At 42.6% G+C, this 58,213-nt stretch overlaps 1 protein-coding gene and 1 long non-coding RNA gene across 2 annotated transcripts; one reads left to right on the forward strand and one right to left on the reverse strand.

Moving 5' to 3' along the window:
• Window positions 1–3,444: 3,444 nt before the first annotated feature.
• LOC309709007 lies at window positions 3,445–4,676 on the reverse strand. Its single transcript, XR_014277390.1, has 3 exons — window positions 4,630–4,676; window positions 4,476–4,551; window positions 3,445–4,070 (listed from the first exon to the last, which is right to left on the reverse strand). It is a non-coding gene; the product is annotated as an uncharacterized lncRNA (long non-coding RNA).
• Window positions 4,677–18,255: 13,579 nt separating this feature from the next.
• c1qtnf6b (C1q and TNF related 6b) lies at window positions 18,256–34,598 on the forward strand. The gene is made up of 3 exons (XM_082536035.1): window positions 18,256–18,427; window positions 23,599–23,791; window positions 32,206–34,598. The coding sequence occupies exons 2-3, from the start codon at window positions 23,611–23,613 to the stop codon at window positions 32,751–32,753; spliced, it is 729 nt and encodes a 242-aa protein (XP_082392161.1). The 5' UTR covers window positions 18,256–18,427; window positions 23,599–23,610; the 3' UTR covers window positions 32,754–34,598.
• The last annotated feature ends 23,615 nt before the right edge of the window (window positions 34,599–58,213 follow it).

Here is a 58,213-nt window from a genome sequence, read left to right on the forward strand (position 1 = left end):
CTTTCTTACATCTTTCTCCATCTTGGAAAGTTGCATTTGAAATTGCCTGGCACTTAAAAAAGCTTTACTCTATTTATGCCACCCTCCTTTGTAGATCCTCAAGTACTGTGACCAACTCTATTTGACTGCATCATAGGGATTAGAAAAAAACGATGCGAGCGAGCCACAGGATGTCATTATTTTCATTATTGTCTTATTACTCAACTCCAAGCCATCATTGGAAGCAACGCCAGGCTGCAGGACACAAAAAATGAACTCACTCGACAGTAATCTTCATTAGCTGCAGATCAGATTTAAATGCTCATTAACTGAATGCTGTTTAACCCCTGGGCTTGTCATTTTGATTGCAGCGGAGTTGTTGCACAAACAGAAGACAGCCTCTGTAGTTCATTTAGTCACAAACTGAATTCCTCAGTTGTGTTCCTGTCGATATTAATGTCAACATGGCTCTTCGTGAGCCAACAAAATGTGGATAACTCTAACAATAAATTAAGACTGAAAAAAGAAAGAAGAAAAAGAGCTTTTATAAGTAAACAGTCCCCCTGACTTGAGAGAACATGAGCCCACTTCTTTCACAGTTTAAGGCAACTAAAACCACTGCTAAAAATGTGATGTGGTTCAGAAAAGTCAAAAAGCACGGACTGAAACGGGTCAAAAGTTGATCAAAGTTTGCAAATGAGCTGAGAAGAGCCAACTAAAAATGGAGTTCTACAATAACAAGCAGAAATAAAAGGCAAGCAACAACAACTTAACAACTCACTCACACACAAAGAGTAAAGAGGCAGAAAAGCACAGGCGTCATTCTCAGACACAAGCTATGAGTGAATGGAGGTGAGTAGGAAAGTGGAAAAGAAATGAGCTGCTTTTGTCTCCAACAAAACAAAGCAAAACATTTGATCAAAGCAAGCGATGCTACATTGGACACACTGTTATATTACCCGAGTGTTGCACCAGAGGCCGCTGATTCATTGGGCCAATTTAACCCTGGCCCTGCGTTCCCAAAGCACACAAAGGGAACAATTCATTTGTGCTTTCAAATGTTGAGTCTGGTCCGAGCCAAACCAGATCTTCTTTGCACAGTGAGATTTATATACATGTTGCTGCTGACTCTATAACACTTCTGAGAGAGAACAGGTTCCTCAAAGACCACTCCCCACTCCTGTTGCACATTCTTACTGTAATAACCAAGCAGCAGCCTGTTGGCTGGCACCAACACAACAGAGCCAAATTGTTCATTTCCTGGAGGCGTCACTTGAGACTGACTTCAAAACAAAGTCGGCACCCATACGTGTTCAAATGACCAATATAACTGCAATAAAAAGCATTTCTACAGCCTGCATAAAACTAGTTTTGGTCTAAATGGATCACTTTTATTTCAGTCAATTCCATAAATCAGTAAGTGACATAAATGTGGCCACATAAACGTTTCACGTCATTTTTTATTATTTTATATTATAAAGAGAACATTGCACGTGATCATCTGTTTGAATGGCTTGACTGAGAAAATGTAACCCAGGCAACCAAAACAAAATGAATACTGAGACGTAAAACCGTGACTCTTGTTTACGTGACTGCAGTGTGAGGTTTTATATCTTTATGTATCATTATGCATTCACATTTACAGTCTTGAACTTCTGAACTAGTGTACTCTGCAGAGCTGCCAAAACAAACATGTCTAAATGACGTTTTTCAGAAATACTTTTTTTTCCTCAGAAGTGCTGATGGCTGTGTTACATTTTTAAAATAAACATATAATAATGGAGTGAATTTATATAGCGCTTTTCAAGGCACCCAAAGCGCTTTACAATACCACTATTCATTCACTCACTGGTGGAGGCAGCTACAGTTGTAGCCACAGCTGCCCTGGGGCAGACTGACAGAAGCCAGGCTGCCATATCGTGCCATCGGCCCCTCTGGCCAACACCAGTAGGCAAGTAGGGTAAAGTGTCTTGCCCAGGGACACAACGACCAGGACAGAGAGCCCAGGGATCGAACCGGCGACCTTCCGGTTACAGATGCGATTCCCAACCCCCTGAGCCACGGTCGCCCATTAAATATGACAGAGAGTAATTTATTGGTAGGGAACCCAACTTCCACTCCTTTCTCCCAGCATACAGCACGGTCCTACATGCTCAAGGCCATCACCGTTTGGGTCAGTCAGAAGCTCTTGACACAGATTTCATGAGTATTCTCTGTGTTTTTGCTTTGTTTTCTACTTTCACTTCTGTGGCGTCTGGTTGGCTGAGGGCTCAGCACTGACCTGGACAGGAAGCAAAACATGAAGGACCCAATCAAAAACCCCGGAGAATAGACGAAAGCCCGTGTGATGGAATGCTAGAAGGAGGAGGAGGGGGAGGAGGAAGCAGGGCTGTGAGTTTAGACAAAGATAGATCATGGGAAGTTTTGGGAGGTAACTCTAACGAAACACAGTTTGATTTTTCTAAACCCTGTTGCTGTCTTGCTTCTAGACTAGAAAAGTAAAAAAATGACCAAATTAGTGTCTAAACCCCAAAACCCATGACATCATCACTAAGCCTGTAAGCTGGGTGTACTTAGGGTTTTAAAAGCCTCTGACCGCGTTTGCTGCTGAAGCGTCATGAAGACTTCAGTGAAGCAGGGACCTGGTAAAAGAGAACGGATCAAAGGCAAAGGATCTTTATAAAACAGCACCTGGGTACGCTTGCTTTATAATTAGCTGTTTTTACCATCACAGCTATCCTTTTGTGTGGGTGTTATCCAAAGAATGTGCTAAGTAAGTACTAGCTGGTTGATCTGATATCCTCGTGTTGGTGTTGTTCCCAGATCATCATACTAAATGTTGTTCCAGGATCAACATTGCAAGTGACCAATCAGAATGTTGTGACGTCATACTTTTGCGACTTCGGGAAAAACTGGCGTAAAACAAAAACCTGTACTAAAGCTGCGTGAAACCGCCTCTGTCCGCCGATCAACGGACCCTGACACTAACCCTAACCGTAACCCTTTAATAAACAGTAAGCAGAATTGATATTGTCCTTGCAACATTGGAATTTCATAAATGCACGAATGGCTTGGCGCGCAAAAGAATAACGTCACAACAATGTGATAGGTCTGTACTTCACAATTTCCACCGTAATGTGAAGTGTGCTACCAGAGGAGATAGAACGTTGGACCAGGTGTACACCAACATGGCGAATGCGTACAGAGCCCAGGCTTATCCCCACCTGGGTCTGTCAGACCATCTCTCCCTTCTGCTACACCCAATATACACACAAAAGATCAAGAGCACTGGGATTACAACCAAAACCGTGAGAACATGGCCGCAGGACGCTATTCCGATGCTTCAGGACTGTTTCCACTGCACAGACTGGGATGTATTCAAGGTGCAGGACACTGACAATCGTGTCGCATTGGACAGTTACACCTCCACTGTCTTGGACTACATCTGTTTCTGTGTGTGTAACGCAATCTGTACTTACGCCAAACCTTTAATGCGTGGAAATCAGGACTGTTGACCTTGGGCAGTTCACTAGGTGTCAGTGTCATCAATTTCACCCCGATGTTTAACCCAGAATCACAGTTTCTCTAAAAATAGGTTACAAGAAATCAAATGTATCCCAAATACCTGTATCCTGTCAGAAGCTAGTTTCGTAAAGGAGATTGGTAGTAGCTGCTCCACCACAGGAACAATAAGGCTTCCAGCACACAATGGACACCACACTTACTTAACATAAACACATTTATTAGACACAATTTTAAATAATAAACCCCTTTTTTTTTTGTAGTGTCTTTCCACTCAGTGTCATAAGAAAAATAAAACAAATAAATAAACAAAATCAAATATGTATCCTTTAAGGTCCTTTGGCCAAAAGAAAATCACCTGAGCTCAGGGAAAAATAAAGCGCATCGTTGGGGCCCTTTGAATTGTTCCTACCGCTCTGTTGGAACGGTGTAGCATCCAATAATAGCATCCAGCAAGCAGCAACGACCATCTATTTGCCAGGACGGTTCGGCAGAGTCATCAGATGAGGACTTCCACAAGGCAGTTCATCCAGTAGGATCCAGGGCACCAAAAGGGCAAACAAACCAGCCTACACATAAGTGTGCAGAAGAATTAACTGAAATGTTCATAAGTCTCAGTACCACTGACTCAGTGTCCATGTCACTAACGGCTTATTTAACAGACTTACCATTATAATAATACAGGTTTGTCAAAATAAAAATATAACAGAACATAAATGCTGTTAACAATGCTCATTAATGCTGTTCTCTTAGGCATAACATAATAACACTGTAACTGACCTCGTGTCGGCCGCCATTTCAGGACATTAGCTAGGCTCACTTAACGGCTAGCTTGCTAACAGTCAGCCAATAACACACGTTATACAATATTTAGCCTCTTTCTTAACAACATGACAGCGGTAGATTTGATACCTCGCTGCAGTATAATAAGGCACAAAACATTTCATACGAACATGAGCTGCACGCTAACTCACCAGAGGAGTTCGTGTAATGGCGAATGCTGTCGGACTCAGCTCCGCTTCACGTTTGTAACTGCTACAAGACTTTTTCCTAACAACATATTAAATCATTAGCTTCACATATAAAGGTTTTTAAAACTATTTACAGCGACTCAAATGTCTACTGTACCCGAATTTCCAGCTCGTAGAGGGCACGAGAGCAGCATGCGCCTCATCAGACAACCGGAAGGAAAAACTCTGTAGCTGGACTAGAGAGTGGCTATGCGCACGGCACAGTGGTGCGTTCAGCGACCACAAATAATCAGAAATCCCATACTCAACCAATGATCTGGGTTACACTCTCCCCCTCTAAAGTGCATGAGTCTCTGCATGCACACTTGACTTAACAGGTGTGTGAAGGAAAGTGCTCTGAGAGAATACAATTGCGAAACTCTGACAAAAAGGAACTGAGAGCCAAAATTAAAGGCTCACCTAACTCATCATAAGTTAGTTTACGAGGTTGGCGTCTCTCTCTCCCAGAACGCCGCAACTCTACTGTCTCTGGCTCTGAACTCTGCTCAGCAGTGTCGCTGCTTTCTTGATTCATTTCAACAGGTTCTGTTTGTTCAGGAATGTCAATAACAACCCAACCTGGACCTTCATCAGATGGAATGGGAGATGTGGTCACCTCATTGCTTTCTGAGTGTAACAAAGGCTCAGGTTCAGAAACATGACTGGGTGTTTCTCGTGCGTGTGACTCGTCTTGTGGCTCTGCACGGGGCAAACTAGAATGCACATCCCCAGTGGACAGCTGAGGTGTGATAACCTGCCTTTCAGTCTGGATAAAAGGACCTCTGGTTATTATTTCTGGAACCACAAAAGCTGGATACACTTCGTCCTCATCACTGTATACCTCATCTTCCTGACCATCAGGGTTATCAGAAGATTGTACTTCTCTTTCGGCTTTGTTCCTTGGTTTCTTCCCTTTAGAGGGCCCATAAGATCTGCTCCCTGCCATTTCTTCCACAGGTAAGAACCCACACGGTAGAAGGAGATCCCTGTGTAAGGTGCGTTTTGGTCCGTCTCCCAACTCGGGTTCCACAACATAGACAGGGCCATCATTGATTCGTTTAACCACAACATGTACTTTCTGTTCCCACCTGTCTGAGATTTTGTGTTTACCTCTGATACTCATGTTCCTAACCAAAACCCTGTCACCTGCACAGAGCTCGGCCACTCTAATCCTCTTGTCAAACCTAACTTTATTCCTTTCTCCGATCTTCTGGGAGTTTTTTGCAGCTAGAGTGTAGCTCTCCTCCAGACGTTGACGAAGGTTGTTCACATACTCTGAATGAGACTTATGGTTGGCATTTTCAGGTTGGATACCTAAGACTAAATCAATGGGTAGTCGGGGTTGTCTGCCAAACATCAGTTCATAAGGAGAGAAACCAGTTGTGTCGTTCCTCGTGCAGTTATACGCATGAACTAAGGGTTTAACAAAGTCCCTCCAGTGAGATTTGTCTTCCTCTTCCAACGTACCCAACATATCAAGAAGTGTCCGGTTAAACCTTTCCACCGGGTTTCCGCGAGGATGATAAGGTGTAGTGCGGATTTTGTCTGCTCCTATCAACGCACATAGCTCTTTGATTGTGTGAGATTCAAAGTCTCTACCCTGATCACTGAGTAGACGACTGGGAAACCCATAATGAACTATGAAGTTCTCCCACAGAGCTTTTGCAATGGTCCTGGACTTCTGATCTTTAGTTGGCACTGCCACAGCAAACTTTGTAAAATGGTCAGTGATAACTAATATGTTCCGGGTGTCTCTGTTGTCTGGCTCAACTGACAAATAGTCCATACAGACGAGTTCAAGCGGGTAAGTTGCTATAATATTTTCAAGAGGCGCTGCCTTCTGAGGCACTGCTTTCCTCCTGACACAGCGTGGACACTGTCTGCACTTCTCTTCTACAGACTTTGTCATCATTGGCCAATAGAATCTGGAACGGGCAAGATGCAGTGCTCGTTCAAAACCAAGATGACCAACTTCATCATGCACTCCACGCAACGCTTTCCCTCTGAACTGTTCAGGTAGGACTAACTGCCATACAGTGTTGTCTCTATTTGTCCATTTCCTGTACAATACTCCATCTCTCATTTCGAGTCTTCTCCACTCCTTGAGAAGGAGCCTAACATCAGGAACTTCAAGGTTTGTTTCTCTGAAGCTGGGCTTTTGAGCTCTTTCAACGAAGGTAATGACACGTGAGACAACCGGGTCATCCCTCTGAGCTTTATACCAGTCAGAGCTTGTCATAGATGGTAATGTGTCTTCTCCAAATACATCCGCAACTGTTGAGGGATCAACAGCAAGAGACTCTACAGCCAAGGGTTGTTCTAGATTTGAACAGTGCTCGATCTTTGACACCACAAGATGGCGTTGACATAAGGCAGATACCACCTCGTGACTCATCTCGTTGCTCACCTCTAGAAGACGGTTTTTCATGTCATCAACTCTCTCCCTTTCTTTGATGAAATCCTCATCTTCAAAAGGAGGCGCTTGTGGTCGTCGGGACAGCCCATCTGCATCGCGATTGGCATGACCGGCCCTGTACTTAACGGTGAACTGATAAGTAGACAGCGCAGCTAACCAGCGATGACCAGCAGCATCTAACTTTGCAGATGTCAGTACATACGTGAGAGGATTGTTATCCGTCACAATGGTGAAGTTAGCGCCATAAAGGTAGCTGTTAAACTTCTCACAAACTGCCCACTTCAAAGCTAGAAATTCAAGCTTGTGAGTGGGATAGTTTCTCTCACTTTTGGAAAGTCCCCTGCTTGCATAAGCCACAGCTCTCAGCTTCCCGTCCTGCTCTTGGTAGAGCGCTGCACCCAAGCCTTCACGACTGGCATCAGTGTGCAGGACATATGGTAGCTGTGGGTTGGCAAAAGCAAGGACAGGTGCCGATGTCAATCTCTCAATCAAAGTCTTAAACGCATTTTCACATTCAGGTGTCCACTCCTCTCCAAAAGGTAAGTTAATGTTTGATGGTTGTCTGAAATGTTCTCCAAGATACACTTTACCCCTCTTTTTGGGTGAGTAGTAACCAGCCGTGAGACTATTTAAAGGCTTTGCGATCTTTGAGTATCCATCAATGAATCTCCGGTAATAACCGGCAAAGCCTAGGAAACATTTTAACTCTCTCTTGTTTGTAGGACGAGGCCATGTTTTCAAAGCTGAGATCTTATCAGGATCTGTGTGAACTCCTTGGGCATCAACCACATGGCCAAGGTACTTCACCGAGGGCCTAAAGAAATGACATTTTTCTGGGGACAGCTTCAACCCAAAGTCCCTCAACCGGTTCAGCACCCTCATGAGTCTCACCTCATGTTCCTCCAGGGTGTCTGAAAACACAATCAGATCATCCAAAAACACAAGTACCTCACTCAAGTTCAAATCCCCAACACACTTCTCCATCAGTCGTTGAAACGTACTTGGGGCATTTGTAACGCCCTGAGGCAGGCGATTAAACTCATAAAACCCAAGAGGACAGACAAAAGCAGTTTTAGCTTTATCTTCCTCGGCCATCTCAACCTGATAATAGCCTGATTTGAGGTCCATGACCGAGAACCACTTGGCACCACTAAGGGCCGTGAAGGTCTCCTCAATGTTTGGGAGGGCATAAGCATCCCTAATGGTCCGTGCGTTCAACTTGCGGTAATCAACGCACAACCTGATTGAACCATCCTTTTTACGCACAACTACTATTGGAGATGCGTAGGGGCTCTCTGACTCCCTAATAACCCCTGCATTAAGCAGTTCTTTGAGGTGTTGCTTGACAGCTTCTCTGTCACTTGGGTGGATGGGCCTCGACCGTTCCTTAAACGGCGTGTCATCGTTCAGCCGAATGTGGTGTTTTACCACAGTGGTGTGACCATAAGACAGATCATCAACCGCAAACACTTCTGAAATAGACTTGAGCTTGGTGGTGATGCGCTCTTTCCATTCTTCAGAGATGGGTGACTCATCAAGATTAAACTTAAGCTTCTCTCCATCAAACTTGTCATGAGAAGAAGCATTTGAAACAGGCACCAGGGGTGAAATGTGCTGGGCTACACATACCTGGGCAACTGTACTTCCTGGTTGCAATACAATACTATGCCCACTCAAGTTCTGCAAGACGACTGGAACCTTACTCTTAGCTTTGTAAGGGATGTCTATCAAAGCAGTTTCAAGAAATAAACCACCAGGTAACTTGTCGTGTTCATTTGGTTCAAGGACGAAACTTACGTTAGGAGTGTTCTTTCTCAGCCTAACATCGCCCATTAAACAGCACTTGTGGTTGGCAGGGATGGTGACTGGTACTTTCCCGTTCAACCTCACTGGGTGTATGTGGCAATCATCCATTTGTTTAGCCAAGTGCTGGAGAACCAGTGCTACATCTCTGGAACACAGTCTGTGAAGGAAATCTGGACCGTCACGTTCAGATAACTTATCATGGAGTCTTAACAGTGCATTGGTACCAATCAAAACTGGTATTCTGCTGTTAAAATGGCACTCAGGCACAACAAGAGCCAAAACAACCAACTCTTCCTCTTTGCCTGTAATGGTGTGAGGAAAAGTGATGTGGGTCTCAACATAACCAAGGTAGGGAACGTGCTGTCCACCTGCACCCTCAATCTCAAGCAATGCTTGAATGGGCTGAATGGGGAGATGTGCCAGCTTATCCTTGTGAAATGATTCGGAGATTGTAGTGACTTGTGAACCACTATCCATGATAGAGTTGCATTGCACACCCTCAACCAAAACAGAAGCTGAACAACGAGGACCTATCAGACCGGGTGGCAAGCGGGATTGGGAACTGAAATCTTGAACCGTTGTCTGGGTCTTTATTTTGCTCTGAACATCAATTCTTTGGTCACTTGAGGCGGGACTAATGCTGGTCTCAGCTCCTGGACGTCCCACAGCAGGAGCCGCTACAAGTTTAAAGCAAAAGGCTCAGTAACCTGTTGGGCTTGGAACCTTCCTTGCTTTTCCTTTAACTCAGCATTCTTCTGGCGGACTAGTGCCTGGTTGGGTTCATTTGGGCATCGAGCGGCAATGTGGTTATCTTCACCACATCTAAAGCAGAACCAGGCTTTTGGCATAGAGGGAACCTTAACTGGTCTCCTGGCACTGCTATTTCTTGCCGTAAGGAAGTCTTTGCCACTATTATTCTCTTTAGGACATTTTTGGTTCTGAGTGAGCTCTCTGAGTTGTTTAGACAACTCATCTATTTTGCTTTCAAGTTTAACAGTTTCTTCTTGCCTCTGTTTTAACGCTGCACTAAGCTCACTGTCAAAAGGAGAATTCTTGGACCTTTGACTCAGTTTCTTTACCTGCTTTGAAAGCTCATCCATTCTCCTCTCAAGCTTAGATGCTTCGCTCTGCTTTGCAGTCTGTGTTGGAACGGGCTCATCATCATAGGAGGGTACATCAAAAATGGAGTGGGCATGTACAGCTGCTTTTGTAGCACCCAGATGTTTTTTCATCCTGTCTAGCTTTGCAGATCTACGACCTTCCTCGGTCCTCAACATAAGGAGTAGATCTGGGAATGTTGGTGGACTGTTCTTTTTGTTTTCTAGTTGGAGAGCTATAATGAGACTCTGGTCCCAGCAGCCTCTAATAAACTGTCTGAGTAGGTGTTCGCTCAAAGTTTCGACAGAGACTCCCCCTCTAGAAATAGCTCGAGTAAGGAGGCTATGGAGTCTGTTCAAATATGCTGAGGGCTTTTCTCCGCTATTCTGGTTGGAGCTGAGAAAGGTTGCAAATAACTCTTCTCCGTCCTCTACAACACTGAAAGCGGAATCGAGCTGCCTAACATAAGCCCTGGGTGGTGAACTCACACCAAGCAACTTAACAACATCGGCTGCTGGACTTAGCAAACTTTCAAGTATTTTCCTAACCTTTTGCACATCACTAAGAGAGCAATCACTGACAAGAAGGTCCACTTGTGTGCGCCATGTTTCATAGTCTACCTCACCATTGGGCCTAGGAGCACGGCCAGAAAAGGTGCGCAGTCTGGTTTGTGTAGACCACGGGGCTGTTGAGTCATTTCTGATAACGTGCTCAACGACAACTTTTTGAATCTGAGGTGGGTTAAGGAGACTGCGGTCGATATTAACAGGGTTCACCACAGCACTATCAGGTGCATTGTGGGTCTGTGTGTAGTGATTAGGTTCATCATGATCACTAGCTACAATGTCATGGAGGGATGTGTCACCATCCTGAGCTGTGTGTGGCTGTGTGTCAGGAATCTCAGAGTTATGTCGAACTTCTTTGACCTCACTCTGAATAACACTCAAGAAACCTGCTTTACCACTATCTCCAACAGCCTTCAGTTCTTCTAAATATCTACGAGCTAACTCCTTGCCTACCTCTTCCTGAGCAACATCTCGAATGGTTTTGACAGACCAACCGATAGCAGGATCCTTGGGGCTCGGCAAGTCGCCTAAGATCTGGGGGTTGATCTTGGAAATGGCTTGATCGGACAAATATTGTATCAGGACTCTACCCTCTGGCTGGTTTGATTCATCTGGAATTCGAACTATCCGAGAAACTTTACCATTTACTGAAAAAACACTAGCAATGTCATCATCTGTGTAAATCCCTTCAACGCCAGTCACAAAAAGTGAGCACTGGCCATCTACATCAAAACGTCTGCAAAGATCCATGTCCAACACAATAGGGTCAAGGAAAAGAGGTAGGTGTTGTGAGCTGGAAAGTCAAGGTGCTACTTTTCACCAATCTCCTGGCTGGCTCGCCACTTGTAACGCAATCTGTACTTACGCCAAACCTTTAATGCGTGGAAATCAGGACTGTTGACCTTGGGCAGTTCACTAGGTGTCAGTGTCATCAATTTCACCCCGATGTTTAACCCAGAATCACAGTTTCTCTAAAAATAGGTTACAAGAAATCAAATGTATCCCAAATACCTGTATCCTGTCAGAAGCTAGTTTCGTAAAGGAGATTGGTAGTAGCTGCTCCACCACAGGAACAATAAGGCTTCCAGCACACAATGGACACCACACTTACTTAACATAAACACATTTATTAGACACAATTTTAAATAATAAACCCCTTTTTTTTTTGTAGTGTCTTTCCACTCAGTGTCATAAGAAAAATAAAACAAATAAATAAACAAAATCAAATATGTATCCTTTAAGGTCCTTTGGCCAAAAGAAAATCACCTGAGCTCAGGGAAAAATAAAGCGCATCGTTGGGGCCCTTTGAATTGTTCCTACCGCTCTGTTGGAACGGTGTAGCATCCAATAATAGCATCCAGCAAGCAGCAACGACCATCTATTTGCCAGGACGGTTCGGCAGAGTCATCAGATGAGGACTTCCACAAGGCAGTTCATCCAGTAGGATCCAGGGCACCAAAAGGGCAAACAAACCAGCCTACACATAAGTGTGCAGAAGAATTAACTGAAATGTTCATAAGTCTCAGTACCACTGACTCAGTGTCCATGTCACTAACGGCTTATTTAACAGACTTACCATTATAATAATACAGGTTTGTCAAAATAAAAATATAACAGAACATAAATGCTGTTAACAATGCTCATTAATGCTGTTCTCTTAGGCATAATGAAGGAAACTGTTTCCAGGGCCTACTCCGTGGATCGGCTTCCTCCGAGGCGTGGACGTCTATCAGCAGAGAATGTACCTTCACCTATCAGCAGAGAATGTCCCTTAGTCTGTAACACAGTCAAATATATTCTCAAGTAATATTCAAGCATGCCATTCAGCGTGTTAGTACGAGCAGCTCGGGAGCAGCTTGGGAGAACAAGAAAACAGAGACTGCTTTAGATTGTCTTCCCAAAGTGACTCAACTTTATTCACAAGTACAACAGTTTATATAGAGGGTAAAATTCATGAGACAGCAGATTTATCAGTTTAAACCAGTACAGACCAAGATAAGGCAGCGTCTTCCTGCCCTTGGGTGAAGAAGCATCCTTTGTGTAGTTTATTAGTTCAGCTACAATTGTGATTATCTCAGCGACATATTTTCAAGGCACAAAACGAAGAGTTCTTACATTAGTGAAATCTGAAACAAACCATTTGGCCTTCAACAGGCGTCTAAAAGATTAAGAAACTAATGTAGCTGAGGGAGTGATCTCTGTGGTATTTCAACCTTGTACCAGCCTGTGATTCTCACACATCAATTCTTGGGTCAAAGAGAAAAATAACTGAAACAAAGGGGCCTTATTGAATGACAGAGTTTTCCTGCATAATGTCACTATAAAACAATATCCAGTAAATGCTCCCATGGTACTAAAATACCTAACACATAACATAATAACACTGTAACTGACCTCGTGTCGGCCGCCATTTCAGGACATTAGCTAGGCTCACTTAACGGCTAGCTTGCTAACAGTCAGCCAATAACACACGTTATACAATATTTAGCCTCTTTCTTAACAACATGACAGCGGTAGATTTGATACCTCGCTGCAGTATAATAAGGCACAAAACATTTCATACGAACATGAGCTGCACGCTAACTCACCAGAGGAGTTCGTGTAATGGCGAATGCTGTCGGACTCAGCTCCGCTTCACGTTTGTAACTGCTACAAGACTTTTTCCTAACAACATATTAAATCATTAGCTTCACATATAAAGGTTTTTAAAACTATTTACAGCGACTCAAATGTCTACTGTACCCGAATTTCCAGCTCGTAGAGGGCACGAGAGCAGCATGCGCCTCATCAGACAACCGGAAGGAAAAACTCTGTAGCTGGACTAGAGAGTGGCTATGCGCACGGCACAGTGGTGCGTTCAGCGACCACAAATAATCAGAAATCCCATACTCAACCAATGATCTGGGTTACATGTGGACAATGTAACAACTTGGAAACGATTCCGTGTGTTCCCTAATAATCCACCCTGGATGACACACGGAGTTCAACAACTTATTCGAACAAGGAACAACGCTTTCAAATCCGGGGACCAGGAGGCATACAGTGCTGCCAGGGCCAACCTGAGAAGAGGCATCAAGACTGCCAAGCAGCAGCACAGGAGGCGTATCGAGGCCAGGTTTGAGAACAACACAAACCCAAGGCAGGTCTGGGAGGGCATCAGGGCTATCACGGACTACAAAAGGAGAACACCATCACCCTCAGCCGACAGTTCTACTCTGGCTGAGGATCTAAATCTCTTTTATGCCCGTTTTGACAGGGAGAACACCGACCCTGTCCTGTCCCCTCTCCCCTCAACCGACCCTGCTCCAGTCCTGAGCACTCATGAGCTGAGGCGTGTGTTCCGGAGCATTAACACCAGGAAGGCGGCCGGGCCGGATGGAGTGCTGGGCCGGGTGCTAAAAGACTGTGCTGCGGACCTGGCGGACGTCTTCACCTCTATATATAACACCTCGTTGTCCTGTTCACTGGTACCATCCTGTTTCAAAGCAGCAACCATCGTTCCCATCCCAAAACAGTCAAATGTCACATGTCTGAACGATTTCAGACCTGTGGCACTCACCCCCATTCCCGCCAAATGCCTGGAGAGACTGGTCATTAAACACATCAGAGCTGCTTTTCCACCATCCCTGGACTCGCACCAGTTTGCATACAGGGAGAACCGGTCAACCGAGGATGCGATCGCCACAGTGCTGCACACATTACTGAAGCACTTGGAACACAGGAACACCTATGCACGGCTCCTCTTTGTAGACTACAGCTCGGCTTTTAATACCATCCGGCCATACAAACTCCGTCCCAAACTCCACCAACTGGGACTTAACTCCTCTCTGTGCAACTGGATTGTGGACTTCCTCACTAACCGTAGACAGAGTGTCAGAGTGGGTAAGAACACCTCTTCCACCCTTGTGGTCAACACCGGTGCCCCTCAGGGGTGTGTTCTGAGCCCTCTGCTATACACTCTCTTCACCCATGACTGTATTTCCTCCTGCGCGTCCAATCTCATTGTTAAGTTTGCAGATGACACCACAGTGCTCGGACTTATATCCAACAATGATGAGACAAACTATAGGACAGAGGTGCAACAACTAGAGTCATGGTGCCACGACAATAACTTGGTCTTAAACACCAAAAAGACCAAGGAGATCATTGTAGATTTCCGGAAGAGGGGTCATAACAACCATCTGCCTCTCTTCATTGGCAGTGAGGCGGTGGAGAGGGTGAGCAGTTTTAAATTCTTGGGGGTAACTGTGACCGAGGACCTGTCCTGGGGCAACCATATCACCTCAGTTGCACGGAAGGCCCAACAGCGCCTCTACTACCTGAGGAGACTGCGGAGCGCACACATTCCCAGATCTCTGATGTTGAACTTCTACAACTGTGCCATCAGCAGCGTTCTGACGTATGGATTTCTAGTGTGGTTCCCCAGCTGCACCAAGGCCGATCAGCAAGCACTCCAGCGGGTGGTGAAAGAAGCTGGCAGAATTATTGGAACAAGTCTGCCAGAGATCAGTAATATCTTCCCCACTCGCTGTCTGAGGAGGGTGCACAGTATCCTGCGGGACCAACATCACCCTGCGCGCCACCTTTTCCATCTGCTGCCCTCAGGGAGAAGGTACAGGTCTATACAGGCCAGAACATCCAGACTGGCCAACAGCCTGTATCCACAGGCTGTGAGGCTCCTGAACTCTCTGCCCCCCTCTCACGGACAATAACCATATCCAACTTCTTAATAGCAATGAACTGGTCTGCATTGGTGCATCATATCTTTATTCTCTTCCCCCTCCTGCCCCCCCCCCCCCTCTTTCTTAAATAGATAACTATCATATCTGATATCATATCTCACAGTACAATAATATTGAATGGGTTGCATTGTTGTATTTTGTCATGTTTCTCAGGTCTTTGTCTGAATTTCTACGAACATTATTGCTAAGGATTGTCTTATTGCATTGGAGTCACACTGGGTTAAATATGTACACTTGGGTTTTAAGGGGTATTTATTATTTTCTTCTTTTTTTTTTTTTTTTTTTTTGGGTTGTATGGAAGCCCCAAACGCAATTTCATTGTTCTTGACAATGACAATAAATAAATAAATACTAAATACTAAATACTAAATACTAAATACTAAATAGGTCACTTGCAATGTTGAACCTGGAACAACATTTTCATGATGGTCTGGGAACAACACCAACACGAGGATATCAGATCATCCGTACTAGCTGGCTTCAGGTAGAGGCAACTAAAAAGTGACTTTATTACTTACTTACTTTCACTTTTGACTCTAATCAGTGCTAATAGCAGGGAATTTCCCCTCTGTTGATCTTACAGAGATAGCCTAAATGAATGCTTCTCTGAGTACAGATGCACTAGGCTAATTTATTTTTCCCAAAAAACAAAAACACCCAAACTAATCATGTCTGTTAATGATTCTAGCCAGACTAGCAAAGGCAGAGGATCTTTTTTCCAAAGTAAAGGTGTTACCACTTGAGAATGAAAGCAAGATAACTGACAAACAGAAAACTGTAGAGTAGACCTGGGGAAATAAAAGCTCCATAATGCTTTCATGTATTTGGCTTGAAGGAAGGTGCCTAATCAGGTGGCCTAAATGGTGGGGCAGTGGATTCATTCAAATGGACTTATTTGAGGAAATCCCAAAAAGTTGATTCTGTTGATCTGGATGCAGCGTTTTCAGTGAAAAAAACGTTTTGTCACTCATCCAAGTGACTTCTCCAGTCTCCAGAGACTTAAGAAGTTTGAAGAAGTCACTTGGATGAGTGACGTCTGCATCCAGATGAACAGAATCAATTTTTTGGCATGGTTTGCATCATGGTTCCTAGTTAATACTCATCCATCCTTCCATCCATTTTCTTCCACTTAGCCAGTTCTGGGTTGTATGGGGCAAGAGGTACACCCTGAACAGGTTGCCAGTCTGTAGGGCTAAGACAAGGAGACAGCCAACCCTTAACACTCACATTCAATCCTATGGCTAATTTAGAATCACCATTTAACCAAACTCTGTCACCCTTTCCTCCAGGAGAAAGGTAATTTGAGGCCTTGGACAAAAAAGCTGCAGGGTATCTATCTTCCCTTTACCAGAGTCACTGTGCTTCACCCCTGATGGATTTGAAACACCAGTTTATACCTATCTCAAGAGAAGAAAGCTCATCTGAGACCACTGTCATGGCAGTAACTGATAAGGCACACACAAAGATCATATCTGGAAGGTGAACATTATTAACAGTTAAAGTGAGGGAAGACACGGAGGATACAGATGTCCACTGTGGCCCCTGTGATAGACTGGCGAGCTGTCCATGCTGTAACCCGCCTCTCGCTCTGTGACATCTGGTCACAGCTTCCAGTTTACAAAAGAGATGGATCGATAGTTTGGCATCCAATGAACTTAGCTCTCAGTTTGTAGAAATCTACACAACACCATCCAGGCCTCAGCATGAGCAAAATGTTCTTTTGAGAAACAGGAATGACCTTGTTTGTACAGGTGAAGAGCTAAATTATTAGCTAATGATAGCAATAGCGATTTGAACTACAGAGACCAGCATTTTGTACCAGGATGTAAATACGTTATTTTCATAGCTAAAGACATGAGATGGGGACAGAGTCCTGTGTGTGCAGCCGGCCTCAGCTGGCTTTTGGAGGAACTATAATTTTTGGTAGGTCTGCACTGGCTTCATTTTTCTGCCATTCGGGTTGCTGCTTAGTTAAGAGCTCACTTTCACTGCTATCAGCTCTTTTTCAGTCTTTGCACTGCAATATCAGCTGACTGAAATCTCTGAGAACAGTGGTTTCTCACTGGGCATGGAAGCCACCCATTTGGTGTTTCAGAATGTGTTTACTTTATGATCCCTGAGGAGGAGTTTTGGACTTTTGGACTTCAAATCCAAGTTTACAGTACAGCCTTTAAAACTACCAAGAATACCAATCACAACAAATCACATTTTAATAACACTAATCAACATGAACAATAATTGTACGTGTAACTGATAGGTTGCTCTCACCCAATGACCTCCACACTACACAGTGCTGTTCAGAGGATCAATTGAACAAGCAACTGATGACTTTCAGTCTGTCAAACTTACAGTGTGGAACTTTGTATCTTCTGCCAGAAAGTACAAAGTTCATATTGTGAGAACAGGATGTGAGTTGGGTCACACGAAATTCCCCAGGCTTATTGTAACACACTGTCCATAAAGGGACTGAGGTCTTTGATGAGCTGTCTGACCTATGATTTTCATGGCTGCCTGCCACTTTTAGTAATGTTGTTTTTTAAAGACACCAAGAAAATGTCAATAACATTTTTGTTAAGAACTAGAACAATTTGATATACCAATAAAACAAAATAAACAGAATCTAAATTGGCTAAATTATTTATTTTGTGCACACATGCGCTTGGACCACCAGGACACCCAGATGATAGATACTCCCATGCCTGCTGAATTCATTCTGATATTCTGCAGCACATGTTTTAGAAAAGAAAATGCTGGTTATGCATTTTCACAGTCTTAACAGCAGCTACAGCAGGACTTTATGACGGTGATAGTTTTGAAATGGAACAAATTAAATGAAAGTATGTTGCTGCAGTCCAGAATCTGAGTCATGGGCATCTGCGCTGCCTGAACAGAGGAGAGCGATGACCTATATTAGAGTTTGGGTGGTGACAGCTCCTCGTGCCACTTTGAGCTCCCTGTTATAAAACTCCTGGATGGAAACGCAGCTATCTTGACTCTCTGTTAAGTAAGAATGATGGATCTGGAGTTTAAGGAGAGAGAGATTGTGTGGAGGAGGGGCTGCAGGAAATGAACACACCAGGGAGAAGGGAGTAACACTGACTTTATGTTATTTGATGAAAGAGGAGGATTTGTTGTGCTGTGTGTGTGTGAGGGTAGGTTATATACAGGAGTGGGAGGGAGGAATGTGTGTGTATAGGAGAGAGAGTGAGAGAGGTTTCTTCTCAGTTGTTCCTCCTCTCAGTCTGACACCAGCAGTCTGCTTTTCCTCCTCGTCTGAGACTCCTGCAGGTAAGAAAAGCGACCAGACACTCTGACAAGATGTGACAGCGACTTTATGACAATCGACCGACTCTGCATCGTAATGCTGTACAAAAAAAAAGGAAAAGAAACGGTGAATGAAGGTAAAGAAAAAAGCAGCCGGCGGTGCGCTTGCAGAGACGTGCAGAGGCTGAAGAAGTTATTCACAAGTCGCCAACTCAGCAGTAGCTTTTTTTTTCTTTTGCAAACTTACCCCGGCAGCTATATCACCGCGCACGCTCTCACGCGCCGGCCTACTGCCCGACATTGAGTGCGTGTGCGCGCGTATGTGCTTTATCCGGAGTGCAGATGCATGCCAAGTTGATGCTCTGGCGTTGTAGACGTGGCTTCTTAAACCAATTCATTATAACAGCTGCATGAGTGCAGTGTGTGTTGATCAGCTGATTAGTGGTTGTTACTTGTTATGATTCACAGACACACACGCGCGCACACACACGCAGGCACGCATTGGGGTGATGTTTGTTGGTAGAGTATGATGTAAGAGATTAATTTTTGTTCCCGTTTGATGATATTAAACCAGCTATAAAATCTGACTAATTGTTATTGCCTTTGTAGTTGCACAGCTTTCAGTAACTTTAAAACGTCTGTTGCACACTTTCTTTTCCTGCCTTAAAGCAAGCTGAACGTGTGGCCTAATCAATTTGACAGCATGTTGCATAATAAAATAAGGCCAAGGGTGTGTCAGCCTGCTGTGTGTTTGCCCGAAATCTTCAAGTGTAACTCATGTTTCTGTTTATCCCCCTTAACATTTCTGCAGTATTTTCAAATTTTGCCAAAATGCAGAAACACACTGAATGGAAGGTTACCACATAGTCTTCAGTAAGGCAGGTCATTAATGTGGTCATTAGTTTTCAAAAACCTAAGCATGTAAATGTAGAACTTATTAAAGACAGGTGGAGATTTGATTCTGAAACTGTAACAAGCAATTTAGTAAGAACTGGCTGCATCCTCTGCCACGGAGATCTGTGACAAATGTTACGGTCATGCCAAGACGTGTTACCAAAAGCCACAAAAGGATAACACATGGTGCTGGAGGAAATGTCACTTCATTTTTTGGAGACCATGATATTAATTATTAAAAATCAATCAATCAGTAAATAAATAAATATTCTTGCCAATCGGGTGAGTAGTGGATGGGATATACCAGGTTAGACCAACGTGGAGGACCTCAAGTGGTACTTTTAGGGGCAAATCCTAAACAATACCTTTAAATGCACTCATGCATCAAATAATGTTGCTACCCATGCTCGACCCTCACCTTTGCCATTTACAATGATTGGCCTGAAGCCACATGATCACATTTCCAACCCATCCTTTGAAGCAGAATTGATATAACCTTGTTGGTGTTCATTTGTGTTGATATTCAGCTATCAGGGTGAAGGATGTGAGATATGCATCCTATACGTATGTGGTTGCATGCAGTCCTACAAAAAGCAACAGTGCTGGCCTGAAGGTGAGGATGGCATACATGGGTCAAAAGCTGATTGGTTTAATAGTGAGCCCCACAGACACTGCCCCCTGGTGATAGTTAATAGCTACAATATGTGGACATGGTCTGAAAAGCTATGCATAGGCGCTACGTAGGACACACGCATGACACCATGATAGTCCCTCTAGTTGGTTCGCTGATATGCATGTAGGCATTTGTACAGTATTTTTATATGGCACAAAAATTGCTGAAGTTTTGACCTGTTCAGGCTGTTTTCATGAACACGCTGGAGCCCTGAACTGTTTTAGGACTTGTTAAGACAGAGGTACACACGTTCTCCTCCTGCCTGTGTTGGTCCTTTCTGGTAACTTTGGTTTTCGCTCACAGTGGAAACACATGCTTGTTACAGGTGAAATGCTAATTCTAAATGGATGTATCTGATATCCCCGTGTTGGTGTTGTTCCCATCATAATAATGTTGGTCCAGGATCAACATTGTAATTGTAATTTTTGTAATGTCATAACTTTGAGTTTTATATGAAACTCTCTTTAAGAACAAATGGTCAACATTTTAAGCATTTTCTTCATTCATTTATACAACGAACAAATATTTTATTTAGTTTGCTTTGTTGTTGGCCAAATGTAGGTTTGCTAGCGATAGTTTTTAAGTACGTTAGCTAACTTCTTGGCTGCTGCCAGTTGATCCTTGACCAGTGCTAGTGTCATAATATAAGAGCAACACCAACACAGAGATATCAGCTCATGCTTCTGAATGAGCCATAGGTGTGAGTGAGTGTCCTTGTCTCTGTGTTCAGTCCTACATTAGTGAGAACACATATGTTTCCTTCTGCACGCCACATGAGAGAAAGGACATCAGAATGACACGATTCTTCTCAATATCTAAGGTTGAGGTGCAAAAGCTGCTTCAGAAAACCCAAGAAGATGCATCTTTTCTTCATCTCGGTGCACAGCGGCTGGGCACTGCCTCCACTGACCAAAACCTATAATTTCAACAAGTGTTTCCTATCTTGGGACTGTAGAAATATTACTTCCTGTCACTAAGGGTTGGCTTTTTATAAGCTGACAGGTTGCCAGTCAGTCAAGCAGAGTGCCTGCTGAGCGCTTCCCTGTCCTGTGCACTGCGTTCCTGTGACACTGTAAAAATAAGCCACCCATTCAGGGACACTCTGGTAACTGGAGAGCAAATATACAGTAGCATGTGGGATTCTTTGAAGTCTGCAAAATATATATTTTTTGTGTGTCAACTGCAGTGAATCCACAGTTGACAGCTTTCCAAGAAAAAAATCCAAATAATCACTTGGATTTTCCACACCAGCTCAACGTTCCAACGTAAGCACTTTCAAGCTGCACCACTCATCCTCTTCTTATGGTTACTGCTTTGTGACAGAAATACAGCTTTAGTCTGGATTGTCTTTAAAAGGAACCGAAGGCCATTTCTTGTTGCATTTGCCGCAGAATATTGCCAAAATGACAGAAATACAAATTCATATGATAAATCTGAGCCTAATTTTTCAGACATGTTGGAGAACAGAGCAGAGATGCGTTGCGTGACATCTGACAGGCTGTAATAGCGAGGCAGATAATAACTGTTATATTTTACTATCAGTAGTCAGATAAAAACGTTGGGGCAGCGCTCCAGTTATTTCATTTTTCTCACAGTCATGCGCCATCTGTCATCTCAAATCCTTTTAACATTCATCCATCACTGTAAAAACCTCAGGGAATCTCTCATCTGTCTCTTCCCTGTTTATTTCATTTCCTCAGTTTTCTCCTTTCTCACACAAACATTTCCTCTCGTTCTGTTATGCTTTTCCTTTTCAGAGGCGTTGCGTTTGAGGATGAAAATAAAATAGATAAGAGCGAATGAGAGGAAAAGGTGAAAAATGCAGACCAGACAAGCACATGCAGTTTTGTTTTTATGGCCTAAGAATACAACTCTCATGGGCTTCATTTCCTGCAGCAGCAGGCCTCTAATTCTATCAAATAAAGTTTTTTATTAAGACTTTTTTCAGAGACTTAGATGCTTCTCTGAGAAAACAGAAAATTACAACACATGTAAATGGAAAAATATTAGATCAATATTCAGATTTTTATTGATTAATTGTTGATGGACTATTTTCTGTTGCTGGTCATGTTGGGGAAAACGAGCACTCAAAGCACTTTATGCAACATGTGTCATTCAGAAGCAAATCAGGGTTCAGTATCAAGGATACTTTGGCATGCAGACTGGAACAGCCAGGGATCAATCAACCAACCTTTAAGTATGTAGATGGCCTGCTCTAATTCCTGAGCCACAGGCGCCAATATGTAGTTAACAACAAACTGGGCAATTGTTTCCAGTTCAATTTAATTTTTTATAGTGCCAAATCACAACAACAGCTGCCTCGAGCAAAGCAAAGATAATACAATAATAAAGACAAAAGCCAGATGACCCCCTATGAGCTAGCACTTGGTGATGGTGGGAAGGAAAATCTCCCTTTTAACAGGAAGAAACCTTGAGCAGAACCAGGCTGAGGGCAGCAGAAAACAAAATGTGCTGAGATCCATCATGAGGGGTGCTCACTGTCCACCAGTCAGTTGGTCAGTGTTACATCCCCTGCTCCTTAGGGCTCACTGTAGAACCCAATGTAGACTAATCTTGAGATTTTTATTTAATATAACATCAAAGTTTGTGTCTCTAGTTGTGTAAGGAAGCTCAAAGGAAAAGATTGTAGCATTCCCCTTTTAACCAGATGGATTTTATGGTCTTGTGTTTCTCAGTGGTTACAGTTTCGGGGTGGGAGGGTCTGGCTGACTCTGGGTTGTGCATCTTGGAAACATATGTACTCACGTTACCATAAAGCACTCTGGGTAAAGCATCAATCAAGTGTCATATTGTCTGTGCTATGGTTACTGTTACACAGGCACATAATGATGGACACATTTGGGTCTTTTTCTTCATAACCTTCAATTATGTAGTCAAGTTTCATTTGTAGTGAACAGCTTTGAAAAGATTCTCAACCAAAATATTAATTTTGTTTTATATTGTGATCAAAGTTCCAGCCTCAGAAAACTTTCTCACTCTTGTTTTTAGTCTATAGAAAGGCTTATATTTCACTTCTTGATCCTCTGGATACTATACGATAATCCTAAAATAACATAATCTGGTCTGTCAAGTTGACCTTAAGTTCTTACATTTCAAAATGCCAAACATACTTTTAAGAAGTAGTACGGTTTTTTCAAGCCTTTGTTTTTGAATACTTCTTGCTGCAACTCTAAAACCACAATGTCATGGTAAAATTGCATTGTAGTATATTACATCTTGTATAGATCACTAAATGTAGGTGCACAATGGCTAATAAGGGCTGCAAGAGAAACCTGAGAAATACTGTCAATATCATTGTCTCCTGAGAAGATGCAGTTACAGTCCAGATTTATAGACCAGATTTCCACAGGAATGTGAAAAATACGGCACACCAACAAACAACATAACTAACCAAAAAATGTTGGTTTGGGGGCTGATCGTTTTTCACTTTCAAATTCCTCTTTATCAGAGAGTAAAAACACCATTATTATTATATGAGCCATAAAGTTGCATGCATCTGTAAACATCTGCCATCACTGTGGCCTCATATGGACATACAGTTTAACATTGTCCTGGAGCATTACCATTATTTTGATTGCTTATTTCTTTTCTTTCCTTCCATCCTCAGGTTGAGACAGCCATGTTGTCGGGGTGTTTTGGGCTGCTGTTGCTCCTTCCCTTGGTTTGCTGTGTCCCCTCCCCCTCCAGGTCTCCTTCCAGACTCTGCAGACGATGCTGCGACCAGCAAGATTCTCCCGCAGCCACGGCTCAGTATCAAATGCCTGAAGTCCGAACTGTCATTAACATGACCATCCTCAAAGGTACCAGGGACTTGAAAAGCATCTGTTAAGCTCTGAAACACTGCTGATTACAGACTGCGTTCAGTTGATAATTGCAGCTTCACTTTGATGGTCAATCATGCAAATGATACCATGACTGGAGAATCGTTGCTTGTTAATTTACTAAAAAAAATCATTCACTCTTTAAAGTGTGTACTACGAGGGCTCTATTTTAAGCTGCATTTACAAAGTCTGCGCTTTTCCTTTTCCAGGTGTGTGTGTGTGTGTGTGTGTGTGTGTGTGTGTGTGTGTGTGTGTGTGTGTGTGTGTGTGTGTGTGTGTACTCCTTAATCAGGAGAGTAATCACATATCTATAATAATGGAATAGAGCTACTAAGTGTAGCCATGCAGTGATGGCTAAGTGGAACTGAGAGTAAAATGAGAGATTGTCAGTGAAAAGGAAATTAGATACTCGCGCAACAGAAGGAATCTGGAACCACTTCAAAAATCAGCCGCTTTTTAACATTTTGTAAAGCAGCAGGCAGCCAAATACTAGTGACAATGGTGGCTTTTCACAGTATCTGTGGTAGGAAATGTATATCAGCATCAAAATATGAATGTATGCAAGGATTTCATTAAGGTGGAATGACATTTTGTTATAATAAATGCATCAGTCAACAAGCCAAAGCTCAAAGGCCAAATGAGGGAAGTTTGCAGTTTGTTAAAAAGCACGTCACAATAATATATACAGCTATAAACTGTATAGTAAAGTCTCCTGTCTTCTGCCACATAGAGGCCTCTCTGATAGATAGTCAGGAATCCAGGCAACATACTGGCCATCACAGACTTCTTGGATATTCTGTTCGGTAACTGGGCAAATAATATTACTTTTAATACAGTTGCAAATATTTAATAAAAGCACCAACACCACAAACATCAAAGAGGTCCAGTTCACTGATTTAAACAGACCGAGGGGTATTGTTGCCAACGTGCCAGCTGGATGGGTGGGTAGCATGAACACCCGACTTCGTATCTACTGAGGTGGCTGCTAGTATTTTTTATGTATCTTCCTCTAAACATGTTTGTTTCTGCAGTAAAGACATTTTAACTTGGAGTCTACATAAACAGACTGTTCCCTGTCTGTTACCTCTGACTTACATGGTACTGTGTTACTGGAGGTTACTAAGAGTCTTCATGGGGTTCAGAGTTTGAACCAATGGCAGGTTGACCATACATCCAATTCTGGACTGCATCTAACCTGAACCTGATATTCGTGCAATGAGTTTTAAGAGAATGGGCAACTTCATTTGAAACGGGCTGCAGGATACTCAGACTTGGTCTAAACTAAACTCAAAGATAATTACACTACAAAATGACCCATTTAGAGAGAGAAAAACAATGCTTGCCACAGTATAATTCACCAGGCTCTAGACTGCATTGCCAAATAAGCAGGCAGTTACTTTGGTGTCCCAGATTTTCAGTGGTCCAAAAAGTCCTAGGTTGTCTTGTTGCACTAGCTTCTACTAATACTTACCAATTACAGGGCAATATTAAAATAAATGTGAGAAACCTTAAAGCTTACCTGATCTTAAAGCTCTTTGTCACAACCCACTTTCAACATCACAAATATTTCCGAGCAAATTGTTCCTACATTGTGTATTTTCTTTAAAAAACCAAAACCGTGGTTACTTCAATAACCACAAATTAACACCAGTAAACGTGGGCTCGGTTACACAGCTATAGACACACATCAAGCAGAACGTGGGGGAAAAGGACCAACAAAACATGTCCTACTAACCTCAGGCCCACTTTAAATTAAAAAGAAGCAGATTAAATAAAACTTGGAAGTGGTCCAGTTTGACTCCTTAATCTGCCGTCCTATAAACACTGTGGATCCTGTGCTTACTACACCTGATTACACAGTCAAATCCATGACAGCTTGTTTGAGTTACTGTTACTGCAGGCAGTGAGGAAGGCCAACAGTGAAGACTTTGAGTGTCAGTGTTTGTGCATCTGTGTGGCTTTATCTGTGCGTGCACATACTAGTACATATATATATATATATATATATATATATACAATGAAGGTAAGAGAAAGAGGGGGAAGTGTTGTGAGAGAATCAGTGGGGTTAAAAAGTGGGAATCAGTGGGATTTCCCAATGCAAGAGATCGAGTTGGAGAGGGATTTGCAAGAACATGTGTGTTTAATATGATAAGTCAGTCAGCCAACTCAGCCAGAGCGATCCAGATGATGTGTCATCACTCTGTTGTTTTATCTGTTGGTTCTTTGATTACCGGACGTGCCAAGTCTGTTCTGACCCACGATCAGCCCGTAAACCAGTCCAACCATTGAACCACAAAAATGTCTCTGCTGGTCTATCATTAAGCTTCTCACATGCAAACACAGTTCAAGTGTTTTTGTGCCATGTCGCAACTTTCCTCATCGAAGTCCAACTGTAATTTCATGGACTCAGTGGGAAGTCAAAATGTGAAGCAACTTTGCGTTGCACAGCAAGCAAACTGAACTAAGTGCATGATCAAAAATGCAGCAGTATGTGCTGTTGGTTTTACTCAAACAGTGTAACCATAGTCAGTAAGTCAATCTCAGTTTGCCAAATTTCTCAAAAGAAACACGAACCTTCAGTCACGGGCAAATCAGAATTTACACCCACACATTTTCCTTTAGTAGCATTACATTGAAAAGTTAATTTGGTGTCTTGATCCATCCTCAAAATCCCAGAAACCTGATTCTGTTCATCTGGACATTGTGTTTTTATTGGTAGAAACAAGGAGGGGGCCTAATGGTGCATTTTGAAACATCTTACAACTGCAGCATTTAACCAGCTCTCTGTGAATGGTACTCATGGCCATTCATCAAAGGTCATGACAATTTGTATATTAATGATCATAATACTGAACTCACGGCCTATAATGTACTTTTTATAAGGTTGGGGAAACCTGCAGTCAACTGACACTGAAGAAATCACCTGGATGACTGACTGAAAATGCAACATTCAGGTGATTTCTTCAGTGTCAGTTGACTGCACTCGGGGAAAAAGTTCTGTTGTTCACCTTTAGGGCTGTGCATGGTGAATCGCCCACCTATATTAGCAAACGTTTGTATCCATATGTCACCAGCAGGACTCACAGGTCTTCTGATCAGGGCTTGTCACTCATCCTAACATATTAGCCATCATAATAATTACTTTGTGCCTCTGACGGCTTCTTCAAGGTCAAATAAGACCAAACTTTCATAAAATGTCTTTTATCTCTAAAACTATGCTTAAAAATCTGTTGCCTTAGTTTGTATTTGCAACATTTAGGTATTGTTTAAATACACGTTATAGTTTCCATCCAATTATCAGGTCACATTTGACCTCTGACCTTTCATGTCTGCCTTTCTGTCAAGTTGATTCCAAAATGCATGACTTTGGAGTTAAGTCTTGGTGTCGTGCAATGTTGCTTAATTTTAGTAATAGGATCTTATGTTTGTTTCTATGAAACCCTGCAGTTTAACGTTTGCTGCTTTCAGTGTCAGTGTACTTTCAGTTCCCAAATTAACATGTTTATCTAAAATTTATCTTTTAAGTTGCTCAACTTGTGGGTCTTGATCCACTTTCGGACTCTAGATTCATCCCAAGTAAATCAAAAGCAAATAAAAAGAAGTGTTGCTTGATGTACTTGATACATGGAACAGCAGTGTCCACATTCCAGCTGCATAGTTGTAAAGAAAAGCAACAATACCATTGGCTAATTGGTGCTTTTTTAAGTGCATGTGACTCTCTTTGATAACAAGTTTATTGTTGCAGTCATTCCTGAATCTGTGCAGCAATTCTCATCTCTTTAACTTTCCACTTGTAACTGCTGTTACAATCTCCGCCCATACCGCCATGTATACTCGGGCCTGGGAAAGGAGCAACGTCTGTGATCTTTTTCCAGACATTCAGTGACTCATAACCATCTGATCGTAATATCCTAAACCTACAGTGTCATAGACCTATATTTGCCTACAAGAAGAGCAACAGCAAGTCTTAGTGATATTTAAAATACTATTCTATGTTGTATATAGTGTATGTATTAAAATGAGCACATGAAAGTTAGTAATTAAATTAAAACCCATGACGTAAACGTGTATATTTCACACTTAGAACCATTTCCTTGTTTGCCATTATATTTTTTTATATTTTTATTTTTTGTTAAAAATAGGTTAAAAAACATGTAAAGGTTTCCAAACCAAAGAAACAATGGGTTTTTTCTCATCTAAGTATTTTGCAACATGTAACAGTAACTGTGTATTATTGCCGGATAAGTCACTCACTGTAGGTCATTGTGACCAGATGTGCTGCTAAGCTACTGTTTGTGGAAACTGCTGTAACTCTGCTCGGGACTTTTTTGCTTGGACGCTGGTCACAGCTGGAGACGTCACTGTGGCTCTGTGGAGAGGATGAGCAGTGCTTACCTCTACAGGAAGTGTTGGTCATGGTTAAAGAGGGAAGCACTGTGGCTTCTTCCTGTGGGGTTTAGCGATCCCAGAGGTGTTTAACTCATAACTGAAGTTTTAGTTGCCTAAAATAATGCAGAGCAAGCTCAGCAAGACTTCGCAAGAAAGTCATATTTACAGGTTTCTTTTTATCACCCTATAACCTCAGAGCCTCTCAAAACTGACGAAACTATCATACACCAGTTTTTTTTCTAAAAGCTATAGTGTAATCTCTTTGTACAGGCACTACAGTATTTAGGAGAAAACCCAACCAATAATATGATCCCCAGTATCTTCCAAACAGTTAACACCACTAGCCTGAACTCTTGATCATGAACTCTTGGCATGTGGTCCTAAACTTTTGATAAACAGCCTGTTTCCGTTTAAACGTTGTTTCTAATAAATTGCATGCTCAAAATATGTTTTGTCTCACTCCCATTTCTTCTTGTTGCATGTTGAAGCTCTGCTTGGAACTTTGTCAAGATCCAACAATGCAAAATATGATTTTCTGCCATTTTTTAAGTGGTCTTAAATTTTTGATTGGGACAGTACAAGGCAGGATGGAGCCATAGTTTCATGTTGTTTACGCCAAGTTCTGACCATCTGAAAGTTGCATCAGAAATTGAGATTGAGGTTCATCAGACCAGGCAACATTTTTTCAATCTTCTATTGACCGATTTTGGTGAGCCTGTGTCAAAAATTGTAGCCAAAAGCCCACACTGTGCTCCTTTGCTGCTGTAGCCATTCTGCTGCAAGGGAATGCACAACATGTCTGTTGTGCATTCAGAGAAGCATCTCTGCATTCCTTGGTTGTGATTAATGTTTTTTTGAGTTACTGTTGCCTTCTTATCAGCTCAAAGCTGTGTGGCCATTTCCCGCTGACCTCTGACATTAACAAGTCAGTTTCACCCAGAGAACTGCTGTTCACTGAATATTTTCTCTGTTTTGGACCATTCTCTGTAAACCCTACAGATGGTTGTTTTGGAAAATCCCAGAAGATCATCAGTTTCTGCAATAATCAGCCCATCTAGAACTAATGCCAGTTTTAGAGTCACGTAAATCATCTTTCTTCTCCATTCTGATTCTCAGTTTTAAACTCAGCAGGTTGTCTTGACCACGTCTACATTCCTAAATGCACTAGGCTTCCTCCATGTGACAGGCTGATTAGATATTTGCATTAACGAGCAGTTGAATAGGTGTAATGAAGCGGCCAGTCAGTATGTATGGCAGAAAATAGGGAGCACAAGTGCTTGCCTTTAGGCTTGTCAAGCCATCTTCGAATTGGCCTAGAATATTGCTGTAATAAAGTTTCACGTAGATCCTTGATGATAGATAGATTTGAGCCAACTCTGCTGTCAGCTGAAAGTGAAAATGGTCACCCACTTTTCATCCCATAATTTCAGTAAGCTGCACTGCTCCTAAATTAGCTTCTGTTTATGTATGCCTGAGCCTTTTCTTGGCTCACATCTTTTTACAGCTGTTCCACAGCGATATGGTGATGGCATGTAGGAAGGCTTACCGAATAAGCAGTGTCACTTGACATGCAAATGTACAATCAGCTCAAAAGTATTCTCTTGTGTTTCGGGAATAATAGCACCACTCAAAATGTTCGCTTAAATAGAGACATTTCAGTCAGTAGTCACAAAATCGCATTAATCATTTTTAGAGCTTGTTGTCACATCGCATTTAAATTTAAAATCAAGAGGACGTTTTGGTGGCGTGTGGTGGCAGCTTAGCAGAATCCAGGGAAGACAGATATAAACAAGAAAAGAGCAAATAAAAACTAGGAAAACATATCCAAGTAATTTTTTTAAAAACATATTTTAAGCTGAACATGCACCAATCAGGTAAAGTGATGAAGTGAATAAAACTGATTATCTTTTCACCTGCTAGTGGCTGGGATATATTAGGGAGCAAGAAAACATTGTGTTCTCACAGTTCATGTGCTTGATAGAAGGGCCATACTGCGATGACTTGGTCAGAGCATCTTCAAAATTGCAGCTCTTGTGTGGTGTTCCTGGTCTGCAGTGGTCAGTCTATCAATCTATCAAAAGTGTTCTAGTAGTGAACCAGCGACACGGTCGTGGGCAGCCAAGGCTCACTGATGCACGTGGGGAGCGAAGGCTGGTCCTTTTGATCCAATCCAACCGATGAGCTACTGTAGCTTAAAAATGTAATGCTGTTTTTGATAGAAAGATGTCAGTGCATCGCAGGCTGTTATGTAGAAGACTGTACAGCCACCAATCAGGGTGACCATGCTGACTCCTGGAAACAATGGGTATGTGAGCAACAGAACTGGATACCAGAGCAATGGAAGAAGATGACCTGGTCTCATGAATCACGTTTTCTTTTAAATCAAGCAGATGGCAGTGTGAGAGTGATGCACTATGGGAAGAAGACAAGCTGGCAGAGGCAGTGTGATGGGCAATGTTCTGCTGAGAAACCTTGTACCACCTACCTAAGCACTGCTACAGACCATGTACACCCTTTCATGGAAATGGTGTTCCCTGATGACTGGAGGCTCATCCAGCAGGATAATGCTCCCTGCCACAAAGCAAAAGTTCTTCATGAATGGTTTGAGGAGCACAACAACGAGTTTGGGGTGTTGGCTTGAACTCCAAATTCCCCAGATCTCAATTTAATTGAGCGACTGTGTGATGTGCTGGACAAACAAGGCCAATCCACGGAGGTCGCACCTAGCAACTTCCAGGACATAAAGTGTCTGCTGCTAACATTTTGGCGCCAGATACCACAGCACACCTTCAGGAGTCTAGTGGAGTCCGTGCCTTGATGGGTCAGGGAAGATTTAGCAGCAAAAGGGGGGCCAACACAATATTAGACAGGTGGTGTTGTTATGTTATGACTGATTGGTGCATTTAATTCATACACCAATCAGTTTGTATGGCCAAAAGGGAGGCAATTTGAAGGAAGCAAGGCTAGATGACCATTTTGATACCTTTGGATTGCACCAACCCCTACTTGTTCTTTTAAGGGAGATTTTATGAAACAGTGCGTCATCACGAAAGCTCCAAGTCAGTTTTAGAAGAATGATGCTCATTCCTCCAGTAGAGCTCATGTGCTGTCTCAGGGTGTCAGCAGTAGTAGTTCACCTTCAGATGCCTAGAACAGCAGCAGAAAAAGGAGAAATAAATGTGTTTAACTGAAATGATTACAGTTCCTTCTGGTCTTTGGCTGTGATTACTTCAAATTTAATGAGGCAGTAGATTCTGGAAACAAACTGCTTTTTACAGACATGCTGTCCTCACAAGGTCTACCCGAACATTTCGTCTTAAAGTCCACGAGGAGGTCAAGTTTAAAATAAGCACTACTTTGAATGAAAGAGTTCCTTTAGATTTATAAGCAGGATTTGAAATGTCAGATATAAAAGGTTTACTGGAATTTGTTGCTGCTTCTAGATTTGTAGCCACTATGAAAAAGTTCAGGCAGGTACTGTGCGCACAATAAAACGGAGACCTGAAAATGGAAGAGTTGAGAGAAAATCTTTGAATCCAACTAAATGCTGCACTTTGCTAAATGACAAGATCACTTTGAGTTCTTGGAAGAAAGAAACATCTGGTGCAGCCAGCTGGGAATAAATTAATGTGGTCTTGACATGCCTTTGCTATTAATGGGTACAGTGAGCAGTAGTATATCTCACTTTGCAAAAGCTAACCTCTTCTTTATTAAAATGTCTGTTAAGAGCTTTACTTTTAACCCTGTTAAGCCAAGTGTATCACATTTGATACATGTGTTGAGCCTGTGAGTTTTTGAGACTTCTACTCATATAAAATCATTTATGAAATTTAAAAATGAAAGATTTCATCAGGTTTACTAAACACTATATTTTCAAGAATATAGAATTTTCTGGCAATAATTTCATGGTTCAGGCTTTAAAGGGTTAAAATATTCAAACATGCAAGTCACGCGTGTGGGTTTTCTGTCTTCCTCCCTGTTCATGTTTCATTTTGTCCCTTTAGGTGATAAAGGAGACAAAGGAGACAAAGGTACACCCGGAAAACCAGGTCTGGAGGGCGCTCCTGGCTACCGAGGCCCCATGGGCCCTAAAGGCAGCAAAGGCCAAGCAGGTGCACCCGGAGACGCCTGCAAGATCCCTCACTCTTCTTTCTCTGTGGGACGCCGCAAATCCCTGCACAGCCTGGACTACTACCAGGCGCTGGTGTTTGACACTGTGTTTGTCAACCTCTACGAGCACTTTAACATGTTCAAAGGCAAGTTCTACTGCTACGTGCCCGGGATCTACTTCTTCAACGTCAATATCCACACGTGGAACTTTAAGGAGACATACCTCCACCTGATGCACAACGACAAGGAGCAGGTGATCCTGTACGCTCAGCCCAGCGAGCGGTCCATCATGCAGAGTCAGAGCGTCATGCTGGATCTGGCTCTGAATGACGAGGTCTGGGTGCGGCTCTACAAAAGGGAGCGGGACAACGCCATTTACAGCGACGACGTGGATGTTTACATCACCTTCAACGGATACCTGGTGGCTCCCAGCATCCAGTGAGGAGAAGGCAGGATGGAGAGGCTGTGTGGGTCCAATTACTAAGTCTTTTTCCCAGGGATATTACTTTGTGCCAAGAAACAGGTACTTATTAGCGCACAAAACAATTTAGGTGCTTAAATATTCCTTTCAACCCAGAGAGGAAAATGCTGTTTTGTTAAATAAAGACTGCCCAAAATGCTTAAATCTAAACCTTAAAAAGAAAAAGGAAATAGGAGGCACAACTGGTACAGCATAGGGGTAAAAAGTTTAAATAATTACTTTGTACTAGAAATACTTTATCGTACAAAGATCTTACTTTTTGTGCCATTTCCCATGATCACCTGCTTTCAGGTACTTTTTAATCAGACGTCACACCAATTTTTCAGGAGTTTAAAATCTGTGCAATCAGTTTTATGTGACATTTATGGTGCGATGCCTCTTAGCAACATAGAATCTGTCAGAGTGAAATGTATTGTGGCAGTCGGCTATTCATTAAACAAATGTCCTCTTTCACAGAAGCAATTTAAAATGTCAGTTCATCCAAATTACAAAAATGTCCCACAGCCGCCACCATTCCACCATCTGTATGGAGCCATGCAGAAATGGAAATGCTGAATCTAAAAGATCCACTGTCCTAATATAAAATGATTGCATACACATTATGCAACTCCACGAAACACCAGCTAACAGACAACAGGGTCGATTTTAAGCATTGCATATCCTCAGGTGCTTTACAGGAAATTATTACATTATGGAGGGACTTAAACACATTTGACTTCCAGGCTTTACACATTATACTGTAATTTACTCAAAGTATAATTTACTCACTGCAAGTAACCGAATACTTAAAATTACTTTACAGGTTTCTTGCAAAAGCCTGACTTGTTACCCTCTTATGTACCTGCTGGTAAATATAATTACATTGTAATTTCATATAAAATACATTGAATTACACCCTTAGTTGTGAGTTTTATTACAAAAATGCTACCAAATATTTGCAGAATTTTTGTGGAACAAATTCTACAGGGATGCACCCAAACACAAGACATCAGGTAAAAGTCCAAACATCCCAATCTTTAATGCAAAACACTGTCAGAGATCACACTGTCAGAATCAGACAGCACAGCAAACGATCCAAATGAGGTGCAGGGAAAAGGCAAAGATCATGGAGCAGTTCAGAGGTCATGCATGAGAATGCAAAATACGAACATCGGGGACAAGGCACAGGGAAGATGAGCAATAATAAAACAAATACAAAAGAAATCAGAGTGGGTCGTTCAATCTCAAAAGAAGAAGAAAAATAATACAGATAAATATTTGCATACATCATAATTTGTTTGTCAAAACAAAACAAGCAGTTGTAATTATATTTACCTACAAATACTTAACGGCAGTGAGATCGTTGAGGTCGAGTCATTCTCATTCTCACTCCTTCACATTTCTTCTTTGCTAGTGAGCTCCAGCCCGTTTTTTTTTTTCAAGTGGATCACAATGGCTGTGAGCATCTGCTCTCATACATAACGAAAATCATAATCCAACTCGAGTGCTTATATTTGCAGTGACGTGGCAGGAAAATATTGCACAACTGGATTTACATTATTGTCTTTTTGTAATTTTGGTGAGCTGACCACTTTCCCAGCATATGAAAATACATACGGTGCTTTTATCAAATTCAGGAATGTATTTGACAGTTATTGTTTATTGTTTTAGGGACTTGAGGCTGCAGAGCAGTTTATGTAAATGTCTGTAAATGAGCTTTCTATAATAGCTTTAATATGTTTTACCACTTAAGCTGTTGGGTCTGGACTGTGTATGTCTACGTGTGTTTGTTTATATAACATATAAAAACAGTATTCCCTTCACAAACCAAGTCTCTCCTCATTTGTATTAGTGAGCAACAAAAGGGCTTGTAGTTTTATATCAAATGAAGAGCTCTATACTGTGTCAAGATTCAAAAGAGCTTTTTTGTGTGTTAACAATTCTGGAAGATTTTCCTCACCTGTCTAATTCTCTTCATGTTGCACCCTCCAGATTAGTGCTTGGCCACTCAACCTTATGAGGGGAATGACACTTGTGATCAAGTCTGAAAACTGGCCAGATTTCTAAAATAAACAAACAAACTAGCAAACAAAAACCCATCTCAAACTCTGAGAGACAGCGGATGAGTCCACAGCATGCCAGCTCCATCTGTTTGGCCATATATCTCCCATTAGCTGTAATGCCGTCCTCAGGGAGGCTCGGGGAGGAAAGGCAGACTGCAGCACTGTAAATACTTTAAGCCTTCGATGGAGATCTGAAAACTGTGATGGGAAACAAAGCAGGACAGCTTTCCTGGATCATCAGCCCAGACTAGTGGAGCCTGTTCCAACATGCACAGCAGGCAAGCTGTTAGTTCAAATGAGTACTTTAGGGGTTTAATTTGGTTTGGTTTAGCTTTTCCTACTATGTTTTGCCATTACAGACAGAAGATTTACGTGCAAATAAATGGGTCAAAATATATATTTGAGTAAAAGATACTCTTTACATCAAAGGCAATTAAATGCACCATTAGAGAGAGAAATAAATCAGCAGTGAACCAGTGGCAAAACCAGCAAAACTATTGGCAATAAGAAGTCTAATGGGAAAAGCTTTACACATAGTGTGTAAACTGGCTCACTATGTTGCCCATTAACAACAACAGCACTTAAAATAAATACTCTCACAGTCGGTTAAAGCGATAAGCTCAATTAACTTCAAGTTTACAGGATTCATGAAAACAACCGTCCGGTTCAGGCTGTTTCAACTAATCCCATTAAACTTAAACAATGAACAAGCAACTGAGACACATTTTCCTTCCAATTATCCCCGATGAGTGAAAAACACCAGCTATCACTGCAGTAATGAAATTCTCATTTTGCGTCTGGCAGCATTCTTCAGGTAGAAAGGTGGGCTACAGATTCATTTAGATGATCTATAATAATCATCGCACACAGTACAAACTCCACTTTACCCCCTGCTCTTTGAAGCACCTGAAGACTATTACAAACTAACCAGTTATCGGACTCATCTCGGACGGGGTTGAGTCTGCCCACAGCAGGGGTGTCAAACTCCAGGCCTCGAGGGCTGGCGTCCTGCTGGTTTTAGATGTCACCCTGGGTCAACACACCTGAATCAAATGATTAGTTCATTACCAGGCCTCTGGGGAACTTCAGGACATGTTGAGGAGGTAATTTAGCCATTTAAATCAGCTGTGTTGGATCAAGGACACATCTAAAAGCTGCAGGACACCGGCTCTCGAGGCCTGGAGTTCGACACCTGTGGCCCAACAGGATGGAGGCTGAACGTCTGGTGTGCTGAATGCCCAGAAGACAGTGGAGATTACTGTGGACTTCAGGAAGCACGCAGCCCCACTCCCCCCCCCCATCATCCTGACTGCCACCCTCATCACCACTGTGGACTCATTCCACTTCCATGGTACCACCATCACACAGGACCTGAAGTGGGAGCCCACCATCACCTCTGTCATAAAGAAAGCCCAGCAGAGGATGTACTTCCTGAGGCAGCTGAAGAAATTCAACCTGCCGGCCCAGACGATGATGCAATTCTACATTTTTTTGTAAACAGAGTTTTTGGTTGACTCAGTGACTCCAAGGTGCCCAGGTCCTGTGACTGCAAAACAAGCCCAAACCATCACCTCTCCACCATTGTGCTGATAGTTGGTGTGAGGTGTTTGCGTTGATCTGTGGTGTTTAGATTTCATCAAGTGTGTGCATTATGGCCAAATATCGCCACTTGGTCCAAATGTCCAAAGTGGAGACATGCAAAAGACATTGTTCTTCTAGAAGAACTTTGCAAACTAAAGAGCGTAGAGCTGAGACGTAACTCTTGGTTTGTTTGTTTTTTCAGTTTCTGTGAGCACTGCACAGCCTGACCTTGGGCTGAATTTGCTGGTACCATGAGAGACATTCAAAATAAACAGATGATGCTAAAAACACCCTTTGTGTGTTTTGGCAGTTGTAGATGATGCTAACTGCTTCAGCTCAATTTGAGTCATTTAATGACATCAATGACTTCATTTATTGCATACAAGAATTACACCAGTCCTCAGTGGAGAGGAAAATAGTACCATTTTGTGTAAAGTTGTAAAAAAAGACAAAGAAGAGAGCTACTCATTAGATATCGTCGTCCATTTTTATTTGTTTGCGCTCAAATAATAATCAAAAAGAAAAAAATTCCCATATAACGTAAATCCGTTGATGAACTGCTTCTGTCACGGCTGATGTTGGTTCCCTAGATTAAACGTTTTTTTATGCTGACAGACTTAGAAGAAATAAACCACTGAAGGCTGGAAAAATCCACAAAGACTAAACCAGCGTAATAAGAACCACCTGAAGAGCAAAGTGAGTTGGAAACAGGCCCAAAGATGCTGGAAATAGTTAATCTATAAAAAAAAGAAGCAAAGGACATAAAAAATGGGGCTTGTTATCAGTATGAGTGTATCATTTCTGAAGCCTTGAGCATTCCTGTGTCTTAGTCGTTCTGCAGTTATGTAACAGGCAAAGCAAAAGGAAGTCAGTGTGTGGAGCCGGTGTGGTGGAGGACAAGGTTTTGATAAATGTTATGAGACTGTGAAGACAGGTTAAAGACAGTTTTATTTAAGTTGTGGCATTTGAAGGCTGAGCCTGAGGCTAACAGCTGTTTTCAGGGCTGATTGAACTGCAGTCTGTTCCCCCTGTAGATTAGAAACAGGAAACAGGGCCGAGTGCTGAGGCAGGGCTCACCTAATTACAAACACATGACCTCTGACCACACTCATCTGTCACAAGGAGATGGGAAAGAAAGAGGAGCTGGAAGGAGGAAAAGGAAACAAGGCAGAAGCAAGGAGCCTCATGGAAAGAAAATAATAATAATTAACTGGACGTTGAAAAAAAAATAAGTATGGATCAAAAGACAGCCCAGTTCCTGACAGATTCTTGAAATCACAAAATTACAGCTCACTGAAACAGAAAACCCCAGGATATAAATCTCGAAAATGTAGAATTTCTAGCTCTACAATCCACCACTGCAGCATAAATAGAGCAGACAGGAAGGCATGCTGACAGAGCCAACTGCCCTTTCATACTCACTCCAAAGTAAGCAACATAATTTCAGAGTGGCCAAGAGTTATGCCGCTTGTAGATGGAGTGTGCATGCAATACCAGTGAGCTACACAGTGTCAGTGTGTGCGTGTGCTCCTTAACGGAGACACATTGAGGTCATTCAGAGTCTCATGTTGGCAACAGTCTGCAGCTGCATTTGCTTTTTGTTACTGACAGATGGAAGTAAAGGAATCACCCAAAAAACAAGTGCCTCAGCAGGTTTATGTTGGTGGGCTTTAGCATAAACACGTGAGAATAAATACAGAAAGAAACAATAATTTACAAACTTTCCACTGTTTGCTAGCTGGTTTGTGCTTGTTTTGCTTTACAGTCACGGTTACGGTCATAGGGAGGAAACTTTTTTTTCCAATAATAATGTACAAAGACTGCAAAAAGGGGGGGAAAGTGCAACATATAAAATTATGTAGGACATTACAAATGCTTGACAGCTTTCTGCCCATAGCAGTTTGATCAGAGTTGCAATAACGTCAACACTAGCATGAAAGGTTTAGGTATGTTCACTGAAATAAACAAAAAACATGAGATTATTTGGAAATGTAGCTAATTCTGTTAAGGTGAAAGTTAAAGGTCAAATAAAAAGTCTGTACTTCTGCTTTCTCCAAAGTACAGGTTTAGACCACAGTACCAGCTGTGATGGCTTAAGTTAGAGGGCTGTCAGTCCTCCTGCAGGCAGATAACCAACATACTGACAAACTGTTTTACATCTGTACTGTTATAGAGCTACTTTTACAGCAAATCATCCTGTTTAATGTTTAATCTCAAACATCTCAGAAGCATTGAAGAAAGTAGAAATTTGGACCCGAGGATGACGCTATAATTAACAGTAACTGAATGTTTGTACTGTTTGTATCTCGCTGAACGCTTATCGGCGTGATTTTGCACTGCTGTCAGGAGCTCTGCATACTCGTTGCATATTCAGGCTGACAGTAGTCTGTTGTTTACTGGATTATAATAATCTTCTTGCTAATTTGTTGTTTTGTTCCGATTTGTTTTGGTATTTATTCCCATCAGTTCTTCATTTCTTCTTGGATTTCAAAAGCAGATCTTTTTATATTAGTGTAACCTACAAGAGTTTATTTTAATAGTTATGGTAAAAAAGAAGTTTACTCTCTTTCACTTACAAGGTTTTACCTATCAGGAGTTGATGACAATAGCCTGGTCCTTGGCAGGTTTAAAATGAGGTAAACACGACCTCAGAAATGAAATCAAAAATACAGAAAGTAGCAGCCAGACGCTGCTAATCGAATGCACTTTATTGACCTCGTCGTCAGCAGGTGTGGCCAGTGTGTAAAGTGGGATTTCAGATGTAGCAGGGCAGTGCAGTCAGCTACATTTTGCATTTGTAATTATGGTTTCATCCCAACTCCACATCAGTGTGAAGCAAAAATTTGGCAGCTGTTACTAAACAACACAATTTTAAATGAAAACTAATCACATCTTCTAGAAGGAGATCCTGTGATATTGAAAAGCATCTGAGCATTTATAGTTACAATTATTTTTGAAGCATTATATAAATTGTCTTTCATTTCAAAGACCAACAGGATGTAAAAACTTTGTGTACAGAATATTCTGCCAAAGTTTATTGGCTTTGCACACAAAGATGATTTTAAAGGTTTCTCCACTATTGTTTCATCTAAAATTCTCATACATTTCTGTTGAATGAGTGCCATATCTCTCTTTTAAAGGTTTCGACTTCTACCTAGGTCAGGGTTGGGCTCGAGGGCCGGTGTCCTGCAGGGTTTAGATGTGTCCTTGATCCAACACAGCTGATTTAAATGGCTAAATTACCTCCTCAACATGTCTTGTAGTTCTCCAGAGGCCTGGTAATGAACTAATCGTTTAATTCAGGTGTGTTGACCCAGGGTGAGATCTAAAACCTGCAGGACACCAGCCCTCGAGGCCTGGAGTTGCCCACCCCTGACCTAGGACCTAAGCTAGCAGTGACCCAGGGTATAACAGTCCATATGTGAAAAACACTGTATGTTTTTCATACTTAAATGTTTCAGGTCATCAAAGAAATGTAATTTATTTAAAAAAAATTTGACAAAGATAAGGTAAGCAAACACAAAATGCAGTTTCTAAATGAAGGTATTTATTATTATATAAGGGGGAAAAAATCCAAACCTACATGGCCCTGTGTAAAAAAGCAATTGGCCTCTAGACCTAAAAACTGATTCTGCAGCAACAACTGCAATCGAGCGTTTGCAGTAACTGGCAATTAGTCTTTTAGAGTGCAGTGGAGGAATTTGTCGCACTTATCTTTTCAAAATGTTAGGGTTTTCAAGCATGAACCACCTTTTGTCATGCCACAGCATCTCCAAAGCTTCATTTTGTTTTCCTTAAGCCATTCAGAGGTGGCCTTGCTGGCGTGTTTTAGATCCTTGTCCTGCTGCAGAACCCAAATGCACTTCAGCTTGAGGTCACAAACAGGTAGCCGAACATTTTCCTTCAGGATGTTTTGGTAAACAGCAGAATTCACGGTTCCATTGACCACAGCAAGTCATCCTGGTCTCGAGGCAGCAAAACAGCCCCGGACCATCACACTACCACAACCATGTTTTACTGTTGGTATCATGTCTCTATTCTGAAATGCTGCGGTAGTTTTGTGCCAGATGCAATGGGACACATCAACCTTTCAAAGAAATTAAACTTTTGTCACATCAGTCCACGAGCCTTCATGTTCCTCTTGCTCAGCAGTGGTTTTCATCTTGGATACAGGCCATCTTAGCTGAGTCTCTTTCTTATGGTGGAGTCATGAAGAGACAAATGAGATTTGCAGCTCTTTGGCTGTTGTTCTGGGGTCTTTTGTGACCTCTTCGGTGAGTCATGGCTGGGCTTTTGGGGTAATTTCAGTCGGCCAGCCACTCCTGCCCATGGGAGACTGTTCCATGTTTTCTTTGTGGTAATGTCTCTCACGGTGGTTCGCTGGAGTCCCACAGCTTTAGAAATGGCTCTATAACCTTTTCCAGACTGAGAGATCTCAATTACCTTCTTTCTCATTTGTACCTGAATTTCCTTGGCTGACGGCATGATGTCTGGCTTTGGAGGATCTTTTGGTCTACTCTACTTTGTCAGGCAGGTTGCATTTAAGTGATTTCTTGACTGAGAACAGGTGTGGCAGTAATCAGTCCGGGATGTGGCTGCAGAAATTGAACTCAGCTTTCCAAAGATGCGATACACCACATTAATAATAAACACCTTCAGTTAGAAACTGCATTTTGTGTTTACTTGTGTTATTGTTTGTTGAATATTTACGTTTGTTTGATGATCTGTGAAAAACATACAAAAAAAATAAGAAATCAGGAAACTGAACCACAACACTGCAACCTTTGAATAACATGCGGTTTAATTTGCTGTCAAAATTGCTTTCAAAAACATTTTATAATTTTTAATGTAAACACTGAGATGACTTCATGTCAGGGTTCCAGTGTTTTGTGTTTACTGTGTTTTGGTGTCTTGTCTTCATTTTGTTCTCTGTGTATCTTACATTTCCCAGTTTAGTTTGCTTACACTCTTGTGTTCATCCAGTGTTTCTAGTCTTAGTTAGTATTCCCAGTGTAGTTTTCTATTCCTCCATCCATCACTAAAGCTGAGTCTGGATTTTGGGTCCAATCTCCTTCCCTCTTCTCACCATGCACGACACTTCAGTAAGCAGTCATACATAGATCCAATTTTTACTCTAAAATGAATTTTTAACATTACATGTAAATGACCTGTATTTGTTTAGCGCTTTTACTAGTCCCCCAAAGCGCTTTACACACTCAGTCATCCACCCACAGGTAGAGGCAAGCTACAGTTGTAGCCACAGCTGCCCTGGGGCAGACTGACAGAAGCAAGGCTGCCATATCGCATCATTGGCCCTTCTGGCCAACACCAGTAGGCGGTAGGTGAAGTGTCTTGCCCAAGGACACAATGACCAAGACTGTCCGAGCCGGGGCTCGAACCAGCAACCTTCCGATTACAAGGCAAACTCCCAACTCTTGAGCCACGATCGCCCCAGATTTGCGGGGCGTGTACATGGAAACAGGAGTCATTTCACCAACTTTTGTTCCAACTTTGGCAACCACCAGAGCAGATTTCAAATCAAATAATTAACACGAACATTAATTAAGTTCGTCTTGCGCCGAACTTGATTAATGAAAACATTCTTGGCAAATGCTTTCGCTTTCGTCCGTCTTGCGCCGGTCCAAGAATTTCTAGCGGCACAATACGAATGTACGCTTTAATTTTCTAGTTTATCTGATGGCACATGATGAGCATCTACCTTAGAAAATAATCTCTCATCTTCCTCTTTTTACATCGTTAGACATCTCAGAGAGCAGAATTCCCTTTTTTAGGGACATACAGCCGCAATATCCTTAACTAGCAAAGAAATGTTGTGCCCAGTGGCACAGGATATGGTTTGTGTGCCATTTATATTGAGCTACTTGAAACATTGAATTTGCCTCGCATTTCTATAAAATTACACTGAATGTTCTCACTTTTCTGCGGCACAAGCTAGAAGTTTAAGTACCTCGAACACACACCGTCACAAATGTAGCGTGCGAAAGCCACCGAGTAACCGCTAAGGGCCTCTATACTACTTGTGCAAACTTTCAGGCCCAAAGCTCTCACAGGAACGAGCCCAGAATAAACAGGACAAGAGGGTCAATATCAGTCAGGTATGTTAAAATTTATTATTTTAAAAGAACACAAAGGGTTTGCAAAAGGCCTAAAACATCAAAATGGTAAAGGTCACTAACGACCACAAGATAGTGTTATTGGTGCAACCTGCCAGCAATGCAACTATCACCTGAGGGCTTGCTCTCCCTTGGCGGTCCCAGATGCTCGTTGCTTTAAAAGAAACAAATCCACCCCAAATAAATACGAGCCCAACAGAACACTTATCGCATGCACTAAGTGCTAGTTCAGGCAATAATCGGTGGCACTAAAAATCACTCTTAATAAAAACTTATTCACTGCAAATCCACACAGAGCACCTCTAAAGATCCTAATTCCCCTAAGGTAAGAGCCCCACTCAGGGATTGCACATTGCCCGACTAATACTGCACCAGCCCAGTAGAAATAAAAACAAACCCGGCATAAAAAAACAGTTTTAAAAGGTGACCCTACCAAAACCAAAAAAACAACAACAAGGAGAAGGAGGAGAAAACAGTGACAAATTCACATGTGCAGCCTGCCCTCCAGCAGACAACTGTGTTTGCTGCACACCTGGCTTATCTTGGCTTATCTTGTAAAAATCACTACTAAAACATAAAATACAATAAACATCAAATACATTTCAACAAATTTAAAAAAAACACTAAAAGAAAAACAGCCTGTACCTCAAACCTCTGCTGTAGAGGTTTAAAACAACTGTTTGTGTAGCAGACAATTAAAATTTCTCAGGCTCTTCACCTACTCACACAACCATTGTTCACAGCCGCTCGTCAGTGGAAATGAAGAGCACCTGCTGCTACTTCCTCTTTTATACCCTCCATTGGGTCCTAAAGACTTCCCCATTACACAAAGACAAGAAGGAAAAAGCATGCGTGCAAGTGGGATCTCTGGGATTCTAGAGTCCTAAAATACAGAAAGTTAATGATGTAGTGTATTTTAACTAAAATCATCTCTCCCTAACCTTAACCAGCTGAGGTACTTAAACCCAGCCAAGCAGCCAATGACAAGAAAACTTGTCAGTGATTGAAACTGATGACTGATCTCCCAGAACAGTATTCAACACCCTGGAATGAGATGACAGTCATCCTCATAGAGCTGCAGTCTGAGCAAGACTTAAAAGTGCAATTGTTTACAAGTGGCCTGCTCAGTGTTGATCTAGCAGAAAGCTTCCACAATTCTCAAATGTATTGCTCTCTACAGCACAGACCTAAATACTGTCAGCTAACTTCTGAGAAACTCCATAAAATCTCAAATCAAGAAAGTAGTGAGAGTAAAGGGAAAAATGTTGGCAAGAAATTGAGAGTGATGGATGCAGCTGAATGGAGAAGGATCGTTGCTTTGCTCAGCTGCAGTAAAATATAGCAGATTTTTTCCCCCTTCAAAAATAGAAACAGTGACGTATTGCACACCCAGTTGTGTTAACCAAGGCTCACCCCTCTGACAGCTCATTTATTGAGTGCACTGGCTTTTTAATACAGCAGGGCTTATATACACATCACTGCAGACAGGATAACTCTTCTGACATACCTGCCAAATGAGAGAAAATGCATTTCAAACCCTAATGGACACAGTTTCTTGGAAATATGCTGTTCGACTGTAAAATGCAACAAATTGCCCTGAGGTTTCAGACTCAATGTGCCCCACGTGATGTTACTAGCGAGGAGGGTGGGAGCGACAGGGCCTGTAATGACAGGACAGTTAGTCTTGGGAACCAACTAGACTAAACATGGAGGCAGAACACTGTACTGTGACAATAACACATGGTAACATATTCAGAAAGAATAATAAAGAAGATCATCTGTCACTAGCCTAATGTTTAAGCCTTACTGTCATGTATTTGCTTCCTTTCAGTGGTTCCCAGTTTGTTATTCACTGCTATGACTTGGCTTCTTGTGTTATTGTATGACAGAGAAGGATAAGACCATCACAGTGTTTACTGGTAGTAAAACCACAATAAAATTCAGAGCCTTGAAAACAAAAGCATTAAAAGTGGAAGTCTGGAAGCTCAAGCACCTTGTAACCTTTTATGTGAAAATATTAAAGACGCTTTAAGGTAGTGGGTTGAGTGATGCTTGAGCTCATGGTTTCAAACTTTTATGGATGTTGATCATACTTGATTGTTATCAAGAGACACCACAGTGCACCGTGAGGGTTCACAGAAACTCTTGATGTGCATTATACTCCATGCATAATGCATGCGAAATTGCTCCAGTCAGCTACAGAGTCTGGATTCTTACACAGTTAAGGTAAAGTTTGGAATATTAGTTGATGTTGGGATTTTCCAAGTGTTGTCGGGAATAAACATTAACCGTTCAAGCATTATAGGAAATGACTGTAGAGGCTACAGTTCCACTGATTCTCTAGTCTTTTAAAGATGGCCTCTTTCTGTAGTTTATTGGTTTTGTTTAAAAGAAAGACTGCAGTCAAACTGCATTATTGTTTCTGACTAATCAAACAAGCGTCCACTTACATTTAACTTAAAGTGAATTTAGCCATTAAGACGCAAGACTGACTAAAGTTTTTCAGGCTCTAACTGCCGTCTCGCTGTCTCCATTATATATTTTCTGTCTGTCCTTCCATCATCCCTCACTCCTCTCCATTCAGCTTGTAAAAGCATCACTTCTTAATAATTGGGTAATGGCTCTTAGGAGAGCACTGCCAGAGCGCTGCTGCATGAGTCAGATACGAGACAGGGGAGGGGGGTATATGGCACTGCCAGACAGGCTCCGCTGGCTTTATTTTATCTTGCTGTGAAGGTCATGAGTTGAGCAAAGACAAGCAGATTCAGGTCTGTGCAAATGAGGTAAAGTCTTGTTCAACTGAGCTGGCGAGTCAAGTGAGGACAGCGGCAGCAGGAGTTCTTCAAAACGCCATTTAAACTTTTAATGACAAACTCCAGCGTCTATGCACACTCAGTTTAAGTCTGAGAAGTTGGTGCCATTCGGTTCATGTGGGGGACATTTAGCAGAAAGATTGCAAGGAAGTCAACAGAGCCATTTGACTGTGTGCATGTTTTTGTTGATGAAAATAGGCTTCTGTAAGTTCCCTTTTCCAACTGCTGGTAGGTTGCATGTGTAGAATACTAATGGTATCATCAGGAAGAGCACAGTACCGGAGCTGAAATAACATTTGTTTTCAGTCCTTGTAAATTTTAATGTTTTCCTTTGAACATTTACTAGGAAGTAAAGTGTTATAGCTAAAAAGGCAACACTGATCAGTGCCAAAGAAAATGCTTCACCAGGTAGAACTCTAGAGTTTGTCTGAAATTCTATACCTTTATTGTATTTTGTATGCAAAAATATTAGTTTTTTCATTACCTCACAAACCTTGGTATGTGGCGAGGTTTTAGAAATAACTTTCAAGGATCCAGCTGTCTTAGGGCGAGAGGCAGGGTACGGTACACCCTGGACAGGTCACCAGTCTGTCGCAGGGCCAACACATAGAGACAGACATTCACACCAATTTAGACTTACCCCACTAATCACATGTCGTTGGACTGTGGGAGGAAGTCGGAGTACCCACACAGGGAGAACAGGCAAACTCCACATAGCAAGACCTCAGCCTGATGGTGGAATTGAACTCAGGACCTTCTTGCTGAATTTGTAAGTAAATATAATTACATTGTAACTTAAAATAAACTCAAAATAAACACTTCTTTCTTTGGCTCTCGGAGGAGGTGGACGCACTTTTTCTCCTCTCCCTTATCTTCCCTGCTTAGTTCTTCTGTCCTTGTCTAGTCTCGTGTCTTTTTTGTATTGCTTTCCCTGGAACAGTCTCTCACAGTCTGTGTCTAAAACCTAAAAGAGAATTATGGATTTGATCAACTGGTCTCTGAATGCTATTGACACCCTTTAACGAGAAGTCTGGGCTCGGGAGAGCCCAAGCGTCCTGGAGGGACTTTCCCTGCCGGATACACGATGGACGGGTGGCAGAGGATCGTGTGCCTGGCGGGATTGTCGATCGAGGACTCTGAAGATATCTACCCATTCGGAACCATGATAACAGGGTTCTTGCTGATCGGAGCTGGCTTGGCCCTGGCTTATCGGAGAATTAAGAGAGCAGAACCGGCTGTTCAACCCCCCACAAGGCTGCCCGCTGGGATTGGAACGACAAGTGCGACTTCTCAGAAAGGGCTCACTGAAGGCAGCATGGTTAAGAGCTTGGAGGCGCTTACAACTGCAGTGAATGCTCAGAATAACACCTCTGAGCGTATGTATGTTGGATTACATCAGGAAAGAATCCACTCGGAGCAACGCCTCTGGGCGGAAGCTGGATTACATCGCGGATCAGTTGGCTGCGGTCGTGAGGTCTCAGAATCTGCTCTGTGAGCAAAAGCCTGAAAAGACCACAGAATTGAAGGTAAATAACATCATGGAGAGACTCGCAGCTGTTAACAGGAGATTGAGAGACCAGTGTCGCTGTCGGAGTGTTAAAAACAGCTTGAAATTCTCATGAGTTGTTTGTAAAAGAAAAATCACCATCATAATGCGGCTACCCCTTCGGCGCCAGCTGTGAGCTCAAGGCCGGAGCCGAACAAAAACTCCCTGATAACGACTGTGTTGAGTCTGTTCCTTCCCATTCCATGCAAGGCCACCTGGGTTGGCTGGGAGACTGTTTACTTAGCCTGGCAGGGCGAAGGACACTGTCTCAGCTGAACTATGGACACGCACACACATACATATACTGATACTGATAAGCACTCACTGACGCATCACCCTCCCTACCCCGGATCCAACGCCACCTCCAACGCTTACCTCCCCTCTGATGTGGACACCGGGTCAGCTGGAGGCGCAGTCGAAAGATTGCAGCGGTCCCAGATCAGATGTACACACTGGAACACTTTCCCATGTTGCTGTCTGTGTTTATTGTGTTATGGTGTGATGATATCTGTGCATTCCTGTATTATCCTTCTGTGTTGCACATTTCGATGTTTTTTTCCTCACTACCTAGCCTGACCTGTCTCCCCAATGTGATGTTTGTGTATTGTATGTACTGTCGGCAAGGTCTGTCATCACAGTTGTGGGCAAAAGACCTGCAACTGCTAATAAAGGCTATCTCATCTCATCTATCTCTCTCAATTTAATTATAGTGGAATTACACCCTGAGTTATAAAGTGTTGCAAAAAAACCTCCTGGAGGTGCATAGACATTGCTAGATATTGATCAATGCTAACGTCATGTGGGATTCAAAAGGCCTGTGATTGTAGGCTTGATGCTCTAAAGCCTCACACGTTGTTCAGTCACAACGTGCTAAAATGTTTTGTGTCCTCTGACAACAAAACGCATTCAGCAGCTGTAGTTTTTAAGACATACATGGATTTTTTTAAAACATATTTATGTAAATACTTTTTTGTATGTTAGGGTATGATCCTACAAGTATGAGTTCTACTAAAAATCTTTTACTTTTTCACAATCCCACACTCTGAGTTTCTGAAGTTTGTAAAATATCATCCCAGTAAAACCAACGGTGCTTTCTCTGCTGCATTTGTAGAGGCAGAAAAAAGTGCGTCTGTGTTTGACTCATCTTTTTATCAGAGGCTAATTTAATCGTTCGGTTGTCTAAGCCAGGGAAGCCAACTGACAGGGGGATCCTAGAGGCGACAGATAAGGTTCCCCCTCTGATCCAGATCCATCTCTCTTGTCCTAAACATCTGCCCCAGGTCAGAGCTCTTATCTGCTACCTACACAGTGTCTGGTGTTGAGCTGGGAAAGAGAAAACAGATTCTCTGAGTCAGTATAGATACTTCTGTGTCAGTGCATTTGGGAGGTATGTGTATGTTGCGCTGCCAAAGAGCTCCAGTGCATGTAAAGGTTATCTATGCTTGAAAAGAAGATATGTCTCATTTGTCAAAGACTAAAAGAATGCTTTGCACAGGAAGGTCTTAACCAGGTGTTCATTTGAAGTCAAGAACTCCCTTTCAATCACAGATTTTATTCATCTGAGAACATCCTGAGGTCTTCTGAGGCCCTGGCATGTTTTGGGTCTTCCCCTACGTTTAAAGGAATGATCAGATGCCTGAACTGTCTCAGCAGGCTATACATGAAGGAGCAATAGAGCAGCTTCTCCTGAATGCTATTTCTGCAGCAATAAACAGTTTGGTTCATAGCTGTAACGAGGGGGTAAATATAAACAGTCTTTATTAGAGGTAAGTCAAATGAAATCTCAGGTTCTGCTTTAAAGTAGGCTACTCGTTAAGTTTCTGTGTTGATTACTCTCGTGTGCATTCATCTAAATACTGAATGCAAACTAAAGGTTTCATAGTAAAAACAATAATAAGCAGCTTTTCTCTTTCAGGTAGCCCAGTGAGCCTCAGGCGGCTACATGTCGATCGCAGCCGAGCAATTTGCAACCATGACAGGCCGCTAACAAACCATCTCCCTGCTGCTGTTGCTTGAGGGCTGGAGGCTGGTGTGGAGTATAAAGAACAGCTTAAAACCGACGACACAATATCAATGTCTGACTTTGGCCATAAATCCTTGATGCCTGAGACACGCCCCAACAGCTGCTTTGATTTTAAAGTTATGATGCAAACTTTAAAGGCAGTTTGTAGTTGGAACTTGTCATCTGTAAGATGACACCTGGTTTTTCCCAAGGTCTCCATCAGTACTGACAGCTTCACCTCCCAGATACTGGATCAGCTTACCAAAACAGACTTGGCATCTTCAGTAATAGTTTATTTTTATACCAACATTTAAAACATGTCAGTAGTGCAGTCTTAACTACCATTTTACGTTGTTGTTGTTTTTAAATAGGTTTTGTGGCTGCAGCTGCCGTTGTAGCTCCTTCTTTCTGCAGCACCACCTGCAATTACATGTGCATTTTAGATAAAGTTTGTTTGCTTTTGTAGTCCTCATTTACAGAAGTGTAGAGATCAGTCAGCGACGTGCTGACAACTACCAGATTTCTGATTTCGCCATGATACAGATACAGTTATGTGAACAATGAAATAAATGTTATTTGTTGCTCTGAATTGCTAAACAAAAACACAGATGAACAGAAACACAGACACACAAAGAAGGATCAACTGTAGACCTGCCCTAGAAGACAGATAGCACTATCAGCTCAAGAAAACACCAGCAAATAAAAAATAGCTACAAAGGTGATTAACACGGACACTAACCTGCATCGTTGTCTGCCTCAAAACACTCATGAAATCTCCACATTATTTCCGCAGCATCACGTGCTGCATCACGTTTTGTGCGATTTTGTTTTTTTCAACTTCAGTTGTGCTTTGTGTGCTTTTCCCCCCCATTTTCCCAGTGTTTTCTTAAGATGCAGTTCATTTGACCTTTCAGAGCCACCGTACATCTATCCTGTTGTTGAGTTGTACGCAAGGCTGACCCTAAGCCTTGTTCTGCATGTGTCTGTATTGACTCTCTCGAGGTACTCTGATTCCTCCCACCTTCCAAGGACATGGAGTTAGCAGAGCTAGGTTAATTGGGGATTCCAGATTACCAGTAGGTGTAAAAGTGATTGTGAATGGATGTCTGTCTCTCTAGTTTGCTGTATGACTGACCTATCCATGATGTATCCAGCCTCTTCTCTAATAGCAGCTGCGATAGGCCCCCACATGATCCTGAATTGGATAAAAAAGGATGGATGGAAGTTGCTGAGCACAAAGCCTTTTTCTTCTTTTCACACGTTTTCTTTACAACCTGTAGTTTTTATAGTTAAAGTTAGTAAGACGCTCTTTAGAAATCATGCAAAGTTTCTCTGAAAACCTAATAATGTGCTCAAAATGTCCTCATTATCTTACAAACCTAAACAACCATAACAACAGCTGCATACGAAGTCAGCAAAGACACAAACACATACAGTACACGTATACACAGTAGTCTGCAGGTACTCCTTCAGTCATGCACGTGCGCGCACTCACACACACACACACACACTCACACAAAATGACGGGCTGTCTGGCTTCAGTTTTGGGTTCCGAATTAAAGACTTTCGCTTGCCCTACTTGCCTGACTCCACCCTGTTCTTTTCTGAGAAGCTGCACACACACACACACACACACACACACACACACACACACACACACACACACACACACACACGCACACACACACACACACACATGCCTCCACTGCCACCACCATGCAATACAGGCGCAATACAGATTCATTCAGCCTCAGGCCTTCTGTAATTTCTGTCATCCGGTGCTGCAGCAGCTATCTAGAGTCTTCCATCTGCAGGAGGTTTATAGAAGTTACTGTCATAAATGCTGACACGCACAGGGCCCTCTGGCTCTAGTCTGCTTGATTTTCCTGTAATTATTGTGACTTTTCCACTTAATGTAGTACACTGTCGAGAATTTCAGGAAAAGTACTGCAGGACTGAGGGACTACATAATATACACTAAATGTAACCCGCTGAATGCTGTGGAGGATGTGTGTGTGGGTCCATCGCTGAAGGGATACATACTACATGTTTCTAAACCTAGCAACAAGTGAAACTGTGGCTGAGTGATATATTGAAGCAACAGAAATATTTGTTCTAATTTTAACTTGGTGAAAAACTAAAATTTCAAAAGGAATTTGTGCTTTGTTGTTAGAAAAAAACAAGAAATATTAGATTCCTGAAGATCCACCCATAAAGCAAAAAAAAGAGACGACTAGTCAACAAGTTCACTCAGTCCAAGTTTGAAAAGCAGCACATCAGGTCAGGAGTCTAACCAGGTGCTTTCTAAGCATTTATGGGGTTCCACACAGAGAAATCATCCCAAAGGTGACTGTGAAGAGATCGATTGTTGATATTGTTGATACATTTTTGAGAGTTGCTGAAAACCACAAAAACTGTATGGAATCCCAAAGTCCTTCGGAAATGAATCAGGAGCTCTGTGAATGTTGCAAGTGAGGTGAAGATGTGAACAAATCAGGGTTTTGGTTTTTATGGGTAGAACTGCAGAATCTGGACAAGTGGGGATTTGCTTGGAGTCACTTGCACAGTGAGCTTTGCCAGTCAAGCACACTTTGGTCCTGCTCGCGTACAATTTGTGGGATCATGATAAACTTGTTCCTGCACCTGATCTGCAGTAAGATGTGAACAATAGGGAGCTTTTTGAGATTCTGTTCAGATTCTGTTCTAAAACCACAACTGAACTGGAGTTAGGATTAGTTGCCTCACTTATTTAGTTTATTAGTTTTAATCTTTTAACTTTATGCACATTGCATTAAGCAAAAGTGCAACAGTCTTTGACTTGAAAAAAATTATTTAACATTTAAACCTAGTTTCCGCCTATTCCAGCATATCAAATAAAACATTTTTTTAGTGTTTACACTCACTCTTTCAAATAGTTGCAAGTAAAACACAACAAAAAATAAATAAAATCAAAGAGTCCTGTCGCTCTTAAATCTATTTTTACCTGTTTAGCAGGAGTGGGGCGGGTGGAGGTTTGCCACAGCAGTCATGTCAGTGGGGGGCTCCAGGGGTTTCTCTGTGAATTTCAGATTTGAAGTGTAATTTTCGCTGTGGAAAGAAGTTGTTTCCCATACAGAGTGAACAGTGGACGCTAATGTTTTAGTCACTTTTTACAGAATTGATCAGCTCGTACATCAATTGTCATGAGACACTCTCACAAACAACATGACTGTTTAGTAACACAGTAACGCAGCGTGCTTACGGGAAAGTAACAGTAATCTAATTACTTTTTTTGCATCAGTAATCGCTTACTTTACTCGTTACTTGAAAAAAGTCATCGGATTACAGTTACTTCCCACCTCTGCTAGTGGGGCTTTTCTTCTGCTGTTCCTGCAAATATCTTCAGTTACTCAGCTACTCTTTTCAGGCATGTCTTGAGTTTCTTTTGCAAGAAATATGATTGAAATATTCATCGTGTTTTCTGCATATTTTGACATATTACTTTTTGGTAATTGTGTGGTGTCTAACCGTGTGTACTTACACTGTTTGTGCTTTGGTCCTTAAGTAGAACAAAGGCAATGTGCAATTGCCACTAAACAATAGAGCCTATGAAGCAGCCTGATTATTAAGCAGAACATGTGCACGTACTCTAGTTTTAAGTATCCTGGTTATAATTCTGTATTGTTTTCAGCAAAGCTGGTTTCTATGTGTCATTTTTTTCTTTCCTATTCTCTACATGTAAACACTGTGAGGCAGCAGACTTGAGTCATAATACATTTCCTTGCAAATTGTTTTCATTCCTTTAAAACGTTCATTTCTGTGATTATCCGGTGCTTGGTATTGCAAAGCAAAACACACATAACAGATAAACGATGTAGAATCTAACAAGGCTTTTAAATATTTGCTGTTCTGCTTCATCGTTTCTGTGGGAAAAATCACAGTTTTTCCTGTTGATTTTTTTACCTTCTTTTTTCTTGCACTTGGGGCCGTGCATTTCCTGCTTCATAATTCATTTTCGCACTACAGCACATTTAATTATCCATCTTGGCTCCAGATATATAGCGTGTCTACTGTAATTCTGGAGAAAGAGCTATTTAATTGAAAGGTCATTAAGTGCTGGGACAGAAGTGCAAGTCATTAGCAATTAGGGAAAACACAAAAGGATATTACAAGATGATGAGTGGAACTTGCTTGGAAAATGAGGGATGTGGTAAATAAAGACAACAAAGGACCAATAAACAGAAACGCAAACCTTGTAAGGATATGACTCAAATCCTGTGTTTTTATGTTTAGGGAAGTGTGGCGTCCATTGTTTCTCTCTGATAGTCAAAGATTAAGAGCTTTAACTGTGGATCACTAATGATTTGAAGGCAAAATGGGAGCAGAGCTGTGCTTTGTGTGAGTTATGACACAGCGCTGTGCCTATGGCTATTCAGATGTGAATTACCTCTGTGAGTTATTATTCAGATTTCAATTTTAATAATGTACCTCTGCTGATTTCTGCTATTATTCAAATGCAACCTGTGAAGGAAACCGCAGAGAAGTTCTCCCCTGACAGGAACACCACCTCAGCATGTAGCCCGTATCAATAATGGAAGATGGATTATAGCTTTGGACCGATGACCATGTCTGTCAGGAGACCAGATGTGGAGGAGGGGGTTTCACAATAAAGGCCCAGCTTAGATTTAAAGACTGCAATCTGACTTTTGTTTATACAGTACACCTGACATGCTGCACAAACAGAGATCTGTTAAGTGCAGAAGTAAAGAGAAAACTCGGACTTCTAATCAAATACCAAATCTTAATTGAGAAGATTGTTAAAAAATGAAATAAAAATGAAGGTTTCATCAGTTGTGTTGACCCAGGTAGGGCTCCCTTATTTCTTAGGGCTCACCACAGTGGATGGATTCACATATTTGATTTGGCGCTCCTCTTATTTATCTGGGCTCTGAGTGTTATCACAGTAGCTTGTGACTCCCCTGAGGCTGAGCTCTGTGTCTCCTCGTGCATCTTTTTGATCTTCATCACTTAGGCCTACAGCAGGCAAAAATCCAGGAAAGCCTGGGTCTGCCTCTCCTGCAGTTCTTAGCCCCGCCCACTAAGCAAACCATGCTATATGCCTCTTAAATGGATTAAAAAAAAATTAAACTCCCTGCTGACTTTTGGTTCCTCACTGGACCATATTCCAACTTCTATGTGAAATTATTTTACTTTCCCAGTATGAGATTTTTGTGGACCAAGTCATATTCAGGAGTTTACTATGATTCGAGTTCCATTTTTAAGTTGCATTGTAGTAATAAATGATAAAGGCACAGCTATGTATGTCTAAATTGAGTTATTTTACAATCATTTTGCTTCACTTGAAACAACAGGTCAAGAAATAAACATACGCATATGAAAATCCAGGGCACTGAGTGTGCTGTGCGTGTACAGTTGTAATATAACTTATGTGAGTGCAAGTGCAGTTTTTCGTGATTTGAGCCAAACACCGCCATCAAGCTTATACAGTGTTCAGCCAACCCTGCATACAGGTACCTAAACTCTGCCTACAGTAAAACTGGCGATCTTGGACGGATGTTTTGGGTGATGACTCAGAAAATTATTATACACCCTAACAGATATTTGTATCCTGTGCTGCTTAAAAAAATGTTTTTCTCTATAAACCTAATAAAAGTCCTTGTCAACTGATAGCTGATGGCTTTGAGTTTGTGCTTCATGAATCTGTTCCCTCATTTGTTCCTTCACAGACTGCTAGGAAAGTTCAGGTTGTCAGAACGTTTGTCTGAAAGTGTAAATCTCGGTAACATCAAGAAAGTGTTTGAATCACTTGATATTTTGAATTTTCAGGGCTACAGTGGAAATAGGAAAGCTTTCTGAATAATGCTGCATATTCATATACAGATACCTATCTATAGAGATTCCTGATCAGCTCATTGGGACTGGAAAAATCCCTGGTGAGGTCAGCTTCTGTCAGACCACTTTAAATACAACACGCTGACAGTTCTGAATGTGTAATAATACAGAAAAATATGTTACCTTCTTCAGCTTTGAACTGATGTATTCATTTGGGATGCAGAGAATACTGTTGGTATAAGATAATACTACTACAAACAGTTTAGGTAATGTTTTAGTGGAAACACGCTGCAAACACAACACTAGACATCAAGTAAACTGTTTAAAGTCCAGATGAAAAAAGTAAGGCCAGCATGTGCTGCCCTTTCACCTCTGTGTCTCGTCCACATTAACATGATAAATATAATAGCTGATAGATCAGCGGCTGTTCTGGCCCCAAAGTGCTTCAGAAAGCTGAAAGAGAAACACAAAGCTGACTCATCCTCTGACTTCTATCATATTACACATAAAAAAAATCACATATTTACCCCCAACCCTGGTTCTGCCAGAGATTTCTTCCTGTTAAACGAGAGTTTTTCCTTTCCACTGTTGTCAAGTGCTTGCTTATTATTATTGTAGGGCCTTTACCTCACAGTATATATATATATATATATATATATATATATATATATATATATATATATATATATATATATATTGTAACGATGGTTAAGTGTTACTGGACAGTGACATGTTGGTTTTCTCTGCACACTGTTGTTGTTCCTTTAAGATTCATGTTTGGTTGGGCTGCAGGAAGTAGTGAGGGTGGTGTACAGGAAGGGGTGGGGGGACCTGGTTGTTCTGTGTGTGTGCCAGGCTGAAGAGAGGTGTAGTTCGAGAGCGCTTCCCCCTGAGTTAACAACCCGCTGGCTTATGTGCCGAATAAACGGACAAACTGAGACCCCAACCGTCTGGTTCTTGTGAACGTTACATTGGTGTCAGAAGTGAAGAAAGAAAAAAGAACCCCAGAACGCCCGAGACCCTGTTGCCGGCGACGCTTGCCGTTACGAGACGAGGATGTTGCCGGGCAGGATTAAGAAGGAGACGGAGGAGAGGGAGGAGAGGGAGGTTCGTCCGCGCTCGCCCGCCCATGGAGTGAGGGAAACGGCGCTGCGGCTGTCTGCCGAGGCTGGATTTTCTCCAGGTTTGACTAGGCTCGGGAACTGTTCGCACAGCGGCCGCGATTCCGGCGGGAAGGAGTCGACCTCGCTTGGCGCGCCGTCACGTGATGTAAACAAACATGGCGGCGCCCAGCAAGCTGCAGCGAATATAAAAACGCCTAAGTTCAGCGGCAAGACGCCATGGGAAGTGTTTATCGCACAGTTCGAGCTGTTAGCTGTTGCAGCTGGCTGGTCTGAGGAACATAAAGCTCTCCAATTGGCTTTGTGCCTGTGTGAGGATGCAGCTGCATGCCTGCTGCTGCTGACCGAGGAGCAGAGGGGAGATTATAATGCTCTGGTCGGAGCACTTCAGAGGCGCTTCGGGCAGTATAACCAACCAGTGCTGCTGAGGTCGGAGTTCCACAACAGACGCAGATTGCCAGGTGAGCCCCTCCGCATTTTGGCCCATGAAGTCGAGTGCCTTTGCCGGAGGGCGTATGACAGCATGCCACCATCAGTGCAGGCGGAGTTAGCTCGGGACCAGTTCCTGCAGGCCCTGAGCCCTAAAGAGCTCCGCATGCAAACTCAGCTTGCTCGGCCGGCCACACTCAGTGCAGCCCTGGAGCTAGCGTTGGAGAGGGAGATGCTTGCAGGATCCTCTGGGGGCGCTGACGACGCACACGTGGTGAGGGCTGTGTCAGCACCTGTGGAACAGATGGAGACGCCAGCGGGCCTGTGCAGTTTGGTGCAGACAGCTTCGCTGCAGTCGCCTTCCCCTCGGGCTGGCCCACACCGCCGACCTCAGAGCTGCTGGGGATGTGGACAAGTCGGACACCTCATCAGGCAGTGCCCCAAGCTTGCAGCGGTTCAGGGAAACGCCCACGGGCCCGTGTAGGCGGGAGTACACGGGCCTGGGAGAACGACATCCCCACACCACCGCCACCTCCACCCGGTGCGGCCATCACTGTGGGCTGGACCCAGGTTGGCGGCTTTTGCCATGTTCCAGTGACGATTGCGGGGGTGTCCTGTACGGCCCTGCTGGACACGGGATCCAATGCAACGCTGGTCCGACCCGATATTGTCCCAACCGGAGCTGCTGTACAACCGACTAACGTGCAACTTAAGACTGTGACCGGTGATCTGGCCCCAATGAGAGGGAAGGGAGTGTTCCAGTTCAAGGTGGGGGACCTCGGTGTGTCTTATGCTGCCTGGGTGGCTGACGTGCAGGACGCCTGCATCCTTGGGCTGGATTTTTTACGAGCCATTGGTGGTGTACTGGACTTAGGCAAAGGCCTCCTCGTACTCCCTGATGGGAAGAAGGTGCCGCTTATTCCTCCCCCGGTCTGCACAGCATCTGCCGCGGCGTCCACCTCCACCGCAGAGACCCCTGCAGACCCGCCAGCAGAACAGCGAGCGGAGGAGGAGGAGGAGGAGAGGCTCTCAGCAGTGAGGAGTATCTGGTCAAAGAACTGTGAGGGGCTGACTCCACAGCAACAAGAGAGTCTATGGCAGGTACTAAAAGAGTTTAGTGACATTTTTGCCCTGAAAGAAAGTGATGTTGGCTTGACACACTTGGTAGAGCACGTCATTGAGACCGGGGATGCCCAGCCTATTAAAGTGCGCCCCCGCCGCCTGCCCCTGGCTCATCAGGAGGCTGCAGACAGGGAGCTGTGTGAAATGATGAAGGCGGGCATCATAGAACCATCTGATAGCCCGTGGGCCTCCGCGGTGGTGATGGTGCCTAAGAAAAAAAGTCCTAGGATGCGTTTCTGTGTGGACTACAGACCACTCAACAAAGTGACGAAGAAAGACTCTTACCCCCTTCCCAGGATTGATGAGTCCCTCGACTTAGTAGCCGGGTCCTCCTGGTTTTCCACCCTGGACCTGCGGAGTGGCTACTGGCAGGTGCCACTGTCCCCGGAATCCAGACCGAAGACAGCCTTCTGCACTAACAGGGGACTATGGCAGTTCAAAGTCCTGAGTTTTGGCCTTTGCAACGCTCCTGCGACCTTCGAGAGGCTCATGGACAGTGTGCTGGCTGGCGTCCCACGGCAACGGTGTCTGGTTTACCTGGATGATCTTCTAGTGCACGGGAGCTCCTTTGATGCTGCCCTGGATGCCCTGAGACAAGTGTTGGAGAGGGTGGCGGCTGCAGGCCTGAAGCTGCATCCCGACAAGTGCCACTTCATGAGGAGGGAGGTGGAGTTTCTGGGCCACAAGCTGGGTCGTGAGGGCATCAGCACTTTGGAGGAAAAAATTCACACCATTACCGAGTGGCCCACACCAGCAGACCAGAAACAGCTCAAAAGCTTCCTAGGACTGGCGTCTTATT

This window comes from Aulonocara stuartgranti, assembly GCF_965226115.1.
Source record: "Aulonocara stuartgranti genome assembly, chromosome: 6".
NCBI lineage: Eukaryota > Metazoa > Chordata > Actinopteri > Cichliformes > Cichlidae > Aulonocara > Aulonocara stuartgranti.

What these genes read in the sequence shown, in the direction of transcription:
- c1qtnf6b (XM_082536035.1), top strand. Translation starts at nt 23,611, where the DNA reads ATGTTGTCGGGGTGTTTTGGGCTGCTGTTGCTCCTTCCCTTGGTTTGC. An exon ending in TAACATGACCATCCTCAAAG is followed by an intron (nt 23,792 to 32,205) that starts GTACCAGGGACT and finishes TTGTCCCTTTAG; the next exon opens with GTGATAAAGGAGACAAAGGA.